Source organism: Daucus carota, chromosome 7 (genome assembly GCF_001625215.2).
Source record: "Daucus carota subsp. sativus chromosome 7, DH1 v3.0, whole genome shotgun sequence".
Classification (NCBI taxonomy): domain Eukaryota; kingdom Viridiplantae; phylum Streptophyta; class Magnoliopsida; order Apiales; family Apiaceae; genus Daucus; species Daucus carota.
In genome coordinates this window covers 11,392,501-11,453,141 of record NC_030387.2, presented here as the reverse complement: position 1 = coordinate 11,453,141, position 60,641 = coordinate 11,392,501, and the positions used below count along the sequence as shown (strand labels likewise).

The window sequence follows — 60,641 nt, the reverse complement described above, 5'->3', positions numbered from 1 at the left end:
TATAAAAATATAATATCATTAAATATAATTATTAATAAATAACATGTGGTATTATTCAACCAAAATACATTAATAACATTATTTTTAAATACTCTAATGATCTCACATTAAAAGGAATATTACAAATGTAGCATATACTATATATTATTACACTGTTAAAGCCGAAAATAGAAAATTCACTTAGTTTGTTAGTTAGTTGAGTTTGGTGAATTGGTTGGTATTCGACCCACGGAGCTCTTGAATTTATAACATGTTATAATATATTTTTTATTATCTATTCAACAAAAACATTACATTTAGGTTAGTATGATGGGTCGGTATTTGGTTCCATGCGTCTCTTTAAATTATAATATGTTTTATACCATATTATTAATTATTAAACAAAATATCAAAAGGTTGATCGGTTAGTTTATATCTGAGTTTACAGGCCTCCTTAAATTATAACATGTAAAAGAAAATATTTTAACATTCTCATTAAAATATATATATTCAACCTAATTTTTAGTTAGACATTTGACAGACTTAACTATGAAGAATCTATCCAACTCTTAAATAAAATATTTATTTAACCACATTATTATATCATAAATTTATTTTTACAATAAAATTAGATAAATTTAAAATATATAGGATAAAATAAGAAATATGTTAACCGCCAGTGTATTACACGGTTTATAAGATAATATAAAATAATTTTTAACTTAAATGAAAAATGCTAGTTTGGCACTTAAATTCCGGCCAAAGAGGCTCAATTCTCTTCGGAGACCAAAAGTCTTGTAATCAAGAAAGGGATTACACACAGAGTTAACTCAATTCACCTGAAAAACAATCCAACGCGATGGCCCCCAAAGTTCTAATGGCGAGATTTTCGTGCTCTTATATTTGTTTCTCGTTGTTTCATAACAAATAAATTACTATTGAATTAGGGTTTCACTAATTCTCGATCCATTTGTTAATTATTTCAGGTAGCAGAGAAGCCTAGCATCGCTCACTCAATCGCAACTGCACTCTCTGCTGGTCAAGTACGAACCCTAGCTTCTTTCCATTTCAGTAATTATTTATTTGTTAATCAGTTTGTTTGTTAGTTTTTTATAGCTGTTTAGTTTATTTGAAAATGTCGAAAATTGTAGTTGGTTAGAGAGGGAGTGTTAATTCTTTTTGTAGTCGAATTACTCACTTTTTCGATATGTAATTTGGTCAGAGTAATAAGTTTTTGTATGACAAACGGGACAGACATGTTAGTTATGACTAGCGGTCATGTCCTTGATATGTTCGACTGTTTTGCAATCGAGGATTTGGCGATATGGCAATGTGTGATCAAGTGTGTTGTTGCAGATGTCGAGTCGGAGGGGGAGTACGGAGGTGCATGAGTTTGAAGCTATGTTTCAAGGGTTTAAAGCGCATTATAAAGTGACGTCTGTCATTGGTCATGTTTTCAGGTTGCTTTACCCTTCTCTCGGCTTCACTTTTGTACGGAACACTGTGGGGAATTGATCTAGTCACTTTATGTGTGTGTTAAAATATATCTTAACATCCTGAAAATGCAAATCTTTTTTTAAGGCAGTGTCTTGCCTCTCGATTAATTTATTTTAGACCTCACTGCCTCTTCTTGCCTCTAGCCTTTGCTAACACTGCAAGATTGAAATTTTTAGATTATATAATTTTTTCTTCCTTCGCTTCCTCTGTATGATCCCTTTAAAGTTTGGGAAATGGTAGGTTGTTATTATTTCTAGCACAGGATATTTAATTGATATATCACTGTGTATGATACCTTGAAAGTTTGGGAAATGCAAATCTTTAAATGTGGCAACGCCTCTCCTCTCGATCAATAACTGTAAGATCTCTAGTCTTGCCTCTCACTTTAGATAACAGTGTGAGATTTAAATTGATTCCATTGCTTCCTTCGCTTCCTGTGTATGATCCGCTAATATATTAGGCAATCGATCATCTTTGTCAAAAAATGATCATCATGTCTAAAGAGAAGTTTTCAGATTATATTCTATTTGCTTCCTTCACTTCCGGTGTATGATCCCTTGAACAATTAGACAATGGCTGGTCATTATCATTTAGAGTCTAAACAGGTTACGGTGTCATTTATAGCTGTTATAGCTGCTCTTGCACGACTTGCTAGCTTGAGGAAGGAAGTTATTGTATTCATATTACTGGCCATGGTTGGCTATAATGGTGATATATGATAACTTCGGCATTACCTTGTGTTAGACACATATTTTGTGTTTAAAGTATCCATAGTTAAGGATACATACTACGTAGTCACCCATTTTCCTTCATCAATATTTCTCTCTTTTACACACCACCAAATTTTCAATTCCATAATATTAGACAAAGAGTGTATTTTAGCATTAGAAAATATTGTATGCAGTCAACCACTTGATTTAGGTGGATTACAAACAAGAATTGTGATAAGTGTTGCTGTCCAGCAAGTAAATTGTATCATCAATATGTCAAGTTATGATCACTATCTTTATCTGTGATCTGATGGAATAAAATCTGATAAGTTTATGCTCCTTATTCTACTTACAACCCCCGCTGTTTATTCCCCTATACCTATAGTTTCAGCACCTCATAAATCTAAATTAGTCATTAGTGCTATCGCTGGGTTTATAGACTACACTTAACATTCATATGTTTAGTAAATTCTAGAGGATGTGTTTTGAAAAAATCTTCAAAATATCTGTTACTGCATGTTGTTCTTGAGTATTGTGGAATTGATTTTAATGTACCCTTTTAGGGTCTTTACACCATCTGTAGAGTTTATTAGCTATGTCTTTGATACTTTTCTGAGAGAATTTTATGAGTTAGGATTCCAAATGTGCTTGTTAATATTTATGTTTTATTTTTCTCAATGTAGTGTAGATTTTCCAGCCGCTTATCAAGATTGGACAGCAACGGACCCTCTTACACTTTTCCAAGCACCTGTGTTGAAGACAGAATCAAATCCAAAGGTGTGAAATCTCTTAACGTCATTATAATTTTGTTTGCTGTGAAACTTAAAAATTGCAAAGCCAAAACTTTGGAAGTTAGTGATATGTACCTAATTATATGTACCTAATTAAAGGTCATGTGCATCTGTATGTAGATGCTAGTCATGCAGACTTACAGGTTAAAACAAATTTTTGCCCACATGTCAAGATTTGAGTTCAAAGGAAAAATTGGCTTAGCCAACATAATCCCCATGACTTGCATGGGAATGGTGCATCCATGTTAAGTCTTCCTCAGCTTTTAAGCAAATTGATGTTTGACTTTTTGACGCACATTTTAAGAGTATAGACTTTTTGGCACATATTTTTAATAACATTGATTGCATAGCTAAATTTATTTTTTTTTAAATTTTTTTATTTTATGAATAAACTTATTAAACATAAACTTTAATTTACAAATAAAAAATTTTAAAAATAAGAATTTTAACTGTGCGGCCGCAGACCAAAAAACCATACGGTCAATGTACAATAAAATGTGTGCCAAGAAGTCAGAAGTCAATTAATTAAAAACAGAGGGAGTATTACATTTGAACATGAACAAAAGTGGCTATGGCTTGAATAGTATTATCGTTTGGTGTTATTGATTAATAGAAAGTGTTGAGCAGGGAATTTGTTTTCTAGTAGAAGTCGGTCAATCCTGTTTATTTAATACCTTACTTCTTAATAGATAGTTGCTGACTTGAATTTCTGTATCCAAGGCTCATATCCGTAAACATTTAAGTCAAGAAGCTCGTGGCTGTGGACATTTAGTATTATGGTTAGATTGTGATCGTGAAGGAGAAAATATATGTTTTGAAGGTAATTTTCTTTTCTTAGTAGTATGCAATAGTTGCAGCTTGAATGTCATATCATGAAATTATAAAGCAATTAGCAACTCTCTTTGGAATTGTTATAAGGCCACACCTATAATATTGATTTTCTAAGAAACAGGATTTTTTCAGCGCTTTAAATCTCTAAAATTTTGGCAATACTTGCTTATTTTGCATGAAAAGTAAATAATGTTGTATTGATGTTCTGTTTTCCTGTTTCTTGTCGAAGCACTAATAGCATTTTTGCATTATCTCTATGAAGGTTAACTTCTTTCTGCAACTCGTGTCACTAAATATCTAGTACAATTAGTGAAGGTCTGCAAATAAATTTCCTGTAACAAAAGAGTGAGAACGTAATAAGTGGAATTATAAGATGCAGAGGGAAGTTGGTGGGAAAGGAAATATTGACTTTTTCAGATCTTTCATTTATAATGTATTTCTTCCTAGATATTTCATGTTTACTGACATTTGGGATTCTAGTTAACTTGCAGTACTGCACAATCTATTTTCTTCCAAAGTTCACTCTCCAAAAAGTTTATAGTTACTAAAGAAATCATTCGCGTGGAGGATATGATAAACAGCGACTAATGTTTTAATTCCTATAATGCGAATTATAAAGAAATTACAAAATAATTAATATAATCAGCCTTGGCCATATACACATTTTCTTACCAATAATCTGTTTCAGAATTCAATTTATTAGAGGCTTGTCGTTTAATATTTGCTGTTCTGCAGTGCTGACTTGCCAGTTATCTTAATTATTCTTCTTACCTCTGGTAACTCAATTCTGCTTTCAATATTTTTTTATACAGTCATTGACTGCACTGGATTTCATACAACCGATGACAGAAAAATTTATCGTGCGCGTTTTTCTTCTGTAACTGAAAAAGACATTAAAAAGGCAATGAACAACCTTGTTGCACCCAACAGAGACGAGGCCTTGGCTGTCGATGCTCGCCAGGAAATAGATTTGAAAGTCGGCGTTGCATTTACTCGATTTCAGACCAGCTATTTCCAAGGAAAATACGGAAATCTTGATTCAAGTGTTATCTCGTCAGTTTCTACTTCTTTCACTTCACATCTTTTTGGATATAAATGTATCAATACTCAATAGAGGGGGGGGGGGGGGGGGGGGGTTGTTTTTGGTGCCTCATATGTTATCTTGCGTGATTACTTATTTCTCCTCTCTTTATCTTGGTGCACATGCTCTGGTATATGAAAGTCTTCGTATTTTTGTATAAATCATTAGTAACGTCCATGAGTTCTTGGGGAAAGATGTTGACCTTTATAATTGAAAGTGGATGTGGAGAATGGGTGGATTTAAATATATAATTTACATGCGTTAATATTTGTTTTCTTATTTAGTATTTTTTTTAACCGAATTTCCTTATTTAGCTAAAGATGTTTAGAGGAATAATTTGTTTCTCTTGGTTTGATCTAAACTTTTGTATAGTAAACAGTTAGATTTACACGATATTGCAACTTGTATTTGTGGTTACATATCTGATTGTGATGTATAATTTCAAGGTTTGATGATAATTGGGAAAGTTTAGGTTTTTAGGGTCATATAATATGCCTAAATAATTTAGCAAAAAAAAAAAAGCCTAAATAAGCTGACCCATATAGTATTATATAATATGTACAACATCTTTCTTTTTTTTTTTTGTACTTTCAAAACCGAAGTTTCATTATTAATTAATAACAGTTATGGTCATGGCCATTCTTTGTTATGAATTTGTAGAAGTTAAAGGGGAATGTTGTTCTCTAGCACTGCGCTATGTAAATGCTATGCATACTGTAATATCTGGCTTTCTTCTGAATACGCAAATTTTTTTGTGTTGTATACTCGGACTAAACACCGCTGCTGTATAACTGCTATGCATATACTAATTTTGTGCTAAAATTATCAATGTCTCATACTTAAATATATATCAGCTGTACCAGTTTTAAATTTGTAATCAGCTACTCCACTTGTTTGACCATTTATATTTTGTTATTTAAAAGGTGCTATATGTCATCGCATGCAATGTTCATCCACTTGTCCCTGAATTAATGCTCAGGGTTGTTGATATGAAATGATCCTTTGAAAGAACTTCATGATCTAGTATTGCATGTACCATAGTTACATAGGACTGGGTTCGATTCGAAACGGGGAACGAAATCGGGTACGTGGAACATTAGTTTTAGTGAATCTGGTACGATGGAACGTATAGGTACGATGGAACGTATGGGTACGATTGGTCCTTTTAAAAAGAATTCTATAATCATATATATAAATTCCATTATAATATACAATTTTAGTTGATAATTTATACATTTATAATTTTTTATAAAGAAAAAGATATTGAATAACAAATAAAAGTACACATTTATTGATAAAATAAATTACTTATCATATGACATAGACATGGATCTATTGTTCAAAACAAGAATGAAGTGTGTTCTTGCGGGTCGTCACTTCCGGCGATCTGGGTCGCGACCCTGAACGTTTCCGTTCGCGTTTCCGACCGTATCGGGTACGAACGATCTAGATCGCGGTTCGTGGCAGCGTACCCGTTTCCTTGTATCTATGGCATGTACTGTTTCTTTTCCGTTTTCCCTAATTTGATGTTATGATATAGCCTTTGTCCTTCATCTCCAAGTTGGTTCATTATGTTACTGATGTCATCCCCCGTTATAGCGCCTCCAACTTGACAATCCTTACATGGAAAGTTCTAAAAAGTGTGCGCTCTTCTTATATATGTACAAATAGATAATAATGAAGTTGCTAGTTGTCTTAACATTTTTGCTAGATTTGTTTTTATCAATTTTTTCTAAATTATGCTTTGTATGCCTTACATTAGTGATTAGTGTGAATGTAATGTGTTGATTAAGATTAAAGGCCGCAGTCACTTCGTTGTTCAAGTGTGTATTTTGTTTGGTCCATACAAAGCTGAGGTGTTGTAAGGTCAAATTATGTACCCTTTTTTTTCTCTGTAGTCTGTACCATAATTTACTCTTGCATATCTAGAAAAGTTGGTCTTTATTTTATCTCCTCTTTACATGTGTGTAAACCCTAAACTTCTTATTCAGCTATGGGCCTTGCCAAACTCCTACACTTGGATTTTGTGTGCAACGTTACCTTCAAATAAATACATTCAAGCCAGAAAAGTTTTGGGCCGTGCATCCTTACATTATTCACAACGGATATGAGCTTAAGTTAGAATGGGAGCGTATCAGATTGTTTGACCCGGATGTAAGTTCTCTTTCCAGACTTATCTTCTGAATCTCTTTTGCCTGGATTGTGCTTGACTCATCATTATTCTTTTCAAAACTAAGGTTGCAGAGATGTTTCGAGTTTTAATAGTGGACGATGGACTTGTTGAAGTTACTGGCATTTCAGAAAAGCAGGAGACCAAAGTTCGCCCTTCTGGCCTTAATACAGTTAACCTTTTGAAGGTGAGATAGAATTACTTGAGTATATATAATTCTGTCATGCTTTATAGTCGCTATGTCTATTTTTTGGGACCTCGATATTACGACTTTATGTACATATGTAAGATGATGACTTTGTGTACATTTTTTATATCTATTGTTAATGGCTACCAAGGATGAACATTCGTAGTAAATGATGCCAAATCTTAATGGTGAAGAATTTTATAATACTGTTAAAGTACAAGTTCTTGTGTGTTAAACAATTAGATGACAATCTATTTTTACTGATACAGGTTGCTTCAAGTTCGTTAGGCTTTGGTCCTCAATTAGCTATGCAACTAGCTGAGCGTTTGTATACTCAAGGTTTTATCAGGTTTCTTTTGAACCTACAATGAACATCTTTTTGCACAAATTGTTATACCTTATATTAGTGAAGTAGGACTTGCATCTAAATTTTCATTACCCAAAGTATACTATCAGTGACCACTTTTACAGATCAAAAATGTTTTTTACCTTTACCCTGGGCTTCACTTAATTTTAGCAGGTGATTTTTATAAATCATAAATATAAGTTAACTAAATGTCCTAAATTAATTTATATTCTTTCTGTTATATCTGGAAGAAATTGTGCAGCCAGATGCTGAGAACTAGATAAACAATATAATTATGGGTTTGGTAACGTAGAAGCTGTGAAATGCTCTCAATCTTTTGTAGAACCTTCTCCAGTAAGTGGAATAATGGACTGACTTAAATGCTTTAGTTGATCCATCAGTGTAAGGATGTCTTAAAGTATAAATTTAAAACCCTAATGTACATGTAAAGGAGTTGTTATGTCTACAGGACAAAGTATAAACTTGAAAAACTACAAGTTGTTGTCTTATTCTGCTGGGCAAAATCTTTTTAGACACCCATATTGAGGAAAAGAGTAGAATTGATTTAATTTGGAAGTCACATAATAGTTTAATTGTGGTGCTCATTTAAGAGTTGATGTTAAGGGAATATGTAATTCCAAGTTAAGCAGTTTGTCTAATCCCGATTTACATATTTTTCTTGCGGCACCTATCATTTTCTTTCCCCTTCATCCACGTCTAATAATCACTGATTATGAATTTCTGAATTCTGTTTCTCGTTGATTGTTTATTCTTGTAGCTATCCACGTACTGAGAGCACTGCGTATCCTTCATCATTTGATTATAGAGGAGCACTAGAAGTACTAAAGAACAATTCAGTTTTTGGTTCTCATGTGCAGACGCTACTAGCTAATGGCTACGTCAAGCCACGCTCAGGGACTGATGTAGGTGACCACCCTCCCATAACTCCAATGCGGTCAGCTTCGGAGGATATGCTAGGATATGATGCTTGGAGAGTATACCAGTATGTCTGTCAACATTTTCTTGGTACCTTATCTCCTGATTGCAAATATATCAGGTAATTTGTAATTGCATTGGTGGTATTACTTCTTAACTTGATACATTTACTCAAATATTAAATGGCAGAATCAAGATTTCTTTGTCAAATGGCACACTAATGATTTCAAGATTTAATAATTAATAGTTTATATATTTTTCAGTACTATCTTTGTTTCACAAAACAACCCCATTTTTGTATATTGCATATAAAAGAATATATACTTTCTTTCAGTTCATGCAAGAGACTAAAGAGTGAAAAAAGAAGAGTAGCTGGCATTATCTATTTATTTATTTATTAATTTTTTAGTGCTAATGTAATTATAATTTTGACTTGAGATTTTATTTTTTTTTTTAAATTATTTACCAAGTAAATTAAGACTTTAAACAACTTTATCAATGTATTTTTAAACGTATAAACACTACATAAAACTCCTTCAAATGGAGTATGGTAGTTCTGAGATATGACGATGAATGAGAAGAACAACAGGAGTAGAGAAAGAAGAGTCGAAAGAGTTTGAGTTTTGTGTCCATACAAACATAAAATTCTAATGGATTGGATGAACTGTTGCTAGTTTACTTTCTGTTTCTGATTTCCACTTGGGTTTTTCCTGATCTTATTATAGAGTTCTAATGTGTGTATTGGAATGTTTTGTAGAACCAAAATTGATTTTTCAGTTGCTGGAGAATCCTTTTACTGCTCAGGGCAGAATGTTACAGTTAAAGGATTCACATCACTCATGCCCTGGTTGGCAGTAAGTGAGAAAAGTCTTCCTCGGCTTTCTAAAGGGGAGAAAATAGAACTTACAAAAGTTGAGTTGTATGAGGTATTATTTGATGCCATGAACTTTTGAGTTATGAAGTTAAAAAATTTATTGCACTTTTGTCTTGTATTTTTTCTTTAAAGAAAGAGACCAACTATATGAAGAAAAAGATTAGGGAAACATTGTGAAGATTGATTTTCTTTGTGGCTCTATTTTTCTGCACATTAATTAGATTGAGAAAGGCGAATACTTCTGTCTATAAGTGTAGAACTACTATCATCGGTAATGCTTATGGGACTCCTGATTGTGCTATTATTTTTAAAGTCAGAAATCAGGCAAAAAGAAATTTAGACAAACAGGACCATAGTCTTTGTGCGAACTTCACTTTTTATGCTCGAGGTTGAGGATATAGATCTCTGTTTCATGCATTGGGTAACATATCTACTGATATTATAGGGAAACACAGCGCCTCCAGACTACCTTAGTGAGAGTGAGCTGATCTCCTTAATGGAGAAGAATGGAATTGGGACAGACGCATCAATTCCTGTACATATTAACAACATTAGTGAACGGAATTACGTCCAGGTTTGTAACATTTTTAAATTTTAAAATAATTTTGGACTCTGCTTGTCTAATACGAATTTTTCAGATTTATTTGTACATGTTATAAGGTACTTATGCAGTTGTGTCATATCCCAACTTCAGGTACAGGCTGGAAGAAGGTTGATTCCAACTGCCTTGGGTGTCAGCTTAATAAGGGGCTACCAATGTATTGATCCAGATCTTTGTTTACCCGACATTAGGAGTTTTATAGAGAAACAGATAACCCTTGTGTCTAAAGGCCAGGCTGACTATTCTCTTGTTGTGCGGCATGTACTAGCCCAATTCCAGCAAAAGTTTAGTTACTTTGTGAAGAAGGTACAATATAGTATTATGATGAATAAAACTTGTTTTCTTGCAGTAACAAACAGATTAATCATATCAAGCTTGTGATAAGTTTAACTCTTTAAGTTAAGATGAAAGCTAATGTGTATCTGTTGATTTGATGCCTCTGCCTACCAGATACATGTTCTGTAGCTTACAACTTGCAGAAATGGCTTGACGAACGAAGATAACAGTAATTATTGAAATTAGAAAAAGAAATTTTTTGTTATTAATAACATCACATGTAAAAACTAATTTAAGCACTTCTGTTAATATGATAAGGACTTTTACGACCAGTAGGTTTTAGGTATTTTTTATAGCACAGCTTTCTCTTGTGTAAGAATAACGAAAGCATGATCTGGCTTACGGTGGCCTTATTGCATGAATTGTTGCATCTAGAATTTGTATTTGTGAAGTGAGCATTCTTTTTTTTTAAATTATATATCTTAATTTTATTATGACATGATACTACCAGCTTTTTTAATAAATCAAAATTACGACTAGTTTCACCTATTTGACGGACTCATGCAAGTCAATGGACAAAAAAAACTCAATCTCCATTGTTTACAATATTTCTGTTCCTTATTTTATCTCCGGCTATCCCTCTCCTAAAATCCTTATTATGCAATTATCAATGTACACCCTAAAAGTATTTTAAATTTAGCATTCTATTTGAATTGTGGTCCAACCTGCATATGCAGGATGCTGCTTGAATCTAGATTAGCCAGTCTCTGTATTTTAACCGGCTAAAGAAGCTGAATTGTCATCTTGGATGTAGGAACAATTTGGAAGAAGCTGAGGTGTATTTAAAACAGAGTGTTGACTCTACTAAAAGAGAAGTACATGTATCTTATCTAATAATAATAATCACATGAAGAACTTGCATGTAAAGCTTTTAGTGATTCATCGGATTGGCCCCCCTTCCGATGTATCCCTGCACAATATAGGAAGTCTTAGATGCTTTAGCCCTGGCCAAATATTTGAAGCCTTTAGCAAGGTAAGCTAATCCTTTTTGTCTTCTTGTTTTAGATTGAAAACATGGATTCACTGTTTGAAGCACAGTTCTCTCCACTTTCTGATTCTGGACGCATGCTTAGCAAGTGCGGGAAATGTCTGAGATACATGAAGTACATATCTAGCTTGCCATCACGGCTATTCTGTGGTACATGTGAGGAAGTATATTATGTTCCTCAAAAGGGCACAATCAAGGTATTTACTGGCCTTTGGACATTGAAACTGATATCTTTTCATTCTGCAATAGTTAGTCCAACTGTTTTTGAAATGATCTTTGAATTGAACATATGGATTTGTATTTGTAATGATTAGCTAAAGAATGTATATTGATTTGAATTAATACCATATACCACAAATACAATTATAAAGTTGCCATGTTATAAGAACGAGGGTACTTAAGAAACAGAGAGTCCTTTGTAATTACTGATATTACTCATGTAGGCTCCTTGGATACTTTCACAAGACGAACAAGGGGTAGGTTAGGCAAAAATATCTTCCAGAGTTACGTTAGGCACTTGCTTTCTGTGTGCTGATTTGTACATCTGATGTAGAGACTAGAAAAGGGATGTATTTAATATCTGGTGTCGTTCATCAGCAGAATGGGTGTTCGTGTATCTGATGATTGGCGTCATTCATAACCACAAATCTAAAAGCTATGATTGATACAAACTATTACTCCCTCCTCTCTCCTTTCTTTACAGTTTTTTTACACTGCTTGGCACACATTTTAAGGCGTATATAAAGTATAGTTTCATAACTTGTTTTTTATTTTTTTTGTATAACTATTTAAAATCAGAAGAAAAAAAGTTTAAAATAATTTATGAGACTATATTATATACGAGCCTTAAAATGCGTGCCAAACCATGTCCCAGCAAGAACCTAGGGGGATGGGGGAAATATTACTTAATAGAACTGTACATGTATGCCATGTTTCCCAAAGTGATGCAGTTTCTGGCTTGGATAAGTAAATCATTAAATAACAAAAGTTTCTCTCATTGCAGCTGTACAAGGAAATAACTTGTCCTCTGGACAACTTTGAGCTTTTAATATTTTCCATGGCTGGTCCAGATGGCAAATCTTTCCCTCTCTGCCCATACTGTTATAACAATCCTCCGTTTGAAGGTATAGACACATTATTTGGTGCCAGCAAAGCAGGCAGTACTGGCAAACTGGGTAAAGGTGCTGGCATGCCGTGTTTCATGTGTCCTCACCCTACCTGCCGGCATTCATTAATTGCGCAAGGTGTTTGTGCTTGTCCAGAATGTAGTGGGACACTTGTCCTCGACCCTGTCAGTGCTCCTAAATGGAGACTTTACTGCAACATGTGCAATTGCCTGGTTTTCCTTCCTGAAGGTGCTCATCGGATAACCACAACTCGAGAACGCTGTGTGGAATGTGAATCCACTATCTTAGAAGTGGACTTCAATAAGAAAACAACACCTTTAAAAGATGGAGCCACCTTGTATACTGGGTGCATTCTTTGTGATGATCTGCTGCACTCCATGATTGAGATGAAGCATGGAAAATCATTTTTTAAACGGACTGGAGGAAGGGGAAGAGGGAGGGGCAGAGGGAGAGGACATAGCTCAAGAGGAAGAGGTGGCAGGAAACTACAGGATCCAAAAATGAGTTTTCGAGATTTTTGATACTAACCTTTAGAACTGTATCGTAAGTTGTATCATATGTATCTTTTAATTTAAGAATTTTGAAATCTTAGTTAATTTTTTGAAATTGAACTTTCAGCAACATGCATCGTATTGAATGTACCTTTTGCAGTCGTGCTATGAGAAATTTGTGATATGAGCTCCATTCTAGCAACCGTTTACAAGCATGTACTTCAGTGAACAACCCTTATTTTTATTCTGGTTTGTATGAATTTAGATTCAAGATTGTTGCCAAAAATTACTCTCCTTTGATAATCTTTTTGTTTTCGCATCCCCTTTGATAATCTTGAATGCCCATAAAAACGGGATTTGTTTTGTTTCTCGAGTATTGTATATATAAAGCTCAAATGTACGAGATTTTATATCATCATTATTATATATCTCAAGAATTTGATAATTTGTTTGTAAAACCGCAGATTTGATATAATCCATTTTAAATTATTGTCAGTTTATGTTGGGGTCGTAAAAATTTAAAAATATAGTGAGGGTAAAAAACACACTTCCCAGAAATTAAGAGGACAAGCAAGAATGCCCATGTTCTTGACAAATCAACTGGATTTTTCTTCAGCTTCCTCTTGTCTTTGCTTTCATTCTCTTAATTCAACTTGTTCACTCTTGCGGCAACCTCACATCAACTCGAACTCTTGTTCGATTCTATGCTGGAACTCTTTTTCGATAAAATACCACTCTTCATCTAGCTGCATTGCCAGAGTTTCAGCTCATCAGGCTGCTGCAGCTGCAGCTAGACCTGTCACTCATTCCCCTCCTGATGATGCTCTGCAAGCTCCTTCTCCCCGGGTGTGTTTTCTTTTTTCCAGCTCAAGTTATATTTTTGATTTTTGGATGCTATAGTTGTGATAATTTGTCAACTTATTATTAATCTTGGAACTTGTTGATGATAACTTTCCTTCCCTTTAAACACTAGTGAGATTATGTTCACAGGGTTTTATCATTAAACACGGGGTCAGTTTCGGTTTTAATTTTTTGTCGGTCTAAAACTTGGAAATAGTTGATGAAATTGAAGGTATATAGACTTGAAGTTGAAGGTACTATAACTTAATGAACGAGTCATTTTGGGTCGTATATTTGGTAGTTTCTCTGTAAATTCAAGTTACGGGTTGTGTCAAACATTGCCACTCCAACCCGTATGGCCGGATTGTGAAAGTAAAGCTTGAAATTGTAGTTAACTGATTATGTTATGTCATCTGAACTTTGCTTTTGCAAAGAATTAGGGAGTTGCTGATTGGAAGGAAGCAAGAACTTACAATGGAAAGGGACTCATTCACCGAGGAAGGGTTGAAAACTTCAATGGCGGAGGTCTTCTGGTGCGCTTTCAGTCTTTGTTGGGTTTCCTTCCCTTTCCACTGTTGAGTCCGTATCATAATTGTACTTTCTTTTGTATACCTCTTTTTTTCTAAGAAACATTTTCATTGATCCTATAATGAAAGAAAGAAGTTTTAACAAACTTAGATAGTACAAGTGATTTCTGACAGTGCTTTAAGCAGCGGAAATTTAAGTCATTTTGCTTTTATATGAAACTACTAATTTATATTACGGAAATTAATACCTTTAAAGTACTACTGTGTATCTTTGTAACTTCAGAATCTGGCAAGATGGTTTAATTATAGAGAGATGTTTTGTATCATCATTTACTAGAATCCATTCCTGCAAAAAGTTCATATGTTTTGTGATAAAAGACTTCTGTGTTAGTACGAGCACTACTGTTATTTTATTGCCAATGCAGAACCAAATAAGAGCATTCAAGAGATTGCAAAAGCTTTGAAGGGTTCTCTCATTTCCGTGAAGGTACCTTATTATATTGTGTCAGTGAAGTACCTTTCAAGATAGCTGCTTCCGGATAAGCTAAATTTTGAAGGAAAGAAAAGTGAAGTAGCACTCAGACCTCAACGATACGTGGTCAATTTGAGATGTTGCAACTATTAAGCAAATAACATAAAAGTTGAAAATCTATTAGGGCAGATGATTTAGTTGTGTAAGATAGAGTGCAACTGTTTGTCTTGTATAGTTAGTATCTTCATGAATACTTCTTTCAGGTAATCCAGGCAGACGAAACAAGTAAAAAACTAATATTATCTGAGAGGATAATATTATGGTGCATTTCTTCATTTACGTTTCCCAGATAGTACTTCACTAATATTATTTGAATGGATTTTACTTCTAATGAAAGTTTTATGTTTTTTTTTTGTTGCTAAATAACTTATATTGAAAGTTATTGTTTATTGATGTCATCAGAAACTATTGCAGGTTGTTATCATCTTACTGGTCTTGTACATGTCTCAGAGGTGTCTTGGGATTTGGTTCAAGACGTACGAGATGTGCTACAGGAGGGTGATGAAGTGCGGGTAAAAATTATAAAAATAGATAGGTAATATAATTCTTTTAGCTACTGCAATATAATATCTCCTTGTACTTAGATTACTGTAAGCTAAATTAGTTGGGAGATCATTTAGTTTTCGCATGATCTTCTGGTAATATATGGAAAGACAATGCGATTTGCACTAACAAGATAAACTGACAAAATGTCACATGAGCATTTGCTTTGTTGATTGATAACACTTGGTTCTTTCCATATCAGTCCACGCAGTAATATAGCATTATCCATTATGAATCTAGCAGTAAATAAGAAAGAATGCATGTTAGTACGGTTGGATAGCTCAGTGGTAAAGAACTTATCTTCTGTCGTCCCAGGTCCTGGGTTCGACTTGTAAGGCTATAAGCCATATTTGTCAAAAAAAAAAAAAAGAAAAAAAAAAAAAAAAAAGAAAAAGAATGCATGTTAGTACCTTGCCTCTGTGGTAGGTGAAGCTGTGCTATAAAAATGATGCACAGACTTTGTAGTTCCTACTCTATTGAGTTATACTTGTGTTCAGATAATTTCCGTGAGTATATGTTATCTTCACTTTTTATGAGGAAGGTGTTCAGCTTTATACATCTATCACTGTGTGTCATGAAAAGAAACGTTAGATACTTTCAGAAGTAGAAATTCAGAAACTCGGGTTTAATTACTCCCTTGTAATGCTATAGCTATATGTTTTACCTCATAATGTAAGGAATTGTCATTATTATCGCTACGGCTCTAATTTAAAACATGTTAGTAGGGCAAAGTCAAGGATTACATTGTCTATTAAGCAATTAGAGGAGGATCCTTTGTTAGAAAGACAAAGTGATTCCCAAGGTATATAAAGTTTTCCAAGTTCATTTGAACTTATCCATATTATTTTTCGTCTCGTCTTGTTAGTTAGTCCGTTATTGATCATCTCAACCTTAACAGGATGGTTCAGCTGGTTTTGAATCTTCAGGCGAAGATGAGAGCTACGATATCGAGCCTCTTCAGGGGCTTAAAACAATTATAGAAGAGTTATTGCAGGAAGATGGGTATGTCTGTCTTTTCCACTTGACCTGCGAAATATTTTAAATGGTTCTAACGTTCTTTTAGTACACTATTGTGCATCTTGTTTACACTTAAAGTATACCAAGGAATTTTTCACATTTTAATCCACTGAAACAAAAATCCGGAGACATACAAATTTTAAAATTGAAAAAATAGATAGGGAAGAAAGTGAGGACACTTTGAACCTTGTGCACTTATTCTTTTGTGCTCTTGTGGTCTAGTATAACTGATGTACAAATCACACGGCAAGGATTTGAGAAATGGGTGGTTTCACAAGATCTGCAGCTTTGGCTATCAAATGTGAGAGTTTCTTCATGTTTACTCCAATCTTCCTTGTCCACAGGCCCCATCTATTGATGGACAATGCACTCTTCTTGCTCGAGCTGGACGACAGGTATGTACAGTGGTCTAGTCTTCTGACTCTACATCCATACATATTGAAATCCTTGTTTGCGTTTCAGGTGCAATAAATACAACTGACTACTATACCTGATCAAGAAGGTATTAAGCAAGCACTGCAGAGAGTACTGGAACGCGTCCCATGAGTTATATCTTTACTACAATCCGAAATCAAAGGATAAGGAGTAAAATAGACATGGCAAGCTCTTGTTCCTTTACAGAATATGGAGGGAGCAAGTGTTACCTTTATGTATATGTTTGGCTCATAGTGACCCTGAATTCATCCAACTGAACTATAAACATTAGCATTGGGAGATTGGATATTCATTTTTAACATGAAACAATGTACATACTTAACATGACTTTCCATGCTCATGTAAACAAAACAATAGGGTGGTCTCCATATCCTACCCCTATTGCAAAAATGCATTGTGATTGAATCTGATCACTAATTTCTGAATGTTTACTGGGAGCATGTTGCTTGTACCTAGAGTGGTGCAGATTATATATGATCCCTTGTTTTTATGGGTTTGCTTCTTTAAAATTATAGTGTACTCTTTGTAGGAGAGTAAATAAATCTGAGAAAACATTGTAAACGAAAGCAGATTGAAAGAGCTTTCCGAAACATTAAGAATCGTTAGATTTTCACTCTGCAACTTTTGTTGTTTCTATACAATTGTTAAGCTCACAAAGGGAACATATATTTGACAATGTTGGAATAATTGACATCTGATAAACGGAATGAGAGATGCCAAAAGATCTTATATTCCATACGATAATTCAGATTAAAGAAAATTGTTCCCATAAAGTATCAAGTTGATGCAAAGAGCTACAATCAAATTTTTTCTCGACATGAAATACTTGAGCATGAGATATGAGCCTTTTTTTTCTGGCACATAAAATAATGAGCAAATTATTTAGCAAAAAAAAAAATAATGAGCAAATTATCGAATTTTTGTAACAATCAAAATCTTTATCTTAACTTGAAAATAAATAATAACACCTTCACGTTGATAGTCTGACGGGTAAATTAAATAGTACTAACTTATGAAGCCTTTTTTGGGCCATAATATGTTGAAAAATTAGTGGGGAAAAGCCAGTTTACTTTCTGGTGCAGCTATCCTGGTCTTCTTTCATACTGTGGGGTTGTTTGGCTCTTAAAATATTACTCCAGGTGTCTATCTCGTTTCATTTCGTTACTTTTAAATATCTTTTTTAAGACTCATTTACAATATAATTTTATAATATATTTATTAATTTTTTTTTCAAAATAAAAATTTGAACATCACAATTTTATTCATAAAAACAAAAATTATAAAAAAAGTTATAAAATTATATTGTACAGGAGTCTCAGAATGCGTAAAACAAACACTCTAGAGTGACGGAGAGAGTTGGTGGAATTTTTTTGTTGTGGTAAACTTTGATTGGTTGATGAATAATGAGTATAAATGATTCGTAACAATATAATTAAGTCATTTTCATGAAAGTGAGTGCTTATTATTTGGGTTAATAATCAAGTTGGTCACTGAGTTGGTCACAGAACTCAAAACAGTATCAAGATGGTCACTAAAGTCACCAAAAATATCAAACAAATACTTTGAAATATGAGTTCAAGTAGTAAAAATATTATTTATAAAGTTTTACATATAATTTTTAAATGTTACCGCAACCAACTAAAAACTTATGAGTTCTAGTATTTAATATAATATATTTATATTTTATCAAGTTTATTTATTATTTATTTTTTATTATATAGTTATTTTTTTTGTTTTAATTAAAAATAAATAATGAATAAATTTGATAAAATCTAAATATATTATCATAAATAGTAGAAGTCATAACTTTTTACTTCGTTTTGGTAATATTCAAAAATAATGTGTAAAATTTTATAAATAATATTTTTTCTACTTAAACTTATATTTCAAGGTACTTATTTGATATTTATGACCACTTCAGTAACCATTTTGATACCGTTTTGAGTTCAGTGACCAATTTGATACATTAAGCCTAATTCAGTGATCAACTAGATAATTAACCCCTTATTATTTGCTCTTGGACAGAAGCACGATATTAGATTTGAGCATCTTCAATAAACTATTAGAATCACTCTTAAATATAATATAAATTATTAGCTCTTAGCAATTTAGTGTATACTAGCCTTTAACCCGTGCAAAGCACGGGCGAGTATAGAATTCGTAATTTATTAATTATAATTTAAAATTTTAACATCATCTTATTAGTATTTTTGTATTAATGAATTGGATTTTAACCGGATTATATTTATCAACTTATTATATTTTTTAGACAACTACAAATTATACCAATATCGTTTATTATAATATAGTATATGAACAGTATATAAATTATATTTAAAAGAATAATGGTGGAGTTTATATCTTGTACTACATCATAAGTGTTTGTAATTTGAACCATATAAAACTCTTTAATATTATAAGAGTAAGAGAAGTTTACATGTGACAAACTTGTAGTTAAAAAGGAGATGACCAAACCAAAATTTTGTACGACTACAAATTATACCCATGTTGGCTTATTATAATATAGTATAGATGTACTCCAAAAATGTTCTTTATATCCACTATTTATTTATTTTTATATTATTAAAAATACATTGAACTTATAGAAAGATAAAAGAAAGTGGAAAGAAAGAGAGTAAGTGAAACAAACTTATAAAAAAATATTAGTTAAGAGCTATCTAGTGGCACCTACAATTGAGGAGAGAGAAGAGATTCTTAAGCTTTTAAGAGCATCTCCAATAGTCTCCTAACCCACTCTTAAATATAATATAAATTATTGGCTCTTAGTGATTTAAAGTGGGTTCAACTCCAACAATACTCCTATGTTCACTCCTTATTTTGTTTTTATATTATTAAAAGCAAGTCATGTGCATAAAAGTACAAAAGAAAGGGGATCGAGAGAGAATGTGTGCTTACAAGTATATTATAAAATATTAGTTAAGAGTGACTAGTAGCTCTTAAAAGTGAGGAGAGAGAGGAGAAGTTTAGTAAATTTAAGAGCAACTAGGAGCTTATTGGAGTAAGCAAAAATCTCATCCTCCTCAAATTTTAATTTAAGAGCCACTGTGAGGAGGTTATTGGAGATGCTCATTAGAGCATCTCCAAGGGGCTCTCTAAATAAGCTCTTAACTTCAAATTTAAAGAGCAAAGCAAAAATTAGAGCTCCAATGGGCTCTTAGAAGCTCTTTAAAAATTTAAGAGCTTATCATCTCTCCTCTCTTTTAAAGAGCATGTAAGAGCTCTTAACTTTTTTTTCATGAATATAATATTGATTTCCCTCCAACTTTACCTACAACATTTCTCTCTTTTTACTATTCTCTCACATTTATATGAATAAAATATGAATAAGGAGCAAGTATAAAGAGGAGCATTGGAGTTGAAATCTTTTTCAATGTCTTAACTCACTAGGAGCCAAATATTATATTATATTTTAAAGAGTGATTTGAGAGCACCATTGGAAGAGCTCAAAATTTAACATGACTCTTTATTTTTTAATTTAAGAGTTCAAATAAAAAACGGGTTTTATATCAAAGTGCCCACCGAACTCGTTAAAATGTATCAAGTACCTACCCAATCTCCACGACGACTCATTTAACATACTAAAATCATTATATATATCAAGCTGTTAAATTTTTTTAATCTCTTAAACATAAAATGTTAATGTCCACTTTATTCCTTCTTGCAGCAATTCTTTTACCCATCTAACCTCCAATCTGTCCACCTTCAGCTTCATTTTCTCCACCTTAACCTGATACTTGAATAAAATTGAAGCTGCTGCATATTTCATTTGATAGTAAGCAAAGTCTCTTCCTAGGCAGAGTCGAGGACCCCCGTTGAAAGCTGTGAACTTGTAGGCTGATTCGCTCATGTAGCGACCATCTCTGAGCCATCTTTCAGGCTTGAATCCCAAGCAGTCTTTTCCCCATATTCCTTCCATCCTTCCCATATTGTAGATTGAGTAAATTACTTTTGCTCCGCTCTTCAGAATTGTGCTGTCTGGGAAAATATCATCTCTAATAACCTAAACATGACGCGTAGATTATGAGAGGGTCGCAGATAGAGTCTAGATTAAAATTTTCTTCCTTGCCCTAATGACTTCTTTAGCAAACGCATCGACGCCTTTTATAGACTGTTTCAGTATCTTCTCACTCGCCACATTGAGACACCTCATTGATATATAAAACGATTTTAGTATGCTAAATGAGTCGTCGTGGAGATTGAGTAGGTAATTGATACATTTTAACGAGTTCGGTGGGCACTTTGATATAAAACCCAATAAAAAACTTATCAGAGATGCTCTTAGACGACGCCTGTTTATAGATTTGTCTCCCGAAAAAACAAAACATCATTGCTTTGACTTCACCTTTGTGAATACAAGTTCGCGTGCAGCAAACTAGTCTAGCAAATCTTGTTTTTGTTATGCAGGATATAACTTGTTTGATTTCACCAACAATGCACTGAACTGGAGTTGGCTGTTTCTTTCTCTTGATCATACTCCACCGCTCCAATCCACTTCTCCAAAAAGTCTCTCTCTCTCTCTCTATCTCTCTCTCTCTCTCTCTCTCTCTCTCTCTCTCTCTCTCTCTCTCTCACGGGGTAAAAATTCAATCTTGAGCTGATAGAGTAATCTAGTAGCTAGATGGTGTAAAGCAATCAAAATCTTATCTTTTTTTAAATAAGATAAGTGAGTAGTTTGTATATGTTGATATTTGATTAATTTCAGATATTGGGCAGGATGGTGCATGCTCTTGGTTTCACTTTGCTAGCAATTTTAGGGGTTATCGGGACCTTACAAGAAGTGACATCACATGGAGGTCATCCTCTATCGAGAATAGCAGTTCACAAAGCAGAACTTGCTATTGATGAGCTTGCTTATGTCAAAGCATCTCCTACAATTCTTGGATTGAAAGTAAGATTTACTACATTCACTGAGTTTAATTCAGTTCTAAGTATGCCACTAATGTTATCTCTTTCATTCACCTTGATCAAACTTATAGTTTTAAGATTAAAAATATCACTGTCAAGTTTCCAATATGGGTAGTCCTTGTATCTTTACAATAGTACCCAAATTTGGTAAGATTGGAAGTCATGACAACTAGCAGGAGTCGCCGATTAACGCATATATTTTTCCATTAAAGGGTCAGAACTCGGAGTGGGTTACACTTGAATATAGCATTCCAAATCCTTCAATTGATGATTGGATTGGAGTGTTTTCCCCTGCTAATTTCAGGTAAAGTACTTTCCTTAGCATACTGTTACTTGTTTTAATGTACTACTACATTTCTTATCCCAGTGAGCTGAATTTGGATTTTTCTTTTCTTTCTCTCAGCGCGTCCACGTGCCCTCTTGAAAATCCTAGAAGTTATCCTCCGGCATTATGCACTGCTCCTGTTAAGGTTTGTGTTCAAAACTTTTTAACTGCTTTGCTGTAAATGAATGTATGATTCTCAAGCCTTTTGTTGGGGCATTGCTTTTCTTATTCAGTCTTATGTTTTTTGCAGTACCAATATGCAAATTATAGTAGCCCAAAGTACAAAGATAATGGAAAAGGATCTTTGAAGCTTCTAATGGTCAATCAACGATCAGACTTTTCTTTTGCAGTATTTAAGGGCGGATTGTTAAATGTATGTATAGAGCTGCCTACCTTAAACTTAGATATACATTTCCCTATATGATTAATTGTCAAGTAAACTGTAATCCCTTTGGGTTTTCTAGTCATATGGTTGATTTTAAATCAATTACATAATTTGCACACTTAATATTATTACCAAGTGCTAGATAGACTGTTAGTCGTCTAACTCTTCACATGAAATGCTATTGAAGCCTAATTTTCAAATAGGTTACAGACAATGAAACTCCTGTTCTTTGACCTTTGTCCTTTTCCGTTGATGCTGTTTAATTTATGTTCAGTAAGTGGATCACATTATTCATTAGATTATATTAGGTGAAAGCTGGATGACATGTTAGAACAATTGTATGTTTGTTATAACCTGATGGCTTATACATATACCTGTTTCCCCTTTTATTTTAAGTGTTCAGAGTGAATGACAATTGTGTATTCTAATTTAATTCCTTCACCTAGTTCAATCTGTTTCTCCCTTCTTTTGCCTTCCCATGCGTAGAACTCCTAGAATGTTATATCAAATAGCTGTTTTGAAGAATAGAATCCTCCAAAGTCCAAACTCTCATCTAAAATCATTGTTACTGAATTTAATAGTATTTTTGCTTCTGACATGAGTTCTAATCAGCTTCTGAAAGTGTTCATATGTTTTTTTGGAGAATTTTACATTATGTTGGTTAGTCTTAAACAAGTGATACAGCCATACAGGGCTGTCTCAAAATTTTTGAAGGCCCAGTGCTAGATTATAATATTCGGTCCTTACATGAGTGTGTATATGCCAATTATGACCCATTTGTAATATTTTCTAATACCTCCATGGCTCCATCCCATTTACATGACCCGTGTACTATTTACTCATATATCGATGTGTTTGAAAGAGGTACTTGCACATGATATTTTTTAGAAGATTCTGTTTTCTATAAAAATTTGAACTTCTTTAAACAATTTTCATCAATAATTATTATATGCAGTTAACTCTTCTACGCACCTCACAATGCATGCAAGAAATCAAAGAGTCACACAAGTTCGGATGGAGGAAGTATTCTTTACGAGATATAAAACATTCAGCATTTATGATTTTTTAATAAAGAAGTGACATACAAAATAGTAGGCCCTTAAAAGCTAAATATTTACACTTATGTAACTATTAAACAAGCGACAACGAGACACTATCCTCTTAAAAATCAATATATTGATTATGCACAACAATTATTTAGTTCACTTGCCCCCATGATAATAATCAGAAACCTGTCACAGTTTTACATGGATTCACCTATATGGAATTTATCTAAATTTTACCTGAAAAAGCTTATACATAGTCAACTAAAATTAGGCCCCTAAATTACACACATTAAGCTTGCTGAAATTTTTAACAAATAAGCTTATAAATAAATGGTGTCCCTGTGCCATGGAGCTTCTTGCTCAAGCCCATTCCAGGGCCTGAAGTGGTCTGTATCTTTGTATTTTTTTAACCATATTTTCTTTTTAGATGAGGCTGTGGTAGTACTGTTAACATGTGCTATTGTATACTTCTCATGAACATGTAATACACACTTCCACAATTCTACCATTCCCAACATCTATTGCCGTCTGATTATGTATTTTTACCGAACAGCCAAAGCTAGTGGCAGTGTCAAATGTTGTTTCCTATGCGAACCCAAATGCTCCTGTTTATCCACGCCTTGCTCAAGGAAAGGAGTGGAATGAAGTAAGTTAAATTGTATCTCATAATTTCGTTTCGTGGCCTATTCATTGTGAATCTTAAAAAATAGTATATCAAAATTTTTAATTTTCATATATTTCCTTTTCCTTTTAATTGTTTAGATGACATCCTTATATACATCCATATCAACTATTTTTAGATGACAGTAACATGGACTAGCGGATATGGGATCAGTGATGCGGAACCATTTGTTCAGTGGGGTCAGCAAGGAGAAGAACAGACACGTACTCCAGCAGTGACATTGACTTTTGACCGTAAAACTATGTGTGGTCTGTACATATCTTTGCCAATGTTACAGGAATTATTATGATGTTACTGCACTTAATTAGAAGTTTAACGATTCTTCGCACCACCAATTCTCACTACTTATAGCCAAAAGATCTGAAACGGTATTCTTGCATTTATCATCTTTTTTTTTCTTTTCATGAAGAAAGTTTGGTACATGCAGATAGTTAAAGCTATGAATGCCGTAAAACTTTATTGGCACTTCTCCTAGGTTTTTGTTCTTAAGTTGTCTGATACCAGTCAGTAGTTTATTGTATGAGGAACATCTTTTTGTTGCGACTGATATAACTTTTTTAGAGTAGAGAAGTAACAATAACTAGTAGGAAATGGACAATATTCACCACACACTTATTCTAAAGCTACTGACATATCTATCAAGAATTAGCATTATACCTTGGCAGTGTTGCCACTGGTAAATAAAATGAGTTACCACTGTTAGCCAAATAAAATAAAATGAGTTGCCACCGTGTTGAGATTAATCAAGAAATTATAGTGTCATGGTTATTAAGCAGTTCTAGGTATATCTTGATGCAGGTGCACCAGCAAGAACCGTAGGGTGGCGGGATCCTGGATTCATCCATACCAGCTTTTTGAAGGAGTTGTGGCCCAATTCAATGTATGCCACAATTTGCCCTACCCGGAATTTCAGGATAATGATAAATTCATCTTGTTCTTGAAATAGATAGAATTCTACAGACACTTGTGGAAAGATGGACATTTTTCATCTGGCACCATTTCTTCAGAGTTTCCTGCATGCATTTCGAGACCAGGAAACAAGCATCTATAACTCACAGCTTATATTTGTTTACAACTGATAATCCATATTATTCGTGAAGGTACACCTACAAGCTGGGGCATAAATTGTTCAATGGAACATATATCTGGAGCCATACGTATCGGTTCAAATCATCTCCATATCCTGGTCAAAACTCTCTACAGCAAGTAGTCATATTTGGTGACATGGGAAAGGTTGGAACTCTCATATCTTCTAATATATCTACTTAATGTTTTAGATTATAGAATGAGCTTTAATAAATCTCTTAAAGATTGTTTTTGAGAACATGGACTTCATTTCAAGTTACATGAATTGAGTTGTCATGTCGAATTCTCAAATATATACTTGAATGTGAATTATTTTAAATTTGATCAATCTAAATCCAAAATCTCTTGATTATCCAAACAAGTCAATTGTACAAATCCAAAATTTGAATTGAAATCCAACTTCCCAGACAAGCTAAGGTTTTTGGGTCTTATGGCGTCCCTATATTTCTTTTGGTCATGAATGATGTATCCTAAGTTTCTAATATGGCCCAAAGATATATTACTTTTAGTTTGTGAATATTCAAATATTTATAGTGCCACATTTTCATTTACTATTTCAGTCACATATACCTATATGGCAACATCATATATATGTTGATACTATTGTTACCTATAATAACATGCAGGAGGAGGCTGATGGATCCAATGAATATAATGATTTCCAACATGGGGCCTTAAAGACTACCAAACAGCTTATAAAAGAATTAAAAGACACCGACATTGTCTTCCACATAGGAGATCTCAGTTATGCCAGTGGCTATCTGTCACAGTGGGATCAGTTTACGTCTCAGGTTGAACCAATTGCCTCTGCAGTACCCTATATGGTAGCAAGGTACACTACTTGTTTTAGCATCAGTAAAATTTTTATTGATATCTGCTTGTCTAAAGTGGCAAAATGATCTGATCTTGCAGCGGAAACCATGAGCGCGACTGGCCAGATTCAGGATCCTTCTACAATACCATGGATTCAGGAGGAGAATGTGGTGTCCCCGCTGAGACTATGTTCTACGTTCCTGCTGAGAACAGAGCTAACTTCTGGTATCAATCAATTTATCTTGTGTAACCTAGTACTCTTTTCTTGTTTTACTTTCCTGTTTCTTCTAATCAAAGTTAAGGCAGTGACAAATATATTTACATGATTTTTCATAATTAAAATCAAAATTTTGTCCTAGTAAATGAATTATGTAGAAAGACTATTGGACATACGTATGCTGAACTTGTCCTAGACAGTTTTATAGATTGTGAAACTAAAGAGAAAGTGCAGTACTCTGTAACATTAGGTTGAGAGGAGTAAATGATATGTTTGTCTGGGGTTGACAGATCAACATTTGTTCTAGAAGTTTTCTTATTAAAATGACCATCTTTCTCTTGTCTTTTCTGCAAACTATTCATCTGCATCAAAGTATTAGAAAATGCTTTAAATTAACTTAACTAGCCCTCACCAGGTACTCAACAGACTATGGCATGTTCCGTTTCTGTGTTGCTGATACAGAACATGATTGGAGAGAGGGAACAGAACAGTATAAATTCATTGAACACTGCCTGGCATCTGTGGATAGGCAGAAGCAACCATGGTTGATTTTTCTTGCCCATCGCGTGTTAGGTTATTCTTCTACATCTTTTTATGCTGATGAAGGATCATTTGCTGAACCAATGGGAAGGGAGAGCCTTCAGATACTCTGGCAGAAGTACAAGGTTGATATAGCCTTGTATGGCCATGCACATAATTACGAAAGAACATGTCCAATCTACCAGGTACAGATATCATTATAATATCTGTGCATTTAGATGGTGATGAGGTCAAAATTATGTTGAATTTTCTTGGGGACATCTAGCTTGCTCTTGACGAAAATTATAAATGAATCACTAATAAACTCAGAAGTTAAACTAAATTTTATCATTTTATTTAGTTCAGACATTTTTGTTGAGAAAATGAAAGCCAGTAACTGCAGCAGCATCCTTGTTTTATTACAAAAGATGTTGATATAAGTTTTGTTTACATACTAAACATGTTTATTGGATCAAGTTACGTCTTTCAACTAATGATGGCCTTTTTTAATAGAATATATGCACAAGCAAAGAGAAAAAGAATTACAAGGGCTCCTTAAATGGAACAATACATGTGGTTGCTGGAGGCGGAGGAGCTAGCCTTACCGAATTCAGCTCCATTCAGACCCAGTGGAGTATTTTCAAGGATGTGGATTATGGATATGTAAAACTTACCGCGTTTGACCATCAAAACATGTTATTTGAATACAAAAAGAGCAGTGATGGGAGAGTTCATGATTCCTTTACAATATCCCGCGATTACAGAGACATCTTGGCCTGCACAAAGGATAGCTGCCCAGCTACCACGTCAGCATCTTGATCCGGGTATTGTCTGAAATTTTTTCAAGAATTTGAATCAATAGCATCACTAGCCATCTCCTTGCTCTCTTCCTGACTCTTGAAGAAGTGAAGAACATGAAACTGAAAAGAATATAAAATGTGCAACCGTAAACCTCTTTTGTTGTTACCATAGTAAAATCACCAAGAATGTAATATTGTAGACTCATGCTACAGGTTAATAGAAAACGAATTGCAGAAGAGTAGTGCACTTCGAAATTTAGTCTGTTATGCAGGTTTATTAGCATCAATTTGTACCCAAACTCCATATGCATACAAGTGGCATTCCAATATTTTAGTTCCAAGCTGAATTTTTGAGAAAAGCATCTGTATCATGTTTGTTCATTACAAACTGAACCAGGTATCTCCATAGTCCTCAGTTGATTTAAAAGGCCATAATGCAATGTGCCATCACTGTGATAGCACTAAAACTATCTGTTCTTTGTCAAATGTATTTACCGTTTACATTCTCAACAGAATTAATTTAAAACACTTTAGAACATTGCATATATCAAATTACTGATTTCTCACTGTTAACAGAAGATATGATAGAACGGATGGAGCATAGAATCCTCGTAAAAAATAACAGAATGGCCTGTTTGGCTGTGAAAATTAAGCCTTTTTAAGAAAAATGTATATTTTTATAAATTTTTTGGATATGAATGCTAAGTAAGTGTTTAATATTCATTTTGTGGGAAAAAAGATAAAGACTTATTTCAGAAATGAGTTTTTATTTCTGAAAAATAAGTTTAGCCAAACGATCATATTGAATAGATGAAGGTCATATACCTATTTGACACTTGAACAACGATTGGTTTATGAACTCAATGAGTTGAAGTATGACATTTGAATATAAAAGCTGTCGTTTCGATTGGATTCATAAGTCTTGTTGGTCCTTGAATGTATTGGAGAGAGCGGTTGAAAGCAATACTGATAAATTCGAATCTCAAAGCAACAACTAAATCAAGATTAAAAGTTTATCAACAATCTGATTCATAAGTGTTGTTGGCCCTTAAATGTATTAAGAGAGCTGTTGAAAGCAATACTCATAAATTCGAATCTTAAATCAACAACTAATTCAAGATTAAAAGTTTATCAACAACCAAGAATGTGAGTTTGCAAGAATATCGAAGGATTACTTCAAAAAATAAATATTTCACTTATTTCGTTGTGTTGTTACAATCTCAAGAAAGTGTTTTCTTGAGCTTCTGTTCTCTCAAGAGTTACAAAGTGTTTTCTTTCAATCGATACAATAGAATGAAGGATATTTTCCAATATGACTAGCAAGAACTAAATATCATTGTCATCACGGGTTCTGGGGGACTACAAAGTAGACTCTACTTTGCAGCTACCAACAAATTGCAGCCCATGTGACTTTCTTAAACTACTAATTATACTGAGATTACATTGTATAAAAAGAAACCTGGAAACTAACTATTTTAATCTTATCTAATCCAAGTAGATGGTGACTTGACATCTCCTTGAATCGGCGATCTTTGTCTTATTAACTCTTGAGCTTTTGTCGTAGTCTTTGCAAGTGTGCTACCAAACTAGGTCGAACATATTTATTATAATTTAAATGTTAAAATATTTTTTTTACATGCTATAATTTAAGAAGACCTATAAACCTATATATAAACCAATCAATCAACCTTTTAATATTGGGGTTTTTTCATATATACCCATGTCTAAAAGAATTTTAGCAAATTTACTGTCATTTTTTAAACAAATTGCAAAAATACTATCTTTAAAAATAAATTGCGATGTTTGCATCTGCAACCAAATCTACAACTGTTAGCAACCACAAATGCAACTTTGAAAAAATCTATTGAAAATTACATTTAATTGCATAATAAGTTGCAAGTGGTTGCAAATGGCAAAAATGAGCACCCTTGCGGGGCCAATACTAATATCACAAAAGTAACCATGAAATCAACTAAAAATAACCCTGAAATCAACTAAAAGCAACCAATTAAATGCAGGTACAAAGAGTTACCACATACACATAACATAACCTTCAATAGCTTATCTTTTCAATATCCATGCCCCAATCCCCATCTCCTTCCTCCCTTCATCGCTCCAACTTGACATCTCCGTCTCAGCCCATCGACCATCACCGTAAAGAACACGACATACACAGACACATCTTCAACATCCTCTGTTTATAAACTCCCGGCCACCTCCGTTGTTCAACACAACTGATGTATTCATCGCGATCGAGAGAATTGGTGTTGGTACTATGGCGATGAGAAAGAGAGTGCGAGGAGAGAGGTTAGAGACTAGAGAGGGTAGTGAGAGGAGGGTGGGAGAGAGACGACCGGAGAGATTTGGAAATGAAAGATGAAGATGGTGGAATCTGTGAACAAACTCCGTACTTGTACAAATATTTTAATTAAAGTTATAAAGAAATCGTATATTAGCAACAATTTGAGGTAGGTAGTAGTTTTGCAATAAAGATAGTTAAAAGGGGCATTTTTGCTAAATTCCCTTCTTCTTTCGTTATTAATAATTAATAATATAGTATAGAACATATTATAAGTTAAAGAAACGCGTAAACCCAAATATCGACCCATCATACTAACCTAATTTTTAATGTTTTAATTTAATAGATGATAAAAAATATATTATAAACCAACCGGCTCATTAAACTCACCGATCAACTGAACTTTTCATATTTCGGCTTTAATAGTATAATAATATATAATATAGTATAGATTTATAATATTACTTTTAAAGGGAGACCATTAGAGTATTTAACAATAATGGTCGCGCTCAAGAGAGAACCAATGCTTAAATTAAAACCATAAACCAATAAGGTTCTGCTGCAGAACCCTGTTTTTTACATAGATTTCAAGATCTAAATCTAAATACATGTTTTTTTGCATCGTTGTGTGTGTTCAAAAGTAATTCCAAAATATGATACATATATAAGACATTTTTTCATGTGCAGTTCTGCTGCAGAACCCTAACTAATACTAGAAATAAGCTAATACTTCTAAGATATCTATGGCTAATGGTTCTATGTGGAACATGACTTTTAAAAATAATGTTTATGTATTTTGGTTGAAAAAATACCACCAATTATTTATTAATAATTATATATAATAATATTATTTTATTATATATATGTCCCCCATCTTAATTGTAGAAGATCGTTTTTTTAGTTGGATAATTTTAAAAAGATAAAGTGTTTTAATTAAAAAAGTAATTACTATGTTGCTCGATGTTATTTTAGAGGATTGAGTTCTTTTAATAAGAAAATATAAAAAATATAATGTAATTTAGTTAGAAAAAATAAATGGTTATATAGATATGCCCATATTTCGGCCCAAGTACCGATCGACCAAATTTTCAATGTTTGGGCTTTAATAGTATAGTATAGATATATTACGATCTCTTGAAAAGGTGTGATAATTATCACTTGTTATTTTACGCATACTATGGTAAAGATTGTAGGGGTACTGTTAGGTCCTAAAACGATTGTAGAAAGGGGGGTTGAATATGGTTCAGTTTAAAAGTCCACTAGTTCGTAGAATAAATTTGACAGGAAGTATTCTAACCTAGCGGTTTAAAACAACCGAATGATCAAAGCACTGAAAACTTTGGATTTAATGAATAGCAAGTTTAGCACAACTTGAAAGCTTTACAATGCAATAAACACTTACAAATGAAGATGGATGACCATATTTATAGGCAAATCCAAAAAATTATCCGGGGGCGGAGCACGAACAAATTTTGAATTCTATTTTTATCATCTCAGCACATGTGGTAAGTTATTTAAGTATATACAAATATTTGAAGTATGTGGCCGTTGAGATGTGCTCTTCATTTTATACATCTTTTATCAATTTTTAATGTCTAAATAAGTTGATTATGCTTGAACATTGTTAATCTTGGTTTAGATTATTAGTTTTATTATGCACGTGTTTGATTTGGAGACGACTATTATACAATTTTTTTGAAATTTCTAGCAAGTCTTTTAAATAAAATACTATTAAAATATTTTAAAAAATATATTTGATATTGATAAAAAAAACGAACCTAAATATATATATATTAATATTTAAATATAAATAGATAAAATGTGTTCAGCACATCGTGTATTAAATTTTGACATAATTCTAGAACTTACTTGTAAAACACTAAATATTTAAATTGATGAAGAATAAGATACAATAGTTCATATAAATAAAATTATTTCACACAATTTATAATATTATTCATGATTTTTAATTAATATTTGATATTGGATAAAGTTCTCCCACATAATTGTAGATTCAAATTAAACATTAGTTGTTATTATAAATGTTAATAGAGGATAAATATGAAATGATATTAAAGTTAATTAAAAAATATAATAAAAGTATCGTGTGCGAAGCACGACCACTATTTTGGTAACAAGCTTTTGACATTGCAGATGTGCTGTCATTAGCAAGCTTGGTGCAAGTGTTGAATTTTGCATAATTTGGTAGAAAAGTAGGTTCTGGACATGGTTGATGCCACCGGGATAATTTTTATATTTTATAGAAGACGTTTTCACTTATGTTTCATTTACGAGACTAAGCATTGTGTAAAACATGTTTGAATATAAAATGGTTTATATTAGTTAAGGAGGTTTGCACTCCCAAATATAATATCAAATTTCTAATGTAATAGGATTTTATATGTATTAGATTATTATGGTATACACTGCCTAATCATATGATTTAAAACTTAAAACGAGATTTTAATATAAATTTTATAAATTAAAAACAAAGATTCGTGCTATATATATTACATTAGTAAGAAAATAACAGTGTTGTGAAATGCGCAAATCGGTTCTAAGCGGCAGGAGGACCTTCTAGCGCTTAAGCGGTAAAGCGGACGCTTAAGCGGAATTTTAAGCGGGTCAATAAGCGGATTAATTAAATATAATTAAATATTTAATTATAATATTAATATATTTAAAAATAATATTATGTTGTGTTAAGAATATGCATTTTTAATATTTTTGATAAAATATATATTTTTAATTTTATAATATAATTATAGTTATATTATTAAAAAATTAATATTTCAAAATAATTTATTTTAAACAAATTAGCAAGTCAACATCATTTTGACCGCTTAATTACCGCTTAATCCGCTTAACGACCGCTTAATCCGTTTAATTGTCCGCTTAATTTTCAAAAACGCTTAATCCCCCGCTTTGTACAAATCGAAGCGCTTTAGGGCCGATTCCGCTTAGGCGGCCGCTTAATCGACCGCTTAATGCGCTTTTTAGAACACTGGAAAATAATATAAAGATCCACGATAAATTTTAGATACATACAACTTTATTTGAAAATCATTTTAGATACATACAGCTTTATATGAAAATCTAGCAGTATTTAAATTAACTATGAATATATATATATATATATATATATATATATATATATATATATATATATATATATATTGTAATGTTTTACATGCGAAACTTATATGATATTCAAGATTTTTAAAGTGAAATAATGATTTTGTACAACATGATGTGCAAAACTATACGTTTTGCAATGTTTTTATGCAATATTTCACTTGCAGAACATAAGTTGTCTCCACGGTCTCCAATAAAAGTAGTCTCCATAGAACTTTACTCATATATATGTGTGTGTGTGTGTGTGTGTATGCCAAAATTCTAGGGAGGGACATCTTATATAGAGTTACATAGTAAACCTTTAATTTAATCTCAATCGTTCATTTACATCTTATCCAACGGCTGATAACAGTTGAATAAAAACAGAAATTTTGATTCTCGACCGTTGTGCCAAACACGGTCTTCACTCCCGCACTTTCTCTCTCTACTCTCTCTCTCTCTCGACGCTCTCTCTGTGTTGCTTTTCTTTACACCTTTTCTTGTTATCTCTTTCTTATTCTTTGTCGTCACTTCTCTTTCTTGATCTGTTTGTGTTCGATCTGTGTATATCTGTGCAAACAAACGAAATATGGATTATTTTTACAACGGATCTGAAAGCATCAAATCAGTCGGCGATGTTCCAAGTTTATCAGGTCGTATTGTTTATTCTGATTGATTTTTCATTTCTTAAGTTGCATATCGTTGGAGATTGTGAAAAGTTTCGATTTTACAGTCATAATTGTTGTTTAGTTATTTTGAATGTGATATGTGATTGTATTGTTAAACTTGTATACTGGATTGATTATAACCTTGATAAGTTGTTTAGGTTCTATCGTAGAATAATATTATACATGAGATTTGTATGTTCTTGTATCTTATAATTAATTTGGATTCTACTGTAGAATTGATTTGGTGATTTTATAATTTATTTATACTGTTTAATTTATGCTTCTACTATGTAATCAGATTAGGTATTGTTATCTGCAATGTCTTTAATATCCATTCTAGTGTCGAATAAAATTGTTGATGTATAGTTGAATGTGTTAAACTTAAAATTAATATAGTCCATTTCATGGTCCTAATCATTTCCAGATAGAGTGCTGCGATTATTACACGAAATTCATGATGATATTAGAGAACAAAATGCAGTAAGGTACATTGGATAAATGTTATGCTGTGCTTTTAATTAGTTTTTTTTTTTTACAATTATCAATGAAGTATTATTAAGCTTTATTGTTGCATATGATATTTGTCAGGAATGAAGTATGGGCTACATTTTCTAGACAAGAGCAAGCTATTAGTTATCAAAAAGAACATAGCAAAGTTTTTATTTTTAGCTATCAAGACCATGTTAATGGTCAGAGGAGGTTTGTTGTTTCAAGCTATAAGGAGTTTTGGCGAGGGTTCTTATAATCTTTGTATATTTGCTTTAATATATCTATGTAATTTTGATGTTTATGGTTGCTATGACTTATAAATTTGTCATGTAATCATAGGTACAAGAACATGAATCCCAAATATCGTCATCATTATGAAGTTATTCAGGAGGTAATTATGTTCCATTGCATTATGTAGTATTAGTGTAATACACAGTGTAATTAGTGAGTTATTGTTTATCTAGTGTGTTTTAAAGTTTCATTTTGTGATTAGGGATTACCATGCCACCTTTATTTTGATTTGGAATTCAATAAGATAGAAAACTCAAACAACAATGGTGAGGAAATGGTTGATATACTGTTATCACTTGTTTTTGATTCCATGAATGAGAAGTATTCTATTGATGGAGATAAAGAGTGTGTTGTTGAACTTGATTCGTCAACAGAATGTATTATTTTGACATCAACAATCCTTTTTAACAAATTATAAGTTGGATTCTGATTCCATATTTATACTATTATTGGCAAAAAAAATTTCTCTCCATATAATCATTTGTTTTCCTAACACTGCTTTTAAGAACAACCGACATGCCGTGGCATTTGTTGGTGAGGTGTATTTCAGATATTATTTATGAAGGTTTAGTTTCTTGGGATTTGTATTGTTTAATCACAAAACTGATAAAGCTTTCATACTTTTAAAAATTTCAGATTTGCTCAAGAATTCAAAATGAAAGGGGAAGAGATGGAAGATTTGAAAAATTGTTCATATTAAAAGATAGTAACTCATCTCATGCGAATAAAGAAATATTTATTGATAGAGCAGTGTATTCCAGAAATCGATGCTTTCGCCTACCATTGTCTTCAAAAGCACGAAAGACTATTATACTTGTACCTACTGGACGTTTTAAGTGCAGGTTCATGGTAAAATACTAGACTAAGACTCTGAGTTGTTATTTATCCAATGTTTATATTTGTTACTCAACTACATGAAATGAAATATTCTTAAAACAGAGTGAAGAAGATATGTTTATAGCATCTATGATCTGCAAAGTGGATGTTGATGTTCAAAAGATTCTTATATTTGAAATGGATATTGGTTGTCCAAAGACTCTCCAATTTGCTACACAGGTAACTATTGTCACCTCTGAAAGTCTTTTGTTTGATAGAAGGTATCCATGCCGCTTATAATCGTTGTAATTTGCATATTGGCTAGTTTTATTTTGAATTAAAATAAAGTGTAATTGGATTCAGATTCATGTCAACTTCCATAAAGATTATGGAGTCCCAAGAAATCTTCTGTCAAATTCTTGCATGATTGATTCGTCAAGAACATTTCAGACAGGGAAATCACCAATTCCACTTTTGGATATGTTTGTATAATCTGTTGGCTCCTTAGGAAATATATCAGGTATCCATTAAGTGATTTTTATTTATGTATAATTGAATATTAGAAACATAAGAAGAATATATATTTATTGATACTTGAATATATAATCGTTTATATGATTAGTAGGTTGGATTTTACGTGTTCTTTTTAGGAAAAATTCGCAGTTGGTATTGGTTTTCAGAGCATGGTATAATGGTGTATAATATGTCAAAAAAGTGATATTGTGAGAGAATTGGTAGACAACACAAAAGCAATCATGGTACATTTTATCCCACTTAGTAGTATATATTTTTGATTTAATATTGTAGTGTTAGGTCCTGAAACGATTGTAGAAGGGGGGGTTGAATACAATCGTCACTAAAAAATCGCGGCGGAATAATCTGATTTGAATTAAACTGGTTAATCAGATTTTAATTAATTAATATAACACTGTTTTAAGTCGTTATATAATTAATAAGGTTCGTTTTAATGTCCACTAAAGTTCGTAGAATAAATTCGACAGGATGTATTCTAACTCAGTGATTAAAACAATCGAGTGATCAAAGCACAGAAAACTGTGGATATAACAATTGCAAGTTACAAACAACTTGAAAGCTTTTACAATGCTTGAACACTTGAGAAATGAAGAAGTGAAGCCATATTTATAGGCAAACCACTTAGATCTAGGTATGACATTGAAAGGAATGACTTTCTAGCTTAGGAATGACTTAAAACAACAAAGCCATGCCAAACAAGGAGAAGGAATGACATTTTAAGAGAAAGCCATACTGAAAAATTCGGTATGACTTAATCAGACTTGGCCACTAAGTCATTCGGTATGACTTTTAACACAAAAGCCATTCTGATCACTTCGGTATGACTTTTCTAAGTCATAATCACTCAAGTCATACACACAACTAAGAATCCCTGAATCAAAGACACGGTATGACATTATTATGTCATACCAGTGCAAGCCATATGCAAGCAATCGGTATGACATTGAATCAGAATGTCATACCGAATGGAATGTATACTCAACTGTCATCAGAATGACTTTTTCAAGTCATTTCTGAGAAAGTCTGGAAGCAGGGCACGGTATGACATTATTAAATAATGTCATACCGAGTCATGTGATGCATTTATCAGTTTAAATAAAGTATATAAATATTAGATAATCACCCACTTAATTATATTAATTATATACATTCATCAATTAAATTAATTCGAAAGTGAATCAATTTAATTAATAAATTATACAACCAATTTAATTATTTTGATAAGTGAGATAATTAAATAAATACTTATATAAATGTATATCTTCATCAGCAGAGACTTCCGGCAGGATTAAACTTTGTAGATCTTTGTCTTGATCGAACGGCCACTTGTAGTTGATGCAGAATACTTAATTAGAGTAGCTGACACACAAATGTACTGTCTGGTTCATCTGTATCTAGCTGAATTAAATATTCTTTATCAAATAAACATTTGAGATGTGGCTTGTTCGTCGATTCTTTGTCTTCGTAGTTCTTCTTCATTAGTAACAATAGTATGGAATCTTCTGAATAAATAAAGTATTAAAACTTTATACCTTCTGGACTTCTGGACGTGCTACAAAAGATTATTTGTACACTGAGGCTTGAACATATTAATGAACTTCTTCCAGTGGTGTGCAGCAGCATCCTGAAATTCTTCAGACATATAATTTCAATAAATCACTTGACGTTCTTCATACGGATTCCTTCAACAGTACTTGCTATTTACCTTGCTTTCTTATCAGAGTTGAGTTGGTACCTCTTTAATTACAAATAGGCTAAACATATGCCTTTCAATCTCCCCCTATTTGTTTGTTAATATAACATGCAAATTATCGAGAGGATAACTCAACTAACTGATAAGACAAAGGATTAAACATGAATTGTAAATAGCAAAAAGTTTCTGGTATTTCATTAAACATTCACCAGAATTCAAAAGATTACATTAGATTACAAAAGGATGTTCTTACTGAACATATATTACAAATCCCTAATGAATCTAAAGATCAACTTCTCCTTCTTCGATATCAGAAGTGTGAAGGATAGGAGTTGACGGTTCTTCCCTGGTTGGCACTTCAGATGTAGTGGATTCACCACGCTTCTTTCGTTCCTTTGCTAGAGCCAGTTGATGAAGTACTTCCAAATCCACAGGGTCTTCGCGGAAGTCTGATGGCTGAGATTTTGTAACATTTTTCATCCTTCGAAAGTACTGAGCAACATTATTTCGAGTGCAGTGAGCAAGAATCACATCATCAGCATCAGACTTAGCTTTAGAAGCAAAGCCCTTGGTTCTTAAAAGAGTGGAGGCAAGAGCAAGTTGTTTAGCTGGATACTTTGGCAAGGCTTCTTCGTTGAGATAGACAGTGCTGAAGATCTCCTTGTGAACGAACTTAACACAGTAAGGATTCCTGACAACCTGAGGACTGTTGAATATAGCTTGTTCCAGCAGTTTATCACGAAGGAGTTCATTCAGGTTGGAGCTTCGCCTAACCTTGTTTCGAAGCACCCAGAGTTCAGATACAGAGAATGATTTCAGAGATTCGACAGATAGTCTGAAAGAACCATTCCTCTGTGTATAGACAATTAGCTCCCATTGCCCTAGCAAATTGTTGACCCCCACAGTCACATAATTTAATTCCAAAGCAAAGGCATGCATAAAGACATCCTCGTCAGGGTTTACCTCTCTAAGATCATAGATCAGAGATAAGAACTTTTTGTCGTCGAAAGGCTCCCTTTGAGATCCATTAAAGATTCTTCTTGCAATGTCCCAGCTTTTTCCTTCTTTCCTCCTTATATCAAGATTCTTCTGCTTGATTGCAGCATCATAGATTTTCTGTTTCTTGATCTTGATTTGTTCTTCTGTGATCAACTTGTCCTCTAGAAGTTTTTGGAAATCACGAAGCTTACGCTTCCTAGCTTCATTTTCAGCTTTGAACTTCCGGACATTCTCCTCATGTTCTAGGTCAACAGGTTCTTCATCCTGAAACAAATAACCCTCATCAAATTTACCTTCTTCTTCTTCTGCTTGACGATAGGTAGCATCGAAGATGTCATCATCATCCATATCCTGTGGATAGTCATCATAACTATCAGAATTGAAAACATTGTCGGACTGATGTAACGGTTCTTTGCCTTTAGACTTATGAGTTTCTTTGTCAGGGGAAGATCCAGAAGTGGTATTATCTTTATTGCTTTGATTTGAGCTATTGCCTCTATCATCCCTGTCACCTTTGTCTCTATTCTCCCCCTTAGTTGAGGGATCCTCTCCGGAGGGTTGATCATCAGACTTGTTGGAGTTCCTGAGGAGTTGATCTAGTTTACTGTCGATGGTCTCAAATTTGGACATGTAAAGCTCATGATTAGACCTCATTTCAACAGCCAACTCATGGATCTCTTCTTTAAGCTCATCCCTGTAAGAACTGGATGGCCTCTCCTCAGCTTTCTGTTCCAGGGTCACCAACTGTGCACCCTTGAGCTTCTCGTTCTCAGCAATCATTCTGGCAAGCTCAGCTCTTAGCTTTGCCATTTGTTCCTCAAACAGAGCAGGGTTAGTGTGTGCACTCACCTCACGTACACTCAAAGCTGTTTCACTAGCCTCACGTGCATGTGTATCGCTCGGTGTTTGCCTTACATCACTCTATTCAGTCACTCTTCCCGCTGTACCTGTATATACTACCAATGTCCCCTGAGATGGGTTCAAAGGTAGTGGAGGAACAAAATGTCCTCCGGACGCCTGTGAGGGCAGATTAACTTGCACGCTGCCAAGTTCCGCCTGATCAGAAAAGAAAGGGTGATCAGCAAAGTTTTCATATATAATACATTGATTTTGAAAATCTGTGCACTCAGTAAACATAGTAACCTGTGAATCTGTTTGGGCTGGCACTAGCGTGAGTGCTAGCGCAGTGCTTGACTCTGTACAGATTACCGCGGCCGGACGGTCAATTTCAATGGCCACATCCTGTAGAGAGAATGGGTCCAGAGACTGTTTATCTGCCATTTCAAAATCTGAGCCTTGTTGGGAAGGCACAGATGAGGCTACAGTTGTCTCCAAGGCTTCCACCCTTTGCTTCTTTGAGGGAGACAGAGCTGTGGGTTGACTCATTAAACTACTCGAACTCCGTTTCCTCGCAAATTTACGAACAGGTTGCATTGAAGTGTTGGTTGATGTGTTTGGAGAAACGAGAGTTTGTTGAATTGAATCGCCAGCTAGGTTATGAACCTGTGTGTTGTCAGGTTCATTGCTGGTAGGCTGGAAAACAAAATCAAGGTCACAAACAAGATCACAACCATAATCTGACGTATCAACAATAAAATTAGATGATAAGTTAGAAAGTACCTGAGCTACCTGTAGGTCCTGACGGAAGGACTGCAGCTCCGGGTTGATAGGAGAGTCAGAGGGAAGGGGTTGTGAGGTAGATTGTGTTTGTGGGATGATTTGGGATTGTGTTTGGTGTGGGAGAGGTTCAGATGAAGATGGTTGATGCTCGAAGAGATCATAATCCAAAGATTGATCTTCAAATGAAGGGTTAGATTGTCCTTGTTGATGGATAGGGGAGTGATATGATGATTGGTTGGATGAGTGGTGTGAAGATTGTGCTTCTTGGGATTGTTGAGGTGAATGCTGCTGTTGTTGTTGGTGTTGATGGTGTTGTGCAGGTTGTTGAATCTGCAAGGGTTGAGGTTCTTGTGGTTGCTGTGGCTGTTGCTGTTGTTGAGGTTGAGGTTGAGGTGGAGGAGCCACTTGAAGTTGATAAGGTTGCAGTGGAGTATTGAACATTTGGAGCATGTGAGGAGTGGTGATTAGTGAAACATTGGCAAATTTATTCTTGTTATCCAACTCAGTCATTAACTTGGTACAGGCACGAGGAACTGGTGCCACCGGAGAGTTGGAGTAGTGTTCCTTCTCAGCGTCAGTCATCTTATCATTTAGAAACAACATGATAAAGCGAGGATAGAAACAGGAAACCTTTGCGTTCTGTTCAACAGATCTGTTCCTAAGAGGTCCCAACTTGGAAAGAATGGCTTGAAGAATAAGCTTTCCAAAGTTAATCCGACGATTATAAACAATGCTGAACCCAATCTTCTGAAGCAGCGAGGTTATGACATTAAAGTTCTTGCGAGTGGTCGGAGCAAACACTTTAGCCAAAGTGTCGAAGAAAAGATCCCACTCAGGCTTCAGATTGCCTTTCAACATTCTAGGCAAATTGATCTCTCCCTGATATAAGATTGTCTCGAAGAAATTGGTGAGTTCAGCTTCAGTAGGTAGTTCAGCAAAATTCTCCCTTGGAAACCCCAAAATCCTATTCACATCATCAGTGCTGATAGTAATCGTACGTCCTCCGTGTATATCTCCAGAAACCCGATGATTATCCAACAAAGTAGTATTCAGGGCTGTCGAGTAGAAGTCCTGAATTGGCTGTATCTGGAGGTCTGCATGAGCTGTAATAGCAGTGCTGACGAGCGACTGGCTATTCAGAAAACGGACCCACGGTCTAAAGCGAGCTAAACTAGCCTCGGGGTCAAAGAATCCATTCAAATTTGTCTCCTCAATTACAAAGCGACCGGCCATTTTTAGAATTAAAAATTGAATTAAGTGAGAATTTTTCAAATAAAATAATAATTTTCAAATATCTCACAAAATTTCAATTAATAATTAAATATGAATTAATTAAATTAATTAATAATTCGAATTAAAGGGTTAAATTCGAATTAAAACTTAATTTAATTTAAAATGGCAAAGCAAGGTCCAAACACGGTCTTAATCTCCAACTTGTCCAAAAAGCCTCAAATATCTTCACAAAACCCTAATTTTGAATTACAAGGAAAAGAGGGTTTCAAATCAGTTGACCCAAGTCACCAACAAATCGATCTAAACCAACAATCCACACTCACAGTAGCTCAAAACCGGTGTAAACTCGGGCAAACTCGTTCGAATCGGTGAGAACTCGGTCAACTCAGTCAACTCGGTTAGACTCGGTGTAAAATTGGGCAGCAATTCGGCTTGATTTCGGAGCAATAAATGTATCCAGCAAGCTTTTTAGGCTTGATATATGTAACCAGCAAGTTTTTGATCCAAAAACTTGAAAAAACGAATCACAAGAACAGTGGAGAGTATGTATGCGTGTGTATATGCGAAAGAGATGAAGTAAGGAGGAGGTATGGCTTTCTCTTGATAAGTCATACGGCTATTGAATAGTCGGTATGACTTTGTAAAGAAACGTCATACCGAAAAACTGAATATGGCATGGTATAGGCTTCGGTAGGACATTAAAAGAGAATGTCATACCGTGTTTTTGACAAAAGGGGAGTAGAAGAGTTCGGTATGACTTTCTAAAGGAAAGTCATACCGCATAAAGAGGTGTACCAAAGAAGTCACAGGCGGTATGACTTTCTCTGATAAAGTCATACCGCGTTATTAAAACAGAATTTTAATAAAACAAAATAGAATATTATGATTTTTGATTATTTAAAAGCAATAAAACCTTGTGCACATTTAATCAAAAATCTAATACACATAATATATAATATATTACACATATATTTTGTAAAATTCAACTTTAATTAAATGTAAATACTTATGAATTTAACTTTAATTCATTAAAATGAATTAACTTAAAAACAAATATTTATGCTTAATTAATTTTGAAAAATACAAAATAAATACATATAATTATCTAAATTCATGGAGAATATTACAGGGGAGTATGTAGCACTTAGAAAATTATAGAGACAGATATGAACATGCATAATTACACATAAAATTATCAGATAATTTATAATAAATTATATAAAATCTAATAAAATAGATATAATTACACAGAAAATTCACAAAAATATATAATAACATATAAAATACATATAAAATATATACAAAGAGAATCATGGCATATTTAACATCCCTAGCTCACAAACCAACTTAGAGAAAGTGGATTCATCAAGTGGTTTAGTGAAGATGTCTGCAATTTGATCAGCCGTGGGTACGAAATGTAACACCATAGTACCATTCATGACATGTTCTCGAATAAAATGATACCTGATATCTATGTGCTTGGTCCTGGAGTGTTGCACTGGATTGTTTGAAATGGATATGGCACTGGTGTTGTCACAAAATATTGGAATTTTGTCGATCGAAATACCATAATCATTTAATTGGTTTCTGATCCAGAGAATCTGAGCACAGCAACTGCCAGCAGCTATGTACTCAGCTTCAGCAGTAGAAGTGGACGCTGAGTGTTGCTTCTTGCTGTACCAGGAAACCAATCGACGTCCTAGAAATTGACAACTTCCAGACGTACTCTTTCTGTCAATCCTGCAACCTGCATAATCAGAATCTGTATAGCCGGTTAAGTCAAAACCAGTATTCTTAGGGTACCAAATACCTAAACCAGGTGTACCCTTAAGATATCTAAAGATTCTTTTGACGGCTATAAGATGTGATTCCTTAGGGTCAGCCTGAAACCTAGCACATAAACATGTTGCAAACATGATATCTGGTCTACTTGCAGTAAGATAAAGTAAAGAGCCAATCATACCTCGATAGCTTGTGATATCAACTTTCTTACCAGATTTATCCTGGTCAAGCTTTGTGGCAGTGGCCATGGGTGTCTTTGCCGGGGAAGAGTCTTCTAAATTGTACTTTCGAAGAAGATCTCTGACATACTTGGATTGGCAAATGAATATTCCATCTTCCTTTTGGCTTACTTGAAGACCAAGGAAGTAGGACAGCTCACCCATCATACTCATCTCATAGTTACTCTGCATCAACTTAGCAAATCTCTTGCACAAGTTATCGTTAGTAGAACCAAATATAATATCATCAACATATATTTGAACAAATATCATATCATTATCATGCAATTTGTAAAAGAGAGTTTTGTCTATGACACCTCTAGTAAATTTTTTTCAATTAAAAATTTAGAGAGGGTGTCATACCATGTCCTTGGTGATTGCTTAAGCCCATAGACAGCTTTGAATAGGAAGTACACAAAATCAGCAAATTCTGGATTTTCAAAGCCAGGGGGCTGTTCCAGATATACTTCTTCTTCTAGCTTTCCATTCAGAATTGCACTTTTCACATCCATCTGATAAACCTTGAAGTTGGAGTGTGCAGCAAATGCAAGAAATATTCTGATGGCTTCAAGACGAGCAACTGGAGCATAGGTTTCATCGTAGTCAATTCCTTCTTCCTGAGAATAACCCTTTGCAACCAGTCTGGCTTTGCTTCTTACAACAATGCCATCACCATCTAACTTGTTACGGAAGACCCATCTAGATCCAATTGTAGACTTTCCTTTTGGTCTTGGAACCAGGGCCCAGACTTCTTGTCTCTCAAATTGATTGAGTTCTTCTTGCATGGCAAGAACCCAATCAGGATCAGCAAGTGCTTCATCTATTTTCTTTGGTTCTAATTGTGAAAGAAAACCAGAGAATAGACATTCATTTGTCGTAGCACTTCTAGTCCTTACACCAACATCAGGATCACCAATAATCAGATCAAAGGGATGATCTCTGCTCCAAATCTTTTCCCTTGGAAGTTGTGTCCTTGATGATTCAGCAGTATTATCATTAGGCTGATGTGTATGACTAGTTGATCCACCAGCTCCCCCTGAGTTGTTGCCAGGATGACTTGATGATCCACCACTAGCATCAGTGGAATCTCCAGCATTATTGCCATTTCCTCCACCATTGCCTGGATCATTATCATTGTTGTCATCACCTGTTGCAACCTCAGGTGGCACATCATCATCTGAATCAGAATCTGGATAGTTGTCAAACTTCAGAGATTCAGATGGATCAGCAAATTGTAAACTTGGTAGTTTAGTGTCATCAAATGTTACATTGACACTAACTTTCACTGACAGAGTATCAATTACAAAAACTCTATAAGCATTATTTGTATAACCAACAAAAATTGCTTCAGATGCCTTTGGCTCAAACTTGTTCAAGTTCTCTTCACCATCCTTGAGAACATAACACTTGGCTCCAAATACATGAAGATGTTTGACATAAGGCTTCTTGTTGTTATACAGATGAAATGGAGTTTTCATATGATCCTTGTTGATCAAAGTTCTATTCTGGGTATAGCAGGCAGTAGACACAGCTTCAGCCCAAAAGTACAGTGGAAGCTTTGCTTCAGCAATCATAGTCCTTGCAGCTTCAATCAATGTACGATTCTTTCTTTCGACGACTCCATTCTGCTGTGGAGTCCTTGGTGCTGAATACTGCCTTCTGATTCCCTTTTCAGAGTAAAAGTTGATTAGAGTTTGATTCTTGAATTCTGTGCCATTGTCTGACCTTATAGCTTTGACTGGCACACCTTTATCCAATTCAACTAACTTTATATGATCAATCACTGTCAACGGGGTTTCATCCTTAGAAGCCAGAAAGTAAACCCAAGTAAATTTTGAGAAATCATCCACAATAACCAAGGCATATCTTCCTCCATCAATGGATGCAACATTCACAGGGCCAAACAAATCCATATGCAACAAATGAATTGGATCTGTAATGGTATTGATGGTTTTGCCTTTGTGAGATGCTCTCTTCGCTTTTCCTTTCTGACAAGCTTCACAGAGATCATCAGTTGAGAATTCCAGGGAAGGCAACCCTCTCACTAGATCTCTCTTGACTAGAGAGTTCATGGTTTTGAAGTTGAGGTGTGAGAGCTTCTTATGCCATAACCAACTATCTTCAGCAGATGCTTTGGCGTAGAAACAGTGAACTTCGTTTCCTGGTCCTGAAGATAAATCAGCTACGAATATATTGCCCTTCCTTATGCCACATAGTGAAGGACGCTTATCCTTGATATGTTTAATGATACATATCTCCTTTTCAAAATGAACATAATATCCTTTGTCACAGAATTGACTGACACTTAGGAGATTATGTTGAAGTCCTTCAACTATTGCAATATCTTCTATGATGATCCTTCCAATTTTGTACTTGCCATATCCCACAGTACGACCTTTGCTATTATCAGCAAAACTGACTGTAGGGCCAGCTCCTTCTCTTATGTCTTCCAGCAGGGATTTATTGCCAGTCATGTGCATTGACGCTCCACTGTCAAGCACCCAGGTAACACGAACAATTCCACTGGCACCCTGCAAAAGACAACTTGATTAAACATTCTTTGGGACCCACACTTGATTGGGTCCAGCATACTTAAAAAACTGATTTCTATCAGGTAATACAACAGAGCCTCTTAGACTGATACTTGGTTCTGATTTGACTGAACTTACTTCCTTAACAACAGCCTTAAAAACCTTGGTGTTAGGCTTTGGAACATAAGTCTCCTTCCTGACACGAGGAGGACTAGCAGTCTTTGATCTAGCATGCTTATTGTTTGTGTGTTGTCTAGGAGATGTGTTTTCATTTTTAGCATGCAAATTTCTAAAATAAGCAGACATCATATTGAAAGCACAAGTCATGCAATTATCAACACCACAACATTTATGACATGCATCAAAAGCAGGAACAACAGGAGTATCAGTCATAGTAGTAGGAACATCAATAGATTCTACTCTAACCTTGTTATCAGATTTAAAGTTCTCAGTAGAATGACATCTATTGTTCTTGTTCTTACTATTCACAAAATTATTAGGCTTGTTGAATTTAGTTCTCTCAGAGTTGACACCTAAACCAGCTTTAGGCAATCTAACATTGCCTTTCACTTTGATTGGTTTCAGTGATGTCAGGATCTCATCTCTCTTCTCATTACTCTCTTTCAATTTAAGGTCTTCCTGTTTGAGTTCATATCTAATGACAACAGGAGTCTCAAAAGAGGTTCAGCTTCTGAGGTTTTAAACAAAGGTTTAAGGGAATCTTTCAAAACAAAAGGAATCCCTCTTTCCTCAGCACTCTTCTTAAAAGGAGTAATGTTACTAGCCTTACCTACGAATTTGTTATAGTCAAAACCTATTCCAACAGTTCTCTTGATCTCTTGTTTATCATTAAGTTCTTTGACTATAGTGGAGGCATCCTTAAAGGCTTTACACTTAACTTTCTCTTCGTCTAGCTGAAGCCTTAAAGCAATCTCACCTTTCTCTAGAACTTTGACTTTAGCACATTGTAATCCTAAATCCATAGTCAATTGTTCTATTTTAGGTTTTAATACTTTCATCTCATTCATCTTATAAGCATGAATTTCTAAGACTAAAGTATCAATTTTAAGATTGGCAGCTTTCATCTTTTTAATAGCATCATCTCTTTCAAGTCCTAATTGCATAAACAGTTTAGGGCATGTAGGATCTACCTGAAAGCTTCCAGCAGGAGGAGGTGAAGATGATCCAGCATTAGCCATGAGAGCAACATTCCCAATCTGTTCTTCTTCATCACTATCTGTATCATCCCAGCTTTTCCCTTCTACTAGATATGATTTGCTCTTGAAGCTTTGACTTCCAGAAGTACCATGATGCTTTCTTACTAAGGCATCATACTTCTGCTTCAGCTCATCATACGAATCCTTTCTCTTTCCTTGAACCTTGGGCTTCTTGCACTCAGTTGCAAAGTGTCCAGGTTCACCACAGTTGAAACATTTAAATTTACTTCTGTCCACCATCCCAGTCTTGTATCCTCCTTTGCTTGTTGAAGATGAATAGCCTCCCTTCTGAAACTTACTAACAGTAGGTTTGTATTTATAGGAAGGGTTCTTCCGGAATCTCATGTTTCTAAACTTCTTGGCAAACAGGGATAGAGATTGATCTTCTAACTGTTCAAGCTCTTCCATTGTATAGAACTCTTCGTCACCACTGGAAGAAGCAGTCTGACCCATCTCAGGTACAACAAATTCCTGAGTAGTCTTAGAAGGAACAACAACATCCTTCATAAGTTTTACCCCAGCCATATCTCTGTTTACTCTGAACTTGCTCCAGTTCATAAGTTTTCGAAACTCCGTAGAGTCTTTCCAGAGAAATCTCATTCAGATCTCTGCTTTCCCTGATGGCAGTGATTCTGTGTTCCAGATGTTCGGGAAGGGTTAAGAGAAACTTCATGCTGACCTCTTTCTTGTCGTAGAATTTCCCATTCAGATTTAAATTATTTATCAAATTATTAAGTCTGATAAATACTTCTGAAATCCCTTCACCGGGATGGGAACCAAACTGTTCATACTGAGCCATCAGTATCTCTTTCTTGTTTTCCCTAACTTCCTCTGAGCCTTCATTGATAATCTCTAACGTATCCCAGATTTGCTTGGCGTTCGTACAATTTACAACAGCATTGTACATCACTGGATCTAGAGATTAAACCAAAATTAGTTGAAGAGCATCATCTAAATTCATCTGTTCACTCTCTTCATCTGTGTACTCAGAAAGTTCTTTCGGAATGACCTGATGAGGTATTAACACACCATCCTCTTCGTGTGCTAATATGACATTCATCGGAGTAGTAACACCTTTGTCCAAAATCCCGATGTATTTTCTGTTCGCAGTGCGGAGGAATAGGAACATGTGCCTTTTCCATAGGCCAAAGTGTTCTTTGCTGAACGGTGGGATTTTAATGCTACTGATCTTTTGCGTACTCATTTTTAAAGATTTAAAATGAATAGTGTTTGGAGAGATTTGGATTTTTTGAAAGAAAAATATTTTAAATCAAAATTAATTTTTGGAATAAAATTAATTCTAATAAAAAATATTTGGACGTTACAGAGTGTGTATAGGATCTGATACGGAAAATGGTATCAACCGCTCTGATGCCAATTGTTAGGTCCTGAAACGATTGTAGAAGGGGGGGTTGAATACAATCGTCACTAAAAAATCGCGGCGGAATAATCTGATTTGAATTAAACTGGTTAATCTGATTTTAATTAATTAATATAACACTGTTTTAAGTCGTTATATAATTAATAAGGTTCGTTTTAATGTCCACTAAAGTTCGTAGAATAAATTCGACAGGATGTATTCTAACTCAGTGATTAAAACAATCGAGTGATCAAAGCACAGAAAACTGTGGATATAACAATTGCAAGTTACAAACAACTTGAAAGCTTTTACAATGCTTGAACACTTGAGAAATGAAGAAGTGAAGCCATATTTATAGGCAAACCACTTAGATCTAGGTATGACATTGAAAAGAATGACTTTATAGCTTAGGAATGACTTAAAACAACAAAGCCATGCCAAACAAGGAGAAGGAATGACATTTTAAGAGAAAGCCATACTGAAAAATTCGGTATGACTTAATCAGACTTGGCCACTAAGTCATTCGGTATGACTTTTAACACAAAAGCCATTCTGATCACTTCGGTATGACTTTTCTAAGTCATAATCACTCAAGTCATACACACAACTAAGAATCCCTGAATCAAAGACACGGTATGACATTATTATGTCATACCAGTGCAAGCCATATGCAAGCAATCGGTATGACATTGAATCAGAATGTCATACCGAATGGAATGTATACTCAACTGTCATCAGAATGACTTTTTCAAGTCATTTCTGAGAAAGTCTGGAAGCAGGGCACGGTATGACATTATTAAATAATGTCATACCGAGTCATGTGATGCATTTATCAGTTTAAATAACGTATATAAATATTAGATAATCACCCACTTAATTATATTAATTATATACATTCATCAATTAAATTAATTCGAAAGTGAATCAATTTAATTAATAAATTATACAACCAATTTAATTATTTTGATAAGTGAGATAATTAAATAAATACTTATATAAATGTATATCTTCATCAGCAGAGACTTCCGGCAGGATTAAACTTTGTAGATCTTTGTCTTGATCGAACGGCCACTTGTAGTTGATGCAGAATACTTAATTAGAGTAGCTGACACACAAATGTACTGTCTGGTTCATCTGTATCTAGCTGAATTAAATATTCTTTATCAAATAAACATTTGAGATGTGGCTTGTTCGTCGATTCTTTGTCTTCGTAGTTCTTCTTCATTAGTAACAATAGTATGGAATCTTCTGAATAAATAAAGTATTAAAACTTTATACCTTCTGGACTTCTGGACGTGCTACAAAAGATTATTTGTACACTGAGGCTTGAACATATTAATGAACTTCTTCCAGTGGTGTGCAGCAGCATCCTGAAATTCTTCAGACATATAATTTCAATAAATCACTTGACGTTCTTCATACGGATTCCTTCAACAGTACTTGCTATTTACCTTGCTTTCTTATCAGAGTTGAGTTGGTACCTCTTTAATTACAAATAGGCTAAACATATGCCTTTCATGTAGCTTTGAGTTTGGTTATTTTATTTCGATTGTAAGTTGACTTGTACGTTGTAGTTAAATATGTTGTTGATCTAAGAAGAGCTGGTTATTATCAAAAATGTCATGATCCACATTGCAGAGGTATGAGTCACTGTATTATTGTGTCACTATTAGTTATACAAATAATTTGAAAAATATAATTAATTTTAAATATTGTTGTTAATGTTATAACAGGTTATCATTCTCCACTACGTCCAGTTCCTGAAGAAATTGTACCTGATACAACCATTTGTTTTGAGGGTGTTAAGCATCATGAAATTTATGAGCATAATATAGATAACAAGACGATAGACAGTGTGGATAGCTGCTTGAAAGATGGTTGGTGGTTGGAAGCTGTAAAATTTGCCGAATAAGTTGAGAAAAAGACACTAGATTTCGATGTACTATCTTGAATCAAAATATGTACAGAAGCAATACTTTTTGCTAATGTAAATATGCTTGAAATAGTATGTAAATAGTTGTGTTTGTGTCACATATTGAAGAAATTGTGTAATTTCTGTTCCAAGCAAATGTAAATTTTGATTTTGTATGTACTTTTCTAGTGGAAAAGATTTTTTTGCAGAACAGTAAAAATTCTTCTACTTAAGCATACAAGGAATATAGTTGTTAAGGATGCTGATACTTAAATACTTCTACTCTTGAATATAATTAATCATTTAAATATTATTCTCTTGTAGAGTAGTTTATAAATTATTGATAAATAATAATATAAAATAAAATAAAGATTATTTAAATAATTTTGCTCTTAAAAGAGGACATACAATTTTGTTTTGAAACCAGAAGAAGACATACAATCTGAAAATTGAAGACAATTCTATTATGGAATATCATAAATAATATAAAATATTTATAAATTATTAATAATAGACATTAATAAAACAATATTATATTAAAAATAATAATAAATGCCCAAACTTAATGGATACAGTTGATTCATAACCAACTGCAGGCTACAGCTTGGACCTGAGTCTCACTGCACCAAACCCCCCCCCCCCCGTCCCCCCCCCCCCCCCTTTGCACTTTCCCCTCCCTCTCTCTGTCAAACATAGTAAAGTAACTACAGCGTCTTCTTCGAATCAAGGTAATATCATTAAATCAAAATTTGAGATCCAATTATCATCGGGTATTTATCTTCAATTCCATTGTGTTTAGCTAATGTAATTAGTAGATTTTGTACTTCTTAAAATCTGTGATTGTACTTGCACTAGTAGTTGTTTTTGAAAGTTTTTTTTATTTTTGTTTGTGTTGTGGATTCTGAATACTGTGAGATTTCTTTTAAGTGTTGATTTACTTAATTTCATATTACATGTTTGGGTTGTACAACTAAACTATAGCAGATATGAGTCCTTATAGTTATATTATTTAACATATAATTCTTTTATGCTACTAGAGAATCATAGATAATAGAAATTAAGTTTTTAGTTTATTTTGAATGCAATTTTATTCTATTTTTTATTGAAATATAGTTTTCTTCTGTCCAGAAAATTTACATAACAGTTGCAATAGATACAGTGATTTACAAGTTGATTTTACTGCTAATAACAATGATTCACTGTTGAGTGTGCTCGTGATGATGAGGTTGAGAATTTTATTGAAGGTTTTGATGATTCGTTTAGTAGTAGTAGTGGATTATCGATACTGATGATTCGTTTAGTAGTAGTAGTGGATTATGGATACCGAAGGTTGATGAAAACAAAGTGGAGCCTTATTCTGGTCAGATTTTTAGAGATATTGAAACATGTTTTAAGTTTTATGCTGAATATGGGAGGCAAGGTGGTTTCGATATTCGCAAGTCATCACAAAAAGTCAGAGATGGTATTGTAGTTTACAAGTACTTTGTCTGTTCGAAGGGAGGTAATCATGAAATTTCTATGTCGAAAGACTCGGATAATAATTTGGATTTGTCTCTTGTTTCAAGCACTGTAGGAGTTGATGTAAGAAAGTGAAGGACAGTTACAAAAAAATGTCAATGTGAAGCAAAGGTTCAACTCAAATATGCTGGTTTTAATCAATATATAATATCTTGTTTTATTGAAGGTCACAATCATCCTTTAGTATCCACATCTGGAAAGCAATTTCTTCGTATCAATCGAACTATTTCCTCACTTCAACGCCGATTCATTTTAGATGCTGCTAAATCAAATATTGGTGCCCATAGAGCGCATAGCCTCTATAAATCTATAGCCGGTTCCTACACTGATGTAGGAGCAACTGCTACATATTTTCAGAAATGGGTAAGGGATATTAAGTTGTATATTGGAAAGCATGATGCGGATATGTTGCTTAAAAAATTCCAAAATAAGCGAGAGACATCAGATGCTGGATTTGCTTATGAGTATCAAACATATTTGGATGGTCATCTTACTCGTCTATTTTGGGCTGATATTACAGGACGCCAAAGTTATGAAGTGTTTGGTGATGTGGTGTCTTTTGATGCAACTTATCGCACAAATAAGTATGTTAATTTTATATGTGTATAAGTTTATACTCTTTGTTTTATTTTTTCACCTCTGCTTGAGTATAATTTATATCGTGTAATTGTAGGTATGGCATGGGTTTTGTACCTTTTATAGGTGTTGACAATCATTGAAAAAGTGTTACCTTCGCATCTGCTTTGCTTAATCACGAGGATTCAACAAATTTTACATGGGTGTGCGAGATGTTTTTCAAAGTCTTTCAGCAGACACCAAAATGTATTATCACTGATCAATGCCCGGCTATGAAAGTTGCCATCAACAAGATATTCCTTAATTCTATTCATCGATATTGCATGTGGCATATAATGCAAAAGTTTACAGCTAAGGTAATCAAATACATCTGTCCTATGCAAATTAAATGATTTTGATTTACTTGTATCTGTTATATGTTTGTGTTAGGTCCAAAGTATCGTAGAAGGGGTTGAATACGATACTCACTACAATTTAAAATTCTTTCGAATCTTGCGGATAAATAAATTGCAGTCATGTAATGGGTTTCGTGTTCCGGATATTTATTGGGTCGGTTTCTGAGGATATGAAAATATTAAACCAACACACAATATTTTCCAAGGTATATCTGTATATTGATAAATACCTCGAAGGGTGCTACAAATCCAAACCCGAAGGTTGGCTACAATGACCACTCCTCTAAATATTACAAGCCCTATCCACTACAAATATTTATGGTACAAAACTAGGCTAGGGTGTGTGTATATTTGAGAGAGTTTGTGCATAGCACTTGGCCATCCATCCCGAATGATGATGTTAATTGTGAGAACCACAATCACATATTTATAGGCTTTCATAAACTAACCATGGTTAACGAGTTCGTCCTGGACGGATTGAGTTCGTCCTGGACGGATTCAGATATCCAAAATAAATCTAACTCCAATACATATACTTGAAGTTGTGCCAGTTCAATATCCCACAGCAAAGTCAAAGTTGGCGCCTGGTCAAACCTTGCGCCAACACTCTGTCCAGTGTTGCACTGTACTTAGAGAAATATTCTAAGTATTAGAATGAAGTTGCGCTTTGACCTTCGGTCAAACCTTGCGCCTTCCTGAAGTTGCGCCACCACTGTTCCACTGGTCCATGACTTAGATTAAATTCCATCAAGTGAAAGTTGCGCTACTGTGAAGAAGCCTTCACTGTTCTCTCTCATCACTTGAGAGCAAACTTTGACTTTAGTCAAAGTTTGCGCTCCATTGTTGCACAGAGGAAGAGCATGAAGTACTTAGTGAAATTTCACGTTAGAGCAAGGTGCACCACTTAGTGAATGGCTTGGAGGCGCAAACTTTGACTTGGTCAAAGTTTGCTCTCCAAGTGAAGTTGCTTCCATGGTGTTGTATGTATGTGACTTAGAAAATATTCTAAGTCCAATTCAAACTTTCTCCATAGTGAAGATGCTCCCTTGTTCTCTCTCATATCTTGGGACGGACTTTGACTTTGGTCAAAGTTTGCTCCTCAAGAGTGTGGATACTCCATTGTGATGTACTTAGAAAATTTCTAAGTGAGGAAGAGCTGTTGACTTTTGGTCAAATGTTGCTCCTCACATAGCTTCCTTGTTCTCTCTCATCACTTGGGGACGAACTTTGACTTTGGTCAAAGTTTGCTTCTCAAGAGTGCATTGTCTTCACTTGTGATGATACTTAGAGAATTTTCTAAGTGAGGAAGAGCTGTTGACTTCGGTCAAATGTTGTTCCTCACATAGTAAAAGCTTTCTTTGTTATCACTCCTTTGACTGAGATTGACTTGATTTTGCTCCTCTCCCTACTTAGCCAAATTAGCTCAAATCTTGAGTTGGCACAAATCATATATTATATATATTATATTATATTCATAATATTATATAAATATATGTATAAATAAAGATATACATATAAATATATATAAATAATATTTATATAAACATATAGTAATATATATATATATATATATACATATATTTAAATATATACTCATATATTTAAATATATATAATATACATATAATTTTATGTAAATATAAATATAAATATATATATATAGATATATATAATTACCTATAGATATAAATATACATATATTTATGCACATAATATAATATAATATATATATATATATATACACTTAAATATATAAATGTTTATGTAAAATATAAATACATATACTATATACATATATATTTATTTAAATACATATACATATAAATATACATATACATATGTTTAAAAACATATATACATATATATTATATATATTATATTTAATTTAATATACATATATACATATATAATTATATTTGTACATATACAAATATATAAGTGCACACATATATAAAATGTCACTTCCTGATATGGCTTTCTGTGGAAGCTTTGACATATGGCATTTGAGCAGTAAGCTTTGGCATAGCTGGCATTTGGCTTGGCTTGGCTTTGGAACAAATGACTTGATATGACTGGATCAATTCTTCGATCGATAAATACTTTGCAAAGCTCCGTACGTGCTGACGCTTAGTGCACTGGTCTGGTTCACAAGCGACTAACACTGAAGTTAAACATTGTACCGTCTTTGTCAGCAAACATTGATCAGTCGGTTCCGGGTTAGTTTATGCTTCAGTTTGTTGATTATAAATAACCAACAAAGATATATGGAAATATCTTGCTTCAGGGGTTGCACTGAATTCTTTCGAGTACTTGGACAACATCTTCATTGCTTCCACAATCTTGAATACTTCAATCTTTATTCTTCACTGAGGCATGAACATATTAATGAACTTCTTCCAGTGAACTTATTCCTTCAAGACTGTAGATGGCTTCTTCAACCTTTGTCTTCGTATCTTCCGATTCCGGTGCAGGCGTAGTGTTATTTACTTGTCCTGTTCTATTGTTGAGTTATCATCCCTATGTAACATATAGGGTTGTCTTTACATTTAAACTTACAGTTTGATGGTAATATAGAATCACATTAGTGTTTATTTGAGTTATTATATTTTATCTTTTGTTCTGAGGAATAGATTAGTTGTAGATTATCTACCGAATTAGATTATCCATTTTGTGTTAGAAATACCTTCTCATTTGCCTAAATCCATTAAAAACAATATTTTTGTTATAGGTTGGTCCTGTTTTTTGTGCGGATTCTGTTTTTATGGAGAAACTTAATAAATTTGTTTGGTCATCACATTTGACGAAATCAGAATTTGAAGAAGGTTGGAATTCTGTGTTAAATGAGTTTGGATTGAGTGAACATGTATAGTTAAATGAAATGTACCTTATGAGAGAATCGTGGATTCCTGCCTTTTTTCGGGACAAGCCCATGGGAGCGTTGTTCAGATCGACATCAAGGTCAGAAAGTAGTAACTTTTTCTTTAATCATTTTGTGCAGAGGGGAGACACACTGTCAGAGTTCTATATATGCTATGAGAGTGCCATTGAAATTGAGAAGGAAGCAGCCCAGCTTTACACTCGCACAATGTTTTACAAGGTTCAAAAACAGATTAAAGCTAGTTGTTTTCATATTAGTTTGGTTGGACAACCAATTGTGGTTGATGGTGTTAGTAAGTATATTGTACATGATAAAACTTAAGATGAGAAGTATTTTGAGGTTGAGCTTTCGTTCTTGACAAACAATGTGGAGTGTTCCTGCAAGATTTTTAATAGAGTGAGATATCTTTGTCGGCATTGTTTCTACTGTTTGGGTCTATTGGGTTTGAACGAATTCCACATCAGTATTTGTGTAGTCGCCGGATGAGAAATGCAGAGGAAAGATTTTGCAAATTAAAATTTTCAAATGTGATGGAAAGTACTAATGTACAGAACATTAGGGATGTGTCAAAAAAAGTATGGACTGTGTTCCAAGTATGCGTTGAATATGTTTCAAATAATGCTAATGGTATGCAGTTTTTGTTTGATGTGATGAATAGTTTGAAAATAAGGGTTGAAGAAAAATTTGAAAGTTCCAGAGCTACAAAAGAAGATATGCTAGAAGAATGTTTCGGAGTGAGGCCTTCAACTATAACTACTGTTCATCCACCACTCTAAAGTAATAATAAAGGTAGCCGAAAAAGATTTGTTGGGGCTGCAGAAAAAAGTTGTGATGGAAAGAAGAGGAAATTAAGGGTGTGCAAATTTTGTGTGCTGGAAAAAAATCACGATTCACGTACTTGCCCGAAGAAGAAGATGCAAAATCCAATCATGCAAGCTCCAAATATTTGTGGTGACAATATTAGCACTAACGAAACCATCAATACATGTATTCTGCAAGTTAAAGTCCTCTGCAGTATTATGCTTGTTAAATATTTTTATCTAATGGTAATTGAAGCAGATTGATTCCAATTTATAACTTATTTCCATATATCTCTTTTTAGGAATATTAAGCTAGTTTGCATGGATCAGTGGACAAGAAGAAACAAGGATTGAAGCAAAAATGTGGATTTGTCAAGTTTATAGCTCTTGGATTATTTTGCAATGTAAATGAACAAATTTTACTTTGTTCTTGAGATTAAATTACAAATGCTTGCATATTAATGTTTATGTTATTCACGGATAAATTAGTGATATATTATTCCAATGATAAACCTAAGTCAAATGATGAGGAATGTAATGAGTTTTTTTTTGATAGAATACTAAAAACAGATCTATTGTACATGAAAAACTATGATTCTAGTGTAGAACATTATAAAAATCTAAATGTATTACAGTGAAAACCAAAATTCTTTTTAATAAATTAAATTATTTTACTATTGAATATTGATGTGAACATTGTAGGTTTTTTGGTTTAGGTAAAATATAATGATTCCACTAAAGAATACTATTATTAGCTTACTATTCATTTTTAATAACTTGCAATCCATATGAAGATTAACACAAGTTAATACATAACAATGATTCTTTTATAGATAGAATGATAGATAGCAAAACAGACATTACAAGAGAGTATTACTTTTAAAATTTCTAGCATCATATTCCAATATGTAGCAAATGAAAATCTGCAACATTTTTACTAGCAGTTGATCACTATTCACATCACTTTCAAAAATAAGTACCTGCTTCATCTCACTATTCACATCACTTTCAAAGACAAGTATTTTCTAAAACAAGTACTTTCAAAGACAAGTACTATTCATCTTGGTTGACACAGCGACTTGATCTCATTCACCATTTTGTTTTTGTACAGATTTATTGGTGAATATATAATCTTTGAAACATAAATCTGACGTGCCTTCTCTAGCTGTTTTTTCTGTTGAACTCCTTGCATCAATATATTGATCATTTTACCTTGTTAGTTTGTTCAGAGCATAAAGTATTCTAGAACTGAATAGATAGTAGAACATTGAATACCAATAGTATTAGAGTTAAGTATCTAAATAGCATTTTGGTGAGACTATAATTTAATTACTATTTAACTCAAATCAGACATGGAATGGTCTTACCTTTTCATATGCAAATTTGCATTCCCAGTTCCGCAATCCATTGCCTTTGTAGGTTTCCATATGGTTAATGGCAAACACTCCAGAATCCACCTTATTATACATTGTTCGCCATTTCATATCTAGTCGAACAATTGAAACGCTGCCCAACTTTTTACTCTTGGCCGGACTGCTTGTTTCCCAGTAGCTCACAAAATGTTGTTGTTAGGTCCGGAAGCGATTGTAGAAGGGGGGGTTGAATACAATCGTCACAAAATAATCGCGGAATAAATCTGATCGGAATATAATTTTTTAATCAGATTTTAATTAATTAATATAACAATGTTTGAAGTCGTTATATAATTAAATTGGTTCAGTTTTAATGTCCACTAATGTTCGTAGAATAAATTCGACATGGTATATTCTAGATTAGTGATTAAAACAACCGGTAACAAAGCACAGTAAAACTGTGGATGTAACAATAGCAAGTTTTAGCAAAACTTGAAAGCTTTTACAAGTGCTTGTGTTTGTCAAAGTGAGTGAACACTTTCAAATGAAGAATGGTGGCCATATTTATAGGCAAAACCATTTGAACTAACAAGACAACCTAAAGGTTTGACAACTAAAGCAAGACATGACAAAGCTAAGCAAGGTATGACAATATACTAGCTTTGCCATGACAAAACAAGACAAGGTAAGACATAATAAAGCAAAGTATGACTACTTTAAGCTAGTCATGACAAAGTAAAGAAAGGAAAGACAAAGCAAACTAACACATGTCAACTTGTCACCTTCCAAGAAAGCATGCCATCGATTATAATGACAAGGAAGATTGCTTTTGATGTCATCAAAAGCAAGAAAGACATTCCATGTCTTTGTACTAATGATTAAAGCATGGAAGCATGTGGAAAGACATGCCAAGTCTTTGTAGCACTCGATTAAAGCATGGAAAAGGCATAGTTGACATGGCTTTAAGTGTGCTAGCTTGTCTTTTACAAAGAAAGGAGTTGTCTTGACCATGTGCTTTATGAACAAGGTAGGACAAAGCTTTTCAATGTCTTGGAGTGTCTTTAAAGGAGCTAGACAAAGCATTTCTTTGCCTAACTAATGTTGAAGTGCTTTAAAGTGATTTCTTTACTAAATAATAAATAGAATATAATCCACTTAATTAAACTAGTTGAATATATTCATTTAATAAATTAATTCAAGAGTGAATCAATTTACTAAATAAAATATACAACTAATATAATTATATTAGAAGTGAATATATATAATCTATTTAATATTTAATCACTTTCTTTCTTTAACAGAGCTTCTGTCTTCTTTGAAACTTTAATATCTTCATCTTGAATTGTCAATCAATTGAACTACCACCTTTGTTTGACGTAGAATATTTAATCCTTGTAGCTGATACACAAATGTACTGTCTGGTTCATTTGTATCTAGCTGAATAAAATATTCCTCGTCATTAAAACAATTAAGCTGTGGCTTGTTCGTCGAGTCTTCGTCTTGTAAGTTCTTCTTCACAAATTGGAATCATCTGAATAAATAAAGTATAGAAACTTCATACCTTCTGAACTCCTGGACGTGCCACAAAAGATTATTTGTGCACTGAGGCTTGAACATATTAATGAACTTCTCTCAGTGGACTGCAGCAGCATCCTGGAATTTTTCTGATATAAAATTCCGATAAATCATTTGACGTTCTTCGTACGGATTCCGGTGACTTGCTATTTACTGAGCTTTCTTATCTGAATTGAGTTGTACCTATTTAAATACAAATAGGCTAAGCATATGCCTTTCAATCTCCCCCTATTTGTTTGTTAACATAACATGCAAATTTCCTAGAGGATAACTCAACTAACAGATAAGACAAAGGATTAAACATACAAATGTAAATAGCAAAAGTTTCTGGTATTAAATTAAACATGAACCAGAATAATAATAGATTACAAAAGGATGTTCTTATGAACATATCTTACAAATATCCTAGTCAATCTATTTCACTCAGAGCGAGTGACTTCTCCTTCTTCAATATCTGACACATGAATAATAGGAGTAGACGGCTCATCCTGAGTAGGCTCTTCAGATATGGTGGATTCACCACGCTTCTTTCGTTCTCGAGCCAAAGATAACTGGAACTGAACTTCTGTATCCACAGGGTCTTCGATAAAGTCTGATGGCTGAGTTGGGTTGATATACTTCATCTTTCTGAAGTAGTGATGTACCTTTCTCTTTGTGCAGTAAGCCACAATCTCAGCATCAGCATCAGCTTTGGCTTTCGAAGCGAAGCCCTTGGTACGCAGAAAAGTAGATACAAGAACCATCTGATTAACACCATATTTCTGAAGATGTCGATGGTCCAAGTAGAAGGTTCCAAACTTGCTTTCGTGAATGAACTTTATACAGTATGGGTTTCTGACGACTTGTGGACTATTATGAACAGCATATTCCATAAGTCGGTCACGAAGGAGTTCATTCAGATTCGAACTGCGTCGGATCTTGTTACGAGCCACCCAGATTTCAGTAAGAGATAACAACTTGAACGAATCAACTGAAACTCTGAATGTCCCGTTTCTATGAGTAGAAATGATAATCTCCCATTGATCGAGGAGATTCCTGACGCCAACAGTTATATAATCTAATTCAAAAGCAAAGGCACGCATAAACATATCCTCGTTAGGGTTTACCTCTCTTAAATCATATATGAATGATTTG

The 60,641-nt window shown here is 33.9% G+C and overlaps 2 protein-coding genes and 1 pseudogene across 7 annotated transcripts; all 3 read left to right on the top strand.

Annotated features, from left to right (window-relative positions):
• Nucleotides 1–714: 714 nt before the first annotated feature.
• LOC108196328 (DNA topoisomerase 3-beta) lies at nt 715–13,160 on the top strand. 4 transcript variants are annotated; one of them, XM_017363563.2, is made up of 15 exons: nt 715–859; nt 966–1,022; nt 1,336–1,439; nt 2,870–2,963; nt 3,698–3,797; nt 4,621–4,861; nt 6,881–7,043; nt 7,127–7,246; nt 7,516–7,595; nt 8,371–8,649; nt 9,286–9,454; nt 9,848–9,976; nt 10,097–10,309; nt 11,345–11,524; nt 12,331–13,160. In XM_017363563.2, the coding sequence occupies exons 1-15, from the start codon at nt 839–841 to the stop codon at nt 12,973–12,975; spliced, it is 2,595 nt and encodes an 864-aa protein (XP_017219052.1). In that variant the 5' UTR covers nt 715–838; the 3' UTR covers nt 12,976–13,160. The 4 variants fall into 4 exon arrangements, with proteins under 4 accessions (XP_017219052.1, XP_063937307.1, XP_063937308.1 ...); XM_064081237.1 differs by lacking the exon at nt 1,336–1,439 and having other exon boundaries at nt 758–859; nt 2,875–2,963; XM_064081238.1 differs by lacking the exon at nt 1,336–1,439 and having other exon boundaries at nt 761–859.
• Nucleotides 13,161–14,259: 1,099 nt separating this feature from the next.
• Nucleotides 14,260–17,265, top strand: LOC108194604 (uncharacterized; annotated as a pseudogene).
• Nucleotides 17,266–21,134: 3,869 nt separating this feature from the next.
• LOC108196857 (probable inactive purple acid phosphatase 1) lies at nt 21,135–27,985 on the top strand. 3 transcript variants are annotated; one of them, XM_017364327.2, is made up of 13 exons: nt 21,135–21,363; nt 21,574–21,748; nt 21,978–22,069; nt 22,169–22,235; nt 22,341–22,463; nt 24,075–24,167; nt 24,322–24,451; nt 25,002–25,083; nt 25,304–25,436; nt 25,916–26,121; nt 26,202–26,327; nt 26,735–27,044; nt 27,352–27,985. In XM_017364327.2, exons 2-13 carry the CDS (start codon nt 21,575–21,577, stop codon nt 27,655–27,657), a joined length of 1,842 nt encoding a protein of 613 aa, XP_017219816.1. In that variant the 5' UTR covers nt 21,135–21,363; nt 21,574; the 3' UTR covers nt 27,658–27,985. The 3 variants fall into 3 exon arrangements, with proteins under 3 accessions (XP_017219816.1, XP_017219817.1, XP_017219819.1); XM_017364328.2 differs by having other exon boundaries at nt 21,310–21,435; nt 27,352–27,893; XM_017364330.2 differs by lacking the exon at nt 21,135–21,363 and adding an exon at nt 21,375–21,435 and having other exon boundaries at nt 21,563–21,748; nt 27,352–27,893.
• Nucleotides 27,986–60,641: the final 32,656 nt, after the last annotated feature.

Coding starts and splice junctions, on each gene's coding strand:
- LOC108196328 (XM_017363563.2), top strand. CDS start 839: ATGGCCCCCAAAGTTCTAATG. Junction 8,650..9,285: donor CCTGATTGCAAATATATCAG/GTAATTTGTAAT, acceptor AATGTTTTGTAG/AACCAAAATTGATTTTTCAG. Junction 9,455..9,847: donor CAAAAGTTGAGTTGTATGAG/GTATTATTTGAT, acceptor CTGATATTATAG/GGAAACACAGCGCCTCCAGA.
- LOC108196857 (XM_017364327.2), top strand. CDS start 21,575: ATGGTGCATGCTCTTGGTTTCACTTTGCTAGCAATTTTAGGGGTTATC. Junction 25,437..25,915: donor TATTTGGTGACATGGGAAAG/GTTGGAACTCTC, acceptor AATAACATGCAG/GAGGAGGCTGATGGATCCAA. Junction 26,328..26,734: donor GAGAACAGAGCTAACTTCTG/GTATCAATCAAT, acceptor AGCCCTCACCAG/GTACTCAACAGACTATGGCA.